General features: G+C 38.0%; 1 protein-coding gene across 1 annotated transcript; it reads right to left on the reverse strand.

The window, feature by feature from the left end:
- Positions 1-25,507: 25,507 nt before the first annotated feature.
- Positions 25,508-32,682, reverse strand: MRPS30 (mitochondrial ribosomal protein S30). The gene is made up of 5 exons (XM_030330215.1): positions 32,084-32,682; positions 30,355-30,500; positions 29,509-29,614; positions 27,877-28,053; positions 25,508-25,875 (listed from the first exon to the last, which is right to left on the reverse strand). The coding sequence occupies exons 1-5, from the start codon at positions 32,670-32,672 to the stop codon at positions 25,586-25,588; spliced, it is 1,308 nt and encodes a 435-aa protein (XP_030186075.1). The 5' UTR covers positions 32,673-32,682; the 3' UTR covers positions 25,508-25,585.
- Between the last annotated feature and the right edge of the window lie 39,407 nt (positions 32,683-72,089).

A 72,089-nucleotide genomic window follows, 5' to 3' on the forward strand; every position in this document is an offset into this window, starting at 1 on the left:
GACTTTGGTTTTTGATTTCTTATCTCTATTCAACCCCCAAAAAGTATGTATTCAACTATGAGGCTTGGGGAGAGATAACCAAAGTGGAATCATGTCATGTTTGGGTCACACATGTTGCACAAAAGGAAAGTTTCTCTGAGGCTTCCTTCCCAGAGCACCATTGCACTAGAGGTGTTCGTGAATTTACTGTAGGATTTGGGGTCCTAGTTGAGTAGCTGCAACCTTTACATTTAAGTTCAGATTTCAACCTACGAAACTGTTCCAAATAGCTGACATGTTTCCTTCTACAATGGCTCCAAAAAACATTTTCTTTTATAAATTGCAAGACAGACAAAATAGAAATCACCTAAGTCCTCACTTAGAATATATAGACATCTTATAGGCAAGAAGAGACCAGCTCTTTTGTTTCTTTTCTCTTCTTTTCTTTTCTTTTCTTTGTTTTTTTTTTTTTTGAGAGAGAGAGAGTGCATATGAGGGAGGGACAGAGGGAGGATCCATGCCCAGTGAAGAGCCCAAAAAGGGGCTCAATCTCACAACTGTGAGATCACGACCTGAGGCAAAATCAAGAGTTGAATGCTTAAACAACTGAGCCACCCAAGCACCCCCGAAGAGACCACCTCTTAAAGATGATCTGTTTCATTGACATAAAAAGGACGCCAAGGTCAGTATTATTAATGAAAAATATGAAAAACCACTTCACTGGGAAAAGAATGGCAGAAGAATAAGCGTGGAAATGGAGAAAGGGAAGTGAGGCCAAAGGAAGCACAAAATAATAAGGGCAACTGATTTGCCCAAGATCACAGGACTAATAGTTGTAAAGACAGGATTGGAATTCAAATATCCAGAGCCATAATGCAGAGTTATTTCCTCTACCCAGAGTTTCCCAGTCAGCGTGTCAAGAGTGAGCTATAAGTATAGGAAATAACGATTCCTTTTGCACAGCAGATGGAGCCCGGGATGGGAGGACTCCATAAGCCAGTTGCTGCTACCAAAAATAGCCCGGTTCTATTTACAAGAGTGTGCTAATGTAAATATAAATTTACTTGTGTTCTAGGATATAAAAAATACTGGGAAGCACTGTGGAGTCTTGACGAGACTTGCGAGGCTTTGCAAGACCTGGAGGGAAAGTTTTTGACTGGGATGGTAGATAAGCATCTTTGTAAAAATGCCTTGTCTCACGAACCTGAGAGGACATACAGTCTATGTCAGGGTACCCCTGAGATTCTGTGGTAGGTATAAGGACAGGGAGTACTCCTGGAGGACAATATTATATGGAGAAGACCTACGTTAAAGAAGGAGATTACTTGAAATTGCACTGAAAAACAGACTTGACATGTGAAAAATCTTTTCGTACATCTGTAATTGAGTCATCTAACATAGAATGACATTGAGTCATCTAACAAGTCAGCTTTATGCAGGCTGGCTTGAGGACCAGCTAGTAAGCTTGTGGGAAGCTTCCACTTTTGGCTACTCCCTTCTAGCAGGTAACAGAGACCATTTAATGTGGCCGATACGAGGGGTTTTTATTGTCTCTGCTAGTGTAATGTTAGTGAGGAGGGCTTCCTGAAACAACAAGAGTGAGAAGTTCAGAAAAATCTCTAAAGCGACATGCAGAGAGCCAGCAGCAGCCACGGCTTAATTAGAGCCATGCCTTCAACAGCAGCTTGATCTAGGCAGAGTGCAGAGTTTCCTTTTGTGGTCCTCTGTTCTGCTTTCTGTGGCCTTTAATTCACAAAGCCTATGTCAGTTTCAAAACATGAATCCAAATTCTTTGCTTTTTGTCATCAAGAAGTGTCATCACCCTTCTCTTGAATCTTGGTGAACTTATTAATGCTGTGACCAGTTGATTGCAGTGAAAGAATGCTGTGGGACCTGAGACTAAGTGGGGAAAAGCCATGCAGCCCCCACTCATTCTTTTTAGGAACTCACTTATGGAGCCCTGAACCATTATGTAAAAAGTCCAACTACACTAAAACCTCTATGCTATGAGGAGGCCCAAGCCACAAAGACAGGCCAAGTGTATGTGCTTTGGTCAACCGGCCCCAGCTGTGCTCCTAGCCAACAGCAAGCATCAATTGCCAGGCATGTAAGTGAAGATAACTCCAGGTGATTCCAACACGTAGCTGTTAAGTCACTTGCAGTATCTGAATTTTACGAGGTGAAAACCAAACACCCAAACCATTCCTGCCATAGGCCTTTGTAACCTCCAAAGCATATCATGTAAGCTATCGCACTGCTCCACTGTGTAAGGTCAATACTGAGTCCAACTCCCTGCTGAAGCCAGATCCAATTTAAATGTTTTGTTACTTTCCCCCACATCCAATGCCCCTTTGTTGCAGATCTGTTACCATTTTCAAATGGTCATATATTAATACTGAAGACTTGTAATGTCTATATTTAAATACGTATTTAATAATAACTTTTCATGCTCTATCTCTGGATTATTTAGCATTAAAATTCATTTTTTTCTGGCAAAGAAATGACATATGGCAAATAACTGATACAAGTGGAATTAACAGAATAGCAAGAATCTAGTTCCTAATACCCAGCTCTGTCCCTTGCTCAAGAAATGCTTAGTGACTACAAATACAGGACAAAGAAGAAGGGTACAATAAATGGCCTCCATTTCTCACTATTTGTTTTAATGCTTCCATGTTCAGTACTTCTCCCAGAAGAAAAAAATCCTTTACTAAAAGTACAACCCCTTCTCCACAGAATCTATGTGGTTCTATGAAGCACACTGAAGATATTCCTTTGCTTAGTCCTAAGTCCATTTATCTAGGTTGTCAAAGAAAGATAAGATGGTCTGGATTCTAAAATACTCATTGCACACCTTTTTTTTTTTTTTTTTTTTTTTTTTTTTTTTTTGCCTTTACCAACTATAGTTCAAAAGAAACAAGATATCAGTCTTTTAATCCAAAAGGTCAGGTAGTTAATACACAGACCAAACTCTTAGACAACTTACCTTTTGGTGTGACCTGACTCACAAGTTCTCCTCTATGCTTGTTTGAAGAATAGAAACAGGTCAATAAGTAATCGATGTTGCATTGAGAAAATTACCAAAAGCTAATGATCACTTGAGCCTCAAGCTGCATACTAACTGGAAAATTCCTATATGGAAGTAAATGGTATCATCTGAGAGTTACTCTGAGCACCCTAGTATTAATGCCACATCAAACATATACATGACCTGGGGCAAATCTCTTAACCCCTCTGGCTTCTATTACTTTAAACTTAGAAAATTGGGGTGCCCGGGTGGCTCAGTCGGTTAAGCGTCTGACTTTGGCTCAGGTCATGAACTCCCAGTTCCTGAGTTTGAGCCCCGGGTAGGGTTCTGTGCTCACAGCTCGGAGTCTGGAGCCTGCTTGGGAGTCTGTGTCTCCCTCTCTCTCTCTCCCCAGCTCACACCCTGTCTCTCTTTCTCTCTCAAAAATAAATAAAAATTAAAAAAAATTTTTTTAACTGGAAAATTGTACTAGATCATCATGTGGGAATGTGGATTCTCATATAAATTTGTACATTTAGGCCAGCTTCTTATTCCTAGACTCTCTGTTTATGCTACCCGGAAGTTTGTCCTGTCTGCGTTTGCCTATGTGCTTTGTGCGTGTGCCTACTTGTGCTTGTGTGCACACACACACACACACACACATATATACACACAGCTTTTGCTACATGCAACATACTATTTGCTTAATTATATTTGTATAATTGTAGTAGAAGCCCTAATTTTTTTTTTCTGTTTTGTAATGTGAGTGCTTAACTTAGGTTTTGATTGCAAAGGCAACCACTTAAAAGACAGCTGTCTCTAATAAACACCTTGCCAATTGCACAACGAGATCAAAAGCCAGGCTGCCTCCCCCCACCTGAGTCTCCTTTGTTTTAGAGATCTTTTTTTATTTTCTGTAAATAACCATTTGGGCCACTTGTTTTTTTCTCTTCGCATGCTAAATTCCTGCTCTTAGGTATTTTTTGTTTCAAGTTTATTTATTTTGAAAGAGAGAAAGCATGCAAATGGAGTAAGAGAAGGCGGAGAGAGAGCAAAAGAGAGAGAGAGGGAGAGAGAATCTCAAGCAGGCTCCATGCTGTCAGCACAGCGCTGCAGGGCTCAAACTCATGAACTGAGAAATCATGACCTGAGCTGAAATCAAGAGTCTAACACTTAACCGACTGAGCCACCCAGAAACCCCTCCTGCTCTTATGTGTGTGTGTGTGTGTGTGTGTGTGTGTTTAATTTTAAAAATATTTTATTTATGTTTGAGAGAGAGAGAGAGAGAGAGAGAGAGATGCAGAGTATGAACGAGGGAGGGGGAGAGGGAGAGGGAGACACAGAATTTAAAGCCAGCTCCAGGCTCTGAGCTGTCAGCACAGAGCCCAACACAGGGCTTGAACTTGTGAACCTCAAGGTCGTGACCTGAACCAAAGCCGGACATTTAACCGACTGAGCCACCCAGGTGCCCCGGTTCATATGTTTTAAATTTGCCAAAAAAGAGTGAGCCTGTGGCACCTGGCTGGCTCAGCCAGTAGAGCATGTGACTCTCGATCTTGGGGTTGTGAGTTAAAGCCACATGTTGGGCATGGAGCCCACTTAAAAAAAAAAAAAAAAAAAAGAGTGACCCTGTGAAACCCTAGGCCCCTACTCACTACCCCAATAAAAGCAGAACCCCAGGCCCACACCTCCCTCTTCCTCAACTTCTCTGTGTGATGGCAGGTATACCAACTAATTTTTACAACTTGTAGGTAATAAACCTTTTTGTTTTCAAAGTTTCCTGATGGTTATTGCTACAGGCATCTTCCAATCATAATAAGAACCACCAGGGTTAATCCAGCCACAACAGTGGTCATCAATAGGCTGAAACCAGCAAATACGATATTTGCATAAAGCTTATATGTCATACATTCAGAAAAATGTAGAAAATATTGAATGAAAACCAACATGCCCATCATCCAAGCTTACCAAATACTATTATATTATTTTGGTATACATAGTCTTGACCCTCTCTCTTTTTATTTCATTTTTTATTTTTTAAGTTTATTTATTTTGAGAGATGGAGCATGCATGCTCATGAGAGTGGGGGAGGGGAGAGAGAGAGAGAGAAAAGAGAGAATCCTAAGCAGGCCCCACGCTCAGTGCAGAACCCAACCCAGGGCTTGATCTCATGACGGTGAGAAACCAAGAGTCAGATGCTTAACTAACTGAGCCATCCAAGCACCCTGATCCTCCCTCTTTTTAAAAACAAGTAAAATGTTGCAAACATAACTAAGCAAACATAACCATGGAACATATTCCCCACCCACTCTAATGTTTTCCACTTCCTGCCTTATTCTATAACATCCTGAAGGGTGTATAGAGCTTTCAATGCGTATTTTTAGATTTTACACATATGTAGAATTCCATTACTAATATAATATAATATAGTAATATAATATAATATAATAATATAATATAATAAATATCCTCTGGACTTCTAAAAATTACATAAATGGGATGATACCATAGTTTTCAACAACTTGCCTTTTTCTGGATTCATTCATGTTAATACATTTATAAACTTCATTCACTTAAACACTAGTTGGTACATTTAAATGAGCATATTACAACTTAGGTGTGTTTTCCTTTATTGTTAAAGATTTAGAGATTTTCCATTTTTCCCCTTTACAAACAGTGGCACAAGGAATATCCTCTTATGTACCTTCTTGTGCACCTGAGCAGGGTACATTTAGAGTAGTGATCTAGGAGTGCAGTTACTGTGTCACAGGGCGTGTTTGTCTTCCACTACGGTGGTTACCACAAGGCAGCAAGCCAAAGTGGCTGTGTCAACTTAAAGGCCTGCCTGGCATGTGCAAGAGCTCCCATTTCCCCACATCCAAAGTGATACATCCAACTTTTTTCCGATCCAGTGGGAATGATATCACAATTCATTATTTCTATTGGCATTTTCAAACTTTTTAAATGTTTATTTATACCTGAGAGAAAGAGAGAGACAGTGTACAAGTGGGGGAGGGTCTATTTGCATGTCTAACACTGACACAGAGGCTAGGAAGTTTTCTAGTTTTTCTTACATTTCTTGGCCACATGGCCTCATTTTCTGTGGATTGCCTTTCTTCTAGTCCCTTTCACAGAGAGGACTCACTTGGAGGAGTCAGATTATAAAGTAAAATTGGGGGTGAGGGCTGTCTTCCAATCTCTGAGCTCAAGTCTTTAGCCATGTCCATGCCTCCTTTCCCCAGGTGAGTGTGAAAATGCTAACTCCACAGTCCGTTTCCAGGTAGGCTATCACCCAGGCTGCAGACAAGCCACACAGGGCTTACTGGCTTTGAATATCCTCACTGATTCCCACTTATAGATCCTTCCTTCCTTCCTCCTTTCTTCCCTCCTTCCTTCCCTCTCTTCCTCCCTTCCTTTTTTCCTTCCTTCCTTCCTCCTCCCTCCTTCCTTCCCTCTCTTCCTCCTTTCCTCTATTCCTTCCTTCCCTCTTCCCTTCCTTCCTTCCTTCCTCCCAGCTTAGTCATATTTTTAACTTCTTTTGTGGTGCATTTTTTCATAAAGAATCTATAAAAGGGAGAAAATGGTTGATGCCTTCATCTACCATGTTGCTTGCACTAGAAATCCCTGCTACTGTTATTTCATTTTAAGCCAGTATCTCTGCCTACTGTTCTGCCTGAGTCCCTTTTTCTCTCCAAGATAGCTGTGGAAAAGTATTGCATTTCAAAACTTCTCTATTCTGGTTTTCTGGACATTTTAGAAAACTACTAGTTGATCTCCCGTCAACCACGTAGAAACAGTAATTTTCACGAAATGAAAAAAATGATAGAAGAGATTGCGAGAGAGATACGGCAGGACAGAGAAAGCTTGGTCTTTAAATCTTACCTGTACTGAAAGCTGAGCCCTTTCTTGGCACAGAGTAAGACTAATTCTATTTGGCTACAAGCCATGGATTGCTCTTAGTGTAAGGTTTAGTTTTCTTTTTCTTCTTCTTTTTTAATGTTTATTTATTTTTGAGAGAAAGGGAGAGAGAGCACGAACGGGGGAGGGGCAGAAAGCGGGAGAGAGAGAATCCCAAGCAGCCTCTGGCACTGACAGCACAGAGCCCAATGCAGGGCTCAAACTCAGGAACCGTGAGATCGTGGCCTGAGCCGAAATCAAGAGTCAGACGCTTAACCGACTGAGCTACCCGGGTGCCCCAGGTTTAGTTTTCTTGATCAAGTCACTGAAATTTCAGATCAGGGAAGATTCCAGGTGGCACTAGGCACAACCTAGGAAAATCTTAATTATCCTCAACATTGCTCTTTTGGTTGTGGAATCCCAAGATATTCTACTTTAGGCAGACTTCAGTTTAAAGTTACAGTACTTCTGGGCTGACAAGTACCTCAGGGATCAAGGAAATAGTGCATATGATAAAAGGGGTCATCATGGCTTCAAAAAACCTGGTAATGCTGGATGTTTTTAGAATTCAGATATCCTGTTCCCTCCCTAACTTAGAGGTTTTGGGTGTTTTTTAAACTACCTGTATTAACAAAGGACCACAGACTGGATGGCTTAAAACAACAGAAGTGTATTATCTTACAGTTTTAGAGGCTGGAAGTCCAAAATCCAGGTGTAGGCAGGGCCATGTTCCTTGGAAACCCGCAGGGGAGAATCCTTTCTTGTTTCTTCCTGGTCTTTTGGTGGTTTATTGACAATCCTGGGCATTCTTTGGCTTGTAGCTATCTTCAGTCTCTGCCTTATCATCATGTGATGTTCTCCATCCTATTCCCATGTCTCTTTTTCTTGCAAGGACACCAGTCATATTACAGTAAGGGCCCACCTTACCTCTGGTATGACCTCATCTTAGCTGATTGCATCTGTAGTGACTCTGTTTCCAAATAAGCTCACATATTGAGATAGTAGGAATTAGGACTTCAACATATCTTTTCCAGGACACAACTCAACATACACCATTACACAATTTCAATAATTTGTAAGAAAGAGCTTAGTGGTGATAGATCTCTTAAAATAGGATTTTCCCAAACCATCAATGAGAACTAGTATCTGCTCTTACAATGTATTAATATGACCAAGTGAATATTTATGCATTTCATCATTTTAAGTAGTTTTGTATAAATATTCATCATAGGTTGAATAGTATAGGCCCAAAATTCATGTCTACCTGGAACCTCAGAATATGACCTTATTTGGAAATAGGATCTTTGCAGATGTAATTAAATAGGGATCTTGAGATGAAATCCTCCTGGATTTAGTATTGGCCTTAAATCCAATCACTGGCAAACTTATAAGAATCAGAACACACAGAGACACGGGGAAGGAGACCATGAATAGACAGAGCAAAAATTGGATTTATGCTATCACAAACCAAGGAGTGCCAGGAGCTACCGGGAGCTTGAAGAGATAAGGGAAGATTCTCTCCTAGAGCCTTCAGAGGAGTGGGACTCTGCCAGAACTTTGATTTTAGATTTCCGGCCTCCAGAAGCATGCAAGAATAAATTTCTGTCATCTGAAGCCACCAAGTATGTGGTAATTTATGGCAGCCCTAGGAAACTAATGCAGTATTCCTTTTACATAGATTGAGATAAGTTTAGTTTGCCAAGCCCTTACTGGTAAACAATCAGGCTGTCTCCAATTAGAAAATAACAATTAGGGGGGCGCCTGGGTGGCGCAGTCGGTTAAGCGTCCGACTTCAGCCAGGTCACGATCTCGCGGTCTGGGAGTTCGAGCCCCGCGTCAGGCTCTGGGCTGATGGCTCAGAGCCTGGAGCCTGTTTCCGATTCTGTGTCTCCCTCTCTCTCTGCCCCTCCCCCGTTCATGCTCTGTCTCTCTCTGTCCCAAAAATAAATAAACGTTGAAAAAAAAAATTTTTAAATAAAAAAAGAAAATAACAATTAGGTTTTTGGATTTATTTTTGGTGGGTTTTGCATTTTTGCTATTATAAACAACAATGAAGTGAATACTATACATACTTTGTGTGGTAATCTAGTAGTTTCATCTTTTAGGATTTATTTCTATACATGGAATTGCTGTTCGAAGGATTTTCAGACTCATACATTTAGCAAAGGGCTCTCCATGCAAGGCTACAGAAATGCATACTTCTAGAATATTCAAGAATATCTCTTCTGTCATTCCCTTCATGATACTGGATGTTACTAGTTTTCATCCTTGCAGGGGGTGAAAATCCTTTAATCATTGTTTTAACTAGTATATTCTTCTTTTTTTTCTTTTTAGAGTTTACTTATTTATTTTGAGAGAGAGAGAGAGAGCACAAGCAGGGAAGGGGCAGAGAGGGAGAGAGAGAATCCCAAGCAGGCTCTGTATTATCAGCGCAGAGCCAGATGTGGGGCTTGAACTCACAAAATGTGAGATCATGACCTGAGCTGAAATCAAGAGTCAGGTGCTTAACTGACTGAGCCACCCAGGTGCCCCTGAAATGTCTTTTTAACTTGTAGTTTTATATTATGTTGGGAGAATGGATCAAAGGGGAGAAATTCAGGAAACAGGAGGAACTGTTGGGAGTATTTTGCAATGGTTCATATGATGAAGGTTTAAATTAGGGAAGTAGTCATAGGACAGAAAAAAAAGGATAGATTTTGGAAATATTTATGGAGTAAAATCAGCAAGAAGTCTTGCTTAATTGGATGTGTGGGAGGTGAATAAAGAAAGGGAAACATCTAAGATGAACATGAAGTTTTTCGCTTTGTTTTGATTTGCTTTTTTTTACATTAGCTTGAATAAATGGTAATGTTATTAACTATTAAAGTGAGTTTTGAAGACGATCTCATCGTGAATATAATTATCTTGAAGGGCCTATAAGAAAAAACACTCACTAAACATCAAAGTGTGTGATTGTGACTTTCAAGGTTAAGTTCAGGGCTGGCAATCAAAACTCAAGGGTCTTCATTAAGAATGTGATTATTCAAATCAGGACAATGGACATAATTTTCCAAGGAAAAGACATAAAGAAGGAGTTCTCAAAGTTCATGACACATAATAATCATCTGGAGATCTAGATAAAAGTACAGGTTCCACTCACAGAGATTCTCATTCACTGGGTCAAGGGTGAGGGCCAGGAGTCTTCGTTTTCATCAAGTGATCCAGGAGATACTGATAGAGGGTCGTGGTTCTTTTTGAGAAACACTTTTACAGAGTAAGAGAAGCTATAGGCCAGAGTGAAACACCAAAGAGCTAACAACACTTAACATAGTCCAGGAAAAAGAATCGAGGATGGAGTGTGTGAGGAATAATCGAAAAGGTAGTAAGGTTCAAGAGAGGACAAAATGGAGCACAGCCTTTCAGGAACGAGGAGTGAGACCCAGCAGTGGTAAATGCAGCAAATGGGCCAAATAGTTTCAGGAGAAGGAAAATGCCATGATTGAGAAGCTTTTTGTGACTTAAAGGGGAAAGGGTTTGGTCAGAAGGAAAATCACTGATTTATGGTACTTCATTCTCAACAAGAGTGATAGAATGCGTGTTCCATGTGGACCTAATGCTGGCAAGCAGGCTCTGGGGACCCAGAGAGGGTCCAGCAGGACAAGTCAAGAGGGTCCCTGTCTGCATGTAGGATGGAAATCAAACGCAAGCCAGCAGGAAGTGAAAGCAGAGTTTATTGAAGATAGAGAGCAGATACAAGACGATATAGGAGGAGTGTCTGGGAGACTCAGGAAGGAAAAGAGGGCCTCTCCCCTTTGTTCGGGGTCTGAGGGTTTTTACTGAGGACAGTGGTCTGGCATATGTGTCCTCTCGGGCATCCAGAAACAGAGATGAGGGCCCAGGTGTTATTCCTCACCAGTGGTCTGGAACACACCTATGAGAGCTTTGTCGGGCATTCTCACCTGGTCCTTCCTTAGGTCTTACCTATTCTAGAGAAATCATTAACTCCTTGTCCTTTACAAGGGGGACATATGCTATTTGTATTACAAGGCAAGTGTAAAGTGGGGTAGGGGTGTAGGTCCTAGCAAGGAATAGAAGCAGGAAAAAGAGAAAAAAACAGATTTTTATGGAATCCTTCAGTGTCCTTGTTTCAGACAATGTGTTGTTTGGGTTTATACTCCATATTTTTTTGAATCTCTAGAAATCATAGTGACCTCTTTGACATGTGAAACACTTAGTTTAAAGAAATCTTTGTTTATCAAACATGTGTTCAGTAATTTTCAAGTTAGTATATCAAATGTAGAGCAAGAGCCATTCAGTTTTCTATTTCAACATGAGTTTGATACAATTGTGTGCAAAGTCAAGCAGTGTAAGTTTGGTTTGAAACTAAGCTTCGAGAATAATAAAAACATTTCTTCCATCTGGACAATTTAAAACTTTATGCCAATCCCCCTACTCTCTGGAGAGGGAAAAGAAACTGTTTCATAAACTGCTTAAAATTCCTAGGAATTTTAGTAAATAACAAATGAATTTTCATATGTAGAATAAAACAGATGCATTCATACCAATAACTAATTCATGAGGTTATAGCAAAAAAGGAGAAGAATAAACAGCATAATTTTCTTCAACTTATAAAATAAGCCAATAAAAGCGTTCACCTTATTTCTTGGAAAGCATTTTTACCTTCATCCTATTTGTCTTGTCGATGTACATACAAGTATTTATTTATTATTATTTGAGATTTGATATTAATTCAAAGAACTCTGCATTTGGGCAGCAAAACACAGGGACAGTGACATTTCCTTTGAAGGGTTGTTTTGAAGAGTAAATGACATTTCTGCACGTGACTAAGTACTTTGCATATAATAGTTACTCAGTGAATGTTAGTGGCTCTCCTTTTTCACACGGTAGAGGAAATAAGGGAACAGTTACACAAAGGCCTCATTCTAATTAGTAAGAACGAAATAACTGCCATAATAAAATTGACAAATTCCTTGGTAAAAAATAAACACATAATCTCAAAGTTTATTGGGAAGTTGGCCCAGTTGGGGAAAGTGAGCATTGTAATATTTTAGACTTTGAGAATTAAACAGTCAAAATGTCAGAGAAAATATTGGCAACAAACCCTCACTGGAGGGAGGTGGGGGAGAACATAGCGAGAAGCTAAAATATGTATTTGAACCTGCTGAAAAGAATGAAGGAGATACTTGCATTACCATAAAACCTAGAGCCAAGATGAATGGGAAGAAACTATCAGAAAACAATTTCAAATCAAAATAAACATTGTTTACTAATAAATACAGTTCAAACTGGGAAAGTGGCAGCCTTAGGAGAGATAATACCTCTTCGTCCTTTAGGCACAGAGGCGAGTGAGTACTCGGTGTAAAGTATTTAGAGGATATTCAGGCATTGAATAGTGAGTTGAACTTGACCATTAAATGTCCTTTTATTCTAAAAGTCTGAGTCTGGCCTCGGGAGATAGTGCTGTGGGGAAGAAAAGTAGGAAAGAGAAATATCACAATGGAGGAAATTCATTGAAACAACAAACCAGACCCCACACAACTCTCTAGCGCTTAAGAACATTACCACTTTGCCATTTAGAAACAGGAGGTTTAAAAAAGAAATTTTAAAAAATAATGTTAATGGCAAATTACATCTGCCGGGACAGGCTTACAAGGACTGATTCGTTGAGCATGAGCATCGCTAGGGGGGTATTTTGCAGACCTTTTTGTCGAATCCCCTCAATGTGTGAGATGCAGAAACTAAATTCAGGAAAGAGCGATAGGTCCTAAGTCACTTAGCTAGTTAATGACAGAAGCAAGACTTCAATCTAGATTTTAGATCCGACTGCCAAACTGATTTTACATTTTCTTTAAACAGAGTTAGAACTGAAAGAATTTTTCTGGCATTGTTCTTTCTTCTTCTTCTTTTTTTAAAATTTAGATATTTAGTTGGAGAAAGAGAGAGAGTGCAAGGGAGGAAGGGGCAGAGAGAGGGAGAGACAGACTCTCAATCAGGCTCTGCACTATCAGCACAGAGCCCAACACAGGGCTTAAACCATGAGATCACAAGCCATGAGATCATGACCTCGACCAAGATCAAGAGTCAGATGCTTAACCAACCAGGGACCCCTGGCATTGTTCTTTCAACTGATATTTAAAACTCTAGTTTCTAAAGGTTGTAACAAATTACCCTCCACCAGAGGATGACTGTATAGATATTTTCATTTTTTTTAGGGCTTTCCAAATACACAGAACCTTTATTTTTCCAATTATGAATCACACCCAGGTGGTGAGATACGGAAATCTTGAAAATATGTTGAAAGTCAGAATTTAATCATCTGCGTGCTTGTGAACTATTCCAACATTAAATATATTTACACCCACATTAGCTAATCTTATATAATTATCATGCCAAAGTTTTTAGAATAAGAAAAGCCTGATTCTCTTTCACCTTGTAAATGAATGTGAACTGAATATTATGGAAATGTCATGTTTATGTATTTCTCTTTTAGCGTGTTAACACTGCTATTATTCAACCACTTTCAAAATACCCCAAAAGACTATATAATATAGAAGTTTATAGTAATTTGGGAAAGTGATTATGAACTAAAAATGTGAAAACATTTATGATCTCAAAAACATAAAGTATTAACAAAAATGCATGCATATAAGGCAATAGATCAAAATGCTAACAGCATGAGGTGATCTTGCCCACTTCTCTTGTGTTTTTCATATTTTCCATAATGATCATGTATTTCACAGCAATAGCCAAAATAATATATTCTACAGATTAAAATGAACCTAAGAAACAAAATAGTTTGAAAATCTGATTTCTCAACAAAAATCAAAAGCTCATCTATTCTTTACCTAAAGGGATAAAATTCATTAATCCATAAGATATGATCTGATATATAAAATGAATTTCTAAGTCTCACTGAATGCTTCTACAGAGGGTTGTTGTAAATAAATATCTATCATATGTTCCCTTGGGTAGTTGATGATAAATACCTGAACAATCTCATAGAGTTTTAAATGTATATGAACACTGAATGTGGAATGCTTTAATGTTAATGTAGTACCTGGCATTATAAAATTTGCTCACCATATGCTTTCTTTTTCCCCCCGTAGCTTCTTGTGCATCTATTCGGATTATGAAGAAAGTTTCTGGATCTTATTCAGCAAGAATCCAGCTGGAGATCATTATCAAATTAATATGCAACCGATACGAACATTAAATTTGCAAATTCTTTAAAAAGAGAATTACAATGACTTTGTTTAGAGGTCTTGTTTACCAGTGGTTAAAGGTAAGTTGGTTTTCCACATCACTGTTTCCTGTCCAATCTTGCCAGCTGAAACTCGCCTTTCAGACAAGTGGTTTATTCTAAAGAAATCCTATCAATTTTAAAGAGATTTTCCATTAAAATTAAACTGAACAAAGAAAGGGCACCTATGAGATAAACTAAAACTCATTCTTGACCTACCATTGTGTCAAGTTTTTGTTTTTGTTTTTGTTTTTACTTTTAAAGAATTTACTGAAATGTATGCTAACTTAAAATATATTTACAAATATTATCCTCCCATGAGGATACTGTCTTTAAGAAACCTAGATGCTTCTCAGAAATAAATATGATGTGTGCACCTTGAAAAAAATGTGCAAAACAAATAGGGAAGGTAAAATATCACGCAATAGCTCACAGTTTGTAGACACGTATTTCCACTGATTATGTACCGGCATATTATTTATCAATATCAAAAATACCAATTCAGCTGCAAATTAGATAGAACTCATTATAAAGAGTACTACAGATTGGGTATCCACTGGCATCCAGAACAAGTACAAATGGGATTCCTAAATGCCTAGTTTGATACTTCATTTCTTTCTCTAATGGTCTTCTTACTTCTACATTCAATTAACACATATCCTTATTTATCCTCTCTCCACACTACTGCTGCCATTGTTTCTGGGCATGAGTAAATACCAACCCCTCCTTACTGGAGATGGTAGAGTAACAAAAGTTTATGAAGACAACTTTTATTATGAATATTTTATTCTGACTTTCCAATTCAGTAGTTCTCTCTAGTTCTGTTTATAATCTTTTGGTGGGCAGATCCTAAGATCATCCCGTGATTCACACCTCCTTCTATTCATGACCTTGTGTAATCCCCTCTCCTTGTTCCTGGATTGGCCATAGTGGCTGCCGACCAATAATAGTCTTGTTAGCAGATTCTCTCTGTAGGCTCTTTCGTCAAGCTGCCTTGTTGTAACCTGCTCTACTGGAGAGAGGCCCATATGGCAAAGAACTGAAGGATGATGCCTCCTTCCAATGGCCTTGAAAGAACTGAGGCCCCCTGTGCAACAAACTGCTTGCAACCACAATCATTTGAAGCAGATCTTTCCGTAGCTGAGCCTTCAAATGAGACCCTCCCCCTGGCCAATACCTTATTGGCCAATACCAATACCTGATTGCGGCTTCTGAGAGACTCTGAAGCCGACCCAGTTAGGCCATGCCTGGACCCCTCACCCACAGAAACTGTAAAACAATAAACGTGTGTAGTTTTAAGAAATTAAGTCTGCAGTTAATTATGCAGATTGGATAACTAATACAATGTTTTTAGTTCTTAATTTTATTTACTTTTTTTTTAGTTCTGAAATATGACTCTTGCAAGTCTTCAGTAATATTTTTTATAATTTCCAGTTCTCTACTGAAATTTTAATCATTTATCTCCTTGAACACAGTAGCCATGTGAATTTTAAAGTCTATCTCACAATCCAAATATTTGGTGCCACTTTGGATCTGTTTCTATTGTCTACTGTTTCTGTGAGTTTTCATTCCTGTTGTCTTTCTCCCCCTGTGCCCAGTTATTATATGGAAAAACTGTATTTGAAAAATTATTTGTAGGAATAATTTGAGGCCTAGGAAAATGTTCTTTCTCCATATTTGCATATTTCAGATTCCTAGGGACATTAGAAATCACATTTCATAGCAATCTGCTTTCAAAAGTTCCAATTTTTCTGAGCTGTCTAGATGACTCAATTGTAAACTATATTCTATGTGAATGGTTAGCTTCTGGCTCACTCTTACTGCTGGGATGTGGATCTTTAGGTCTCACACCAAAGAATCCTACCAGAGTCTCAAACTTAGAGGTCCTACACCCTAACTTTTGTCCTTCTGGTCTCAGAAAGTTATTAAAATGTTAATCCTCCTCTCAGCTTCCTATTCTTAGTTAACAAATCTTCCCTTCCAGAGCAAAAGCAGTCTCAATACCAGACTCATCTCTTCGGATTACCATTTTCTTCCAGATATCAGCCTGACAATTATTCACTACCTTGTTAGCTCTCTAACGCCTCCAGAGGGTGTTACATTTAGTTGGATATTATAGCAGAAAGATTGGAATAATCTAGTCCACCATTTCTGGAAGCAGAAGCTGAAGTTCTGGGTTTTTTTTTTTTAATTTTTTTAATGTTTATTTGTTTTTTAGAGAGATGGAGTGCAAGTAGGGGAGGGGCAAAGAGAGAGGAAGACACTGAATACAAAGTAGTCTGCAGGCTCTGAGCTGCTAGCACTGAGCCCGATGGGGGCTCCAACTCAAAGAACCCAGAGCTCATGACCTGAGCTGAGTGGGATGCCTAATTGACTGAGCCACCCAGGCCCCCGGGTTTTTTTTTTTGTTTTTGTTTTTTTTTTTTTTAATGGGTTGCCTTACATTTTTCTAGCCAATCTGTGTTTGAGCTGCCATTTGGGCACCTTCTCTAGTCTGATAAGTGCTGGACTCTGTAAGAACTTCCTAACTATTCTACAACAGGGGAGGTCAATGCTAGAGACAACCCAATTTAAGCTAGAAAAGGAAACTACTCGTTGTAGTGTCCGAATATTCTTTGGTTACCAATTTTGGTTCTATGAAAATGGACAAAAATTCTCCCAACCTTGTTATAACTGTCAAACAAAACAAATCTGGATTCACGTTGCCATTCATTTAGCAGAACAGAAAGGGAACAGAAGTTTATATATTTTGCCAAGTAACTGTATATAGCATCCTCCAACTCAAAGGCCAGGTTTTGTTTCATTATCTCAAGTGAAATTGAATTCCTCCGAATTTATCATTACTTTCATGTTTGTTGTTAAAAAACTGAAATTTTTAAAGCCCAAAATGTAATTGTAAAGGTTGAGTTTTGCCACCAATAATATAAGTTCTTATCTGCAATCTGGACTGCAGGGGTCATAAACTGAATGTTCAGGGACAAAACATCGAACAGGAAGTAATGAGGTATGCCTGATGATGGCGGCCAAGTGAAGGAAAGAAATAAGGAGTGGGGGGATTGTGCCACTGGAGAGAGTATGTCCCCTCTAAAGGAGCAGAGAGCAGATAATTTCAAGCTCCTATCTGTTGTTAACATGCAGAATGTATGTTGACCCCGAGTAGAATGTAAACCGGGAGTCACCATATCGTAACATTTTTCAAAAGAATATGAAACCTGGATGTTTAAAACCCCTCTCTCTTTTATTGTTGACAATTAAAACAAAAACCCCACACGGTGTAGCATAAAGATAAATAGCATAAACAAGGCTCAGCTGCTAAGCTAAATTATCCCCGATGCCATTTCAGCTTTAAATTCTACCTACCTTCTTTATCAGTACTATTAATGATTGAGAGAAAACTCTTCTTGAAAGATTTCACAAGATCTTAATAAAGTGCTTGTAACATACATATTGTTACTTTGCAAGTAAGAGCAAAGTTTTTTTTTTTTAATTTTTTTTAACTTTTTTTTAATTTATTTTTGGGACAGAGAGAGACAGAGCACGAATGGGGGAGGGGCAGAGAGAGAGAGACACAGAATCGGAAGCAGGCTCCAGGCTCTGAGCCATCAGCCCAGAGCCCGACGTGGGGCTCGAACTCATGGACCGTGATATCGTGACCCGAGCTGAAGTCGGATGCTTAACCGACTGAGCCACCCAGGCGCCCCAAAAGCAAAGTTTTATATGGACTAATGATCCAAAGAAATACTTCCCAAGCGGCTAAGTATCATGCAAGCTTTCATTTTCCTAAAATCAGGACAGTTTTTAGTTTCAAACCTGGAATTAAAATAATTAAAAAATACAGCTAGTTCATTTATAAAGCTATTTGGGGTACATATTGCTGCATTATGAAATATTTTTACAATATGAAAAAAGCCATAAGTCCATAGCAAAAATGAGTATCATGATCCTCATTTTGTATATACACATCACACCTAAAAGATGCTACATTTGCAAATGTCTTTATATCACACACAATTATAATAAAAGTATTCTAAGGGTATATATATTGAATCAAAATATTAAAGCATCAAGTTTATAATCATTTATACAGTTATCTAATTCAAAAATTTTCTAAACTGACTGATGTATTGGTTTTTGCTGATTCAGTATATATGTCACCAAGCCAGCACTAACATAAAGCTTCGTTTATTTTATCCCAAAACTAAAAAGACAAAAAAACCCACCACCACCACCACCAACAAACTAATGAGATCGCATTTGCATTTATCAACTTGGGATTCCATACATTTAATTCATTTCTAGAGAATATTGTATTTTAAATCCAATGGCAGTACTTTTACACAGTTTTAGAAACAAATCAAATGACTACAACCGTAACCTTCTTTTAAAAATGCAGAAAACCAGGGGCACCTAGGTGGTTCAGTTGGTTGAGTGGCCAAATTCCACTCTGGTCATGATCTCACGAACCCTGAGTTGGAGCCCCACATCAGGCTTGCGGCTGTCAGTGCAGAACCCACTTTGGACCTCTGTCCCCACTCACTGCCCTTCTCCTGCTTATGCTCTCTTAAAAATAAATAAGACATAAAAAACAATTAAAAAAATGTTTTTAATGTTTATTTATTTTTGAGACAGAGAAAGACAGAGCATGAACGGGGGAGGGTCAGAGAGAGGGAGACACAGAATCTGAAGCAGGCTCCAGGCTCCAAGCTGTCAGCACAGAGCCCGACGCGGGGCTCGAACTCACGGACCGCGAGATCATGACCTGAGCCGAAGTCGGATGCTTAACCGACTGAGCCACCCAGGCGCCCCTAAAAACATTTTTTTAATACAGAAAGTCAGAATTACAACCTATACGTTAAACCTCAGACTTACATACAAACTATTATACAAGTTTCAGAAGCCAATTTGAAGTGTCAAATGCTATTTACAATTTTACAAAGTGTCATGCAGAATTCTGTAAGATGACAATGAACACAAAATGCAATCAAGATCTGGGACAGAATTCAGGTTTTGTTTTGTTTTGTTTTGTTTTGTTTTACACAGGAAAAGAACAAACAGAAATGTGATTGAGAAAGGAGGTTAAATTGTACTAAAAAGAATGACTTAGAGAAGCATTATTTAAAGCAGGCTATTATGAGAATACTCAAATTATCTAGTCCTGTAAGCTACATTTCTGCAGAGACAGGCTTATTTTGATAGTACCTATGGCCAAATTTTAGTCTACAATGCACTTATTACTCCAAGACAGTAGTCATCTCTATATATTTAGGATAAAATTACGTATACATTCTCATTCTTTGTGGAATTACTTCTTCTTCCCTGGTTTGGGTTTTTTAAAATGCTATTGTTGGTTTTATAAAGCTTTCCATACCAAACTCTGGACAACTAAGAAGACCTTTCTATGACAAATTCAACCTGCTCCAATTAAATATTGGTCAGTATTGGGGCGCCTGGGTGGCGCAGTCGGTTAAGCGTCCGACTTCAGCCAGGTCACGATCTCACGGTCCGTGAGTTCGAGCCCCGCGTCGGGCTCTGGGCTGATGGCTCAGAGCCCTGGAGCCTGTTTCCGATTCTGTGTCTCCCTCTCTCTCTGCCCCTCCCCCGTTCATGCTCTGTCTCTCTCTGTCCCAAAAAAAATAAATAAACGTTGAAAAAAAAAAAATATTGGTCAGTATCAATGTTGTGCACCTGCGGCCCCGTTTTTTGTTTTTTTCTTTTCTCGATATTCACTAGAAAGTTTTTGCTCATTTAGTTTGCTCCTCATGCTTTCTCCTGCCTCTATCCAAAGACATTTTTCCAATTTCTGTAATAGTAAACGAGCAAATTTCAAAAATTATTGTGCCTAACATTTTATGTGAATTAACCTTATCTCATATGTAACTTAAACATCATCTAAAATGGGCTAGAATTTGATATAAAATGCAGAATGCATAGTAATTAACTTGTCTATTAAAATATCTCATGAAAAAAATCTAAGACCTTCATGTCTAGCATCTAAGTTTTCAGTGTCCAGGGGCCAACAACTTAAAATAAGTTAGAATATTTGTGTGATGAAATTTATGTGAATCTTGTTGAATAAACATTTTCTTAAATAACTAATATAATTTAAAAAAGCTTTTTCAAATACAATTTCACAGTGAAGTTGTTTATGAGGGAGTGGAATTTGACAGAGAATGGTTGTTCCGTATTAGAGTCCATTTAAGAAAGATGACTAGTTTCAATTAAAATGAAATTATTTTTTTCTGATTCTAAAAATCATATGTATTTTCTGGGAATTTAGAAAATTTACAAATGAGAAAAAGAAATCACCAACACTCTTAATTACTCACACCTGTTCAGTTACAATGGTGATGCACACAGTTCAGATATGCAATATAAACTTGAACTCAAACTGTAATTTTGAAAGCGTTTATAAATATATTTAAATCCATGAGACTTGATAAGGTGGAAAGGGAAAGAGTGTGGACAAAGAAAAGGAGCCTAGACAGAACATGGAGGCAAACCAATATGCCTCGAATTAAGATTCGAGGAAGAACAGCAAAGGGGAATTTGAAAGAACAGTCAATGAGAAAGGAGGAAAACCAAGCGTATTTCTCACTGAAGGCAATAGGATCCCATATAACACTAGATGAAGAATGAAGGGGTGTCAACCATGTCAGATGAGTCAGATATACTGAGTTAAATAAGGTCATAGAAGTGTCCAGTGGACTTTGCTACCTGGAGGTTAATAACCGTCCATGCTGATAAGCAGTTTTAGAGGAACCCAAATCAGATTGGACCTATACACCTCATGAGAATCAACTAAAAAAACTCTTCATTTAATGAGCCAATTAAATGGATTTTACAAAATATATATCCATACTAGCTACTTAAAGCCATTTTTAAAAGTTATAAATCGTACAATTGGAAAGAAAAAAAATCATTCACAATTACACAAAAATCTAGGCATAATGAAGGAATCTTTCATACAGAAAATGTTAAATTTTGCTGAGATATAAAAAGTGCAAACAAATAAGGATATACACCAAATCTCAAATTAGAAAAACTAGCTTAAGTTCATTAATTTCTATCCATTCAACAAACTTTACTTCTATGCTTCCAGCACTTGAATTAACACATAAAGGTCAAAGCTGGCAGTCTTACCAGACTTCAGTGGGAATAGCACCTATATTTCACCATTAAACCTAAGTCGGATGTTGACTAACTTAAGGCTCTCATTAAAGTATCTTACCTAGGTTTCTTTCCTTTTTTAAACAAGGATAAGGATTTAATCAAAAGCCTTATGTTTCTCTTTTGAACTACTGATGTCCTCTATTAGCATATTTCCTAACATCATAACAACAACCCATTACTTTATTTATTTATTTTTTTTCAACGTTTATTTATTTTTGGGACAGAGAGAGACAGAGCATGAACGGGGGAGGGGCAGAGAGAGAGGGAGACTCAGAATCGGAAACAGGCTCCAGGCTCTGAGCCATCAGCCCAGAGCCCGATGCAGGGCTCGAACTCACGGACCGCGAGATCGTGACCTGGGTGAAGTCGGACGATTAACCGACTGCGCCACCCAGGCGCCCCAACAACCCATTACTTTAAATCTACCTTTTTAGGATGGATTCTTTTAATTGTTGAATTTGGTATGTTGGCATTTTATTTGGGATTTCTGCATTTATACTGATATGTGCATTTAACTTATAAATTTCTTACTGATTTTTTTAAAAATTGGGAGACTATAGAACCAGTTATCGCATTTATGTGGTTTTTTTTTTCCTCATCATCTTCTACATTTGTTTTTTTTGTTGTTGTTCTAATTTTCCTTAGTTTTTTTTTTTTTTTTTTTTTAACTCTCTGGCAAATGCTGATTTTATTTTAAATTGTTTTTAATGTTTCTTTGTTTTTGAGAGAGACAGAGCATGAGCAGGGGACGGCCAGAGAGAAAGGAAGACACAAAATCCCAAGCAGGTTCCAGGCTCCTGGCTGTCAGCACAGAGCCCGACATGGGGCTCAAACCCACTAACCGTGAGATCCTGATCCGAGCCAAAGTCTGGCGCTTAATTGACTGAACCCCCAGGCGCCCCTATTTTCTTATTTGATATACACATATAGCATTATAAATTTGCCATTAAGTAAATTGGCAAACAGGTCTCAAACCTAAGACTATAAGGAACAAAAGCTCTTCCAGAGTTCTGAGATTAGTGAAAATTTCTTTGAACTTCATGTTTTCTCTCTTAAAATATATATGGCTTTTTACATTCTACTCCATGTGTTTTAATATAAATATAATTTTTCTTGGGGTATTAAAGCAAAGACAGTTGACGACTGCAGAGGGAAGACGGATTATGTTTAGTTAGTGCTTGCTTCCTGCAGCATCTTCATGTATCCAGGAGTAAACGTGTTCAGAATAACTTTATCCCGCTAGCTTTGTATGCACTTTACTACATTGTTGTCTAGTTAGAGTTATATTTTTACATTAATATAATGCTCTCTTGGTCAAAGAAATTAGTTAAGCACAGAAAACGTACAAATATCTAGATTATATAAAAATATCTGACTAAAAAAGGAAAGGGAAGTAAGACAGCTTTCATTTTTAGATTGTGACATAGCTCTGGGAGTGTTTGATTATATATTGAATATTCTGTCCAGGCAAGTTAATAGCAACTCTATAGTTATTTAGGGATACACTTTTATTTCCCAATGATTACATGCTCCTGGTTAAAAACTGTATTAATAACTTTTAGATGTATTGTGGTGTGAATAGAGTTCATGACCTATATAATGCTGACTTTTAAATTTCCCGAGACTTTCTATAATCTAATCAATGGTTTTGTATACAAGTTCTATCACATTTTTAAAAATCTGTTTTTCTAAGTTACCAAATTTTAAGTCAGCTTTACTAATTATTCCTTATTTTTAGTTACTACAGCTTAAGATTTACATTAACATTTCATATACTGATTACAAGTTGCAACATATAATGACCTTTTAATACTGGAATTTGTTTTTGCCTTGAATTGTTTGAAATTAATACTGCTAACTCTGCCTTATGCTTTATTTTGTCTGATATGACCTTGTGTACTCATTATATTCATTTCGATTCTCCTTCATTGATCCCTAGTATCATTTGCTCATCAATTGCAGTACATTTTCATAAACTTATTTTGTAAGTGACGTGGGTGTTCCGACATTTTTTTCAATTGTTCTGCATTATCTAGATCTAGGCTGGTCCTAGATTTCTTCTGCTGTGACTTTCCTCTGGAAGTCTGTAACATTGCTGCATTGTTTCCTAATGTTCAGAGCTATGCAGAAGTCTGAGACCTGTTAAGACTTTTTTTCTTGATAAATAATTTTTGTTTTCCCCAACTGCTTTTAGGCCACATCCAACTTGCATAAATCAAGCTACTACCTATTTCCCAAGTACGTCCTGAAGCTTTCCATCTTCACTCACAGCTCCATCCACTCACTGACTATCCCTCTGTTTTTGGAAAATGCCATCTATCAAGAACCAATTTAAATGCCACTTGCGCTAACACACAGTTCCAGGATTCATATTAGTCAGAATTAACCTATCCTTTATCTAAATTTATGCCACTGTTATACAACTGCACCACTGACGTCTATGGTGTATTGCTGAAGAATATATACCAGAGTGGTGATGAGTAGGTTCTGGAGTCTGAGCACCAGGTCTCAGATTTCAACCCTGCCATATTCTAGTTGTACAATCGAAGTTATTAGGCTCCCTGTGCCTTCTTAACTCATCTGCAAAATGGGAATAGTATCTAGCTCATGGAATGTTTGTGATGATTAAACGAGCTAGCATGTAAAATATCGAGTCCATGCTCTAGAATATAGTTAAATGCTATGTGAAGTCCTGATATATACATATAGGTATGTATGTATGTATTTATGTTATGTTCTCCATTTGTCATGAGAAATATCATTACAAGAGAATGAAACAGGTGCTACTACAGAGGTAGAAGTATTCAAAGGATGGAAATGAAACATGAATTAAATATAATCAGTTTAGGGAATGCAACGGCATTTCTACTGAATCCAACATATCTTAATTACATAAAATTTTAAAGGCACTTTAGTTTGCACTAGCTCATTTAATCCTTAAACTTTGGAAGATAATTTTGTTTTGCAGAAATAAAGGATGGCAACTCAAATCGCTCAAGGTACAGAGTTAGAAAGTGAAAGCTAAGATTAAGAAAGGTGTCATTGTACTTGGAGCTTGGTAAGGTCGCTTGTCTCTACACATCTGCATTTTTCCATCAGGGGTAAATGGGAATGCAATAGACAGGTTGAACAGACAGGACCCTGGGTAGAGAACAGTATTCCAAGGTTTGGAAACTGCTTAAATAAACAAATGGTGGTGTGTAATTACATGGCTTTCTGGGTAAACTGAAACTAACATAGCACACTGCCTTGCAAAGCAAGCTCTTGGTTGAATTGAATGCCAGTGTTCAAATGTTATTCCTTTAGTTTAGCAATCATTTGCGGCAAATAATCCCCAGGCTTCTAGCTGAGGAATCTATCAATGTAACTGTGGTCTCCATCTTGAAAGAAAGATAACAAGAGAGGGAGGGTGAGAGGGAGGAAAGGAGGAAGGAAGGAAGGAAGGAAGGAAGGAAGGAAGGAAGGAAGGAAGGAAGGAAGGAAGGGGAGGAGGAAGGAATGAAGGGAGGAAAGAAGGAGGGAGGGAGGGTGGGAACAGAGATTTTCATATGACTACAGTACATAATGGGTTTTTTTAAATATTCATAACAGGAGGTTATATAAAATAAAAACAGCATGACTATACAAAGGTAATTCTTTTTTCCTCACTAAAATGTTTCAAATGAATCTTAATTCTCAACATGGTTAACAATTTTATCAACTGACAACTGATTTTGAAACATAATCTTTGGGATGGAGTAAATTACATAAACAGAAATATATTAACATTACTTCTTAGTGCTAAGAACCTAAATTCCACATATTTCATCAGCTATATTATTAACCATCTGTGAAATTGTGGAAAATTCACTTAACTCCTCTGGGCCTCAGTTTCCTATCCTTGCAAAATACTGTTCAGTTTGAGTAGGACTCTGAAACTATCATGTTATTAATGAAAAAAATAAAAACAAAAAAGAAAACTATAACACATCTACATACTCAAGCTTTTGAGTTACTGCCCTTAAAATACTTTCAAAATAACACGTAATTAATACCAGATATTGAAGACAGCTCAGTCTCATCAGTTAGTTATATATGAATAAAATTACCTTAAAATCAACATACTATATTTCAAATGAAATCTTTCAGTGTGTACTCTGAGCAGAATGAGAGGTCTAATCACAGGTTAACATATGAAATATTTGTCTCAAAATAATGCACTTGACAGTTACAGGTCTCGTCATTAAAATTCCTTTTATTTTTCCTCCAGTGAAATTTAAGTATTCCCAAAGTCCTGAATCAATGATTTCTTCTTAGTTTTCCAACAGCTGTGATTTATCTTCTTTTGGTCTGTTCAGTAGAAAGTGAACTATCTGAAGTAGGACATCATCATTAAAACCTTTCACATTATTATCTTCGATGGTTTCATAAAGAGGCTTACTTTGTGTTCCCCAACATATATTTTTACGAGGGTTATTTTGATCAGCTTGTGTAGTCAGTGCCAAAGTATTTAACTGGTAGCAGAAAAAGGAAAAGTATTTTCCATCTGTGATCACTCCCTGAGAGACAAAAGGTCGAGTAACATCTGCTTCACTCCAGAATCCTATAGGAAAAAGTTACACTGAAATTTACACATAGAATATATTTTACCAAAACAAAATATACACATTAGAGGGATCAAAAATACCACCTGAAACCTAGATATTTTATCTACCAAATTCCTGAAGATCTTGAAGTCTTCCTCATCTTCTCCATTCTAACCCTATATTCTATTTCTGCATCAAAAATTATTTCCTCCCTCCTAACATCTCCAAACTCAGGACACATTCTCAACAACTTGGGCCTTCAACAGCTTTCAACCTTAACTCACTTCACCTAAAATAAGCAGCCAGCTCGATCTATGCCGATGTCCCCTGTATCTGGTACTAACCATGTGCATCATTACTGACTTCAAATACATTCCCATCTTCCCAGCACCAGCAGCACCTGCCATCCAGTAACCATTACGGCTCTTTACTTCACCAAACCTAAAAAACATACCTTCAGACTTTCTAAGGACTTCAGTCATGTCCTTAGACAAATTCTGTATCTTCCCTTACATATTTCAAATTTGGTTTTATGAGGTGCCGTCATTTTGTCTTGTGTATCTTGTGTCATAAGGTTCCAGGAGGCCTTTGAAGCCTTTACTACTCAAATTTGCTGGCTGCTTCTTGTTCTAGACTGACTGGTTTTAGTACTTAGTGCCAGGGCCAAGCAGTAGTATTATTTCTTCATACATAGCTTCTATCAGCCTTAATGAAGATAGCCAATGAATAATATTGTTAGTTTTGTAATTAATTACAGGAAAAAAGAAGCACTTTATCTTTAATGCATAAACAGTGCCACTCTAATCTATCTTTGAGAAAGATTCCTGTTTCTGCTTCTGTCCAATCCTATTCTCATTCTCTCCATTTAAGTCAACAGTTGTGAGTAAAAAATTACAATAAATTATACATATTTACATATCTAGATAGATAGATAGATAGATAGATAGATAGATAGATATGGGAAAAAGTGAGCTTGTAAATAATTAAATCAGTATTAAAATTCCTCCTGGGAACTCATATAGGATTAATCTGGTTGGTTACATATTACAGTTTATCACTTCGGGTTTTGTAATAAAGCCCATGCTTCACATTGGGCTCTCAAAGTCCTAAGTGATATGGTTGCTGGCTTCCTCTATCTCTTCCTCCATCATCCTCCCCCTCCCTTTCTTCATTGTTCTTTAAATACTTCAACTCTGTTCCTACCTCAGAGACTTTTAGTTGTATTCCTTTTGCCTGAAAGTGTCTTTCCCCCAACTTTATGCTTAGGTAGCTCCTCAACAGTCAGGTCTTTGTTCAAATGTCATTTTTTGGACACCTCTCCTGAATTACTCCATTTAAACAGATTCTGTTCCATATCCCATCTACACCCCATAAATCATTCTATCCCTTATGTAGTACTTTTCCTCCATAGTATTACCACTAGCTAAAAGTATTACACGTTTATTATCCTTTACTCTTCTCACTATAGGCTCCTGGACAGCAAGATCTGCCCACCTCAATTCAACACTGTTATCTCCAAGGCCAACGGTGCTTGGTTCATAAAAACCATGCATTCACTATTTACTGAATGAATAAACACCCTCTTAATCCACCACATCCTGGATATAGCCCTCAAAGATATTACATAGGATAGTCATAATTTAATCTGAAATTTAATCCACCAAAGCACTTTCCTTTTCCGGCTTCAGAAAGCTGCCATCATCTACAAAGTTGACTTGGTTGGTTATAGTTATTCACATGCATGAGAACATCAGAATAAAATTCATTCATACAAAACTGGTCAAAGTGAAAGATCAAAATAACTATCTAAATACCACTTGCCAACTGCAAATGTTAAATACTTAATTATGAATTTTAAAACAACTGCATTTTGTTGAAACTGCAAAACCGCAACCAAAGTTTTCAATGTGATAAGATTCAACCTACATCTTAACCCAAAGAAAACAATTTAAACCGGTAAATTCTTAAAATGTCACAGAAATCTTCCAAGAATGGCAATGGCATAAAATTAGTTTTACCTTGATACATAGCTTGTGCTCCAGTCCAAGCAAAAAGGCTTGCGATAGCATTGGCTCTAAAAACAACTTCTATCTGATCAGCACAGTTTTGTTTCAAAAGCCTTTCCCTTTTCAATTTGTCAGGTAACAGATGAAACTGGGTATGACCATAACAGTATGGATCTGCTGTCTTTGAGCCTGAAGAGCAAAATAAAAACATTTCATTTAAAAAAAAAAATTTTTTTTTAATGTTTATTTATTTTTGAAGAAGGGAGAGAGCATGAGAGGGGGAAGAGCAGAGAGAGAGGGAGACACAGAATCAGAAGCAGGCTCCAGGCTCCAAGCTGTCAACGCAGAGCCCGACGCAGGGCTTGAACTCACGAACTGCGAGATCATGACCTGAGCTGAAGTCAGATGCTTAACCGACTGAGCCACCCAGGCGCCCCAAAATGAAAACATTTCAGATGAAATGTACATGTGAACATCTGCAGCACGTCGTTAGTCTTTGCTTCAAACCCACCCTTCTCCTCTACACATCATGTGATCACTATTCAAAATACACAATTGGGAACGTTTATTTATTTCATGGATTATAATAAAGTTAAACTTCACGTGAAAGTGTACAATCTGCTAGCTATCATCAAGCCCACGATGACACAGGGTAAGTCAACAGAATGAATGTAAAATTTATTTAAAAGTTTCCTTTATCATTTTAATGTAATAACTACATACTTTGTTCTTATTTTTAAAAAATGACTTTTATACTATATTTCCAAATAGGGAAAAAAATAGCCAATATTTCATAAAATGCTGATATTCTTGAGTTTAGTAGTAGTCTTTTCAACCAACAGTTCCCATAATTCACTCTAAGACCATAATGACCCAGAGGGAGCAGGTCTGGAAGACTAGTATAAAGCTGGTTTCTTAAAACCATCAAATCGACTAGGAATTAATAGACAAAAAGACAGCAAAAGTACAAGCTGCACAAGGACAGATATCAGGACTTACTAACTTTTATATTCTTAATGGTTATCACAGTGTGTGGTACTAACAGAAGGCTTTTATAAAAAAAAAAAAAAAGAAAAGAAAAACAATCACTGCCTCAAGTCTGATTCTATACTGGTTTACTTTTGAAAAAATACAAATTACTTTTTTTACACAATAAATCAACAAAGCCTAATACATGTAGCTATTTTTTAAAGTACTGGTAATTAAGTAGAAACAAGTAAAATTTTAAATGGTGAGATGAAAGAATATTTTCTTCTCAATTTTCATGCATACTGCAACAACCTGAGATTATGAATTATACTGCTTGTAAACTATGTGAAACCTCTTGGTCATCAAGAATTATGTAAATTTGCATGGGATCCTTTGGACACATTGATGGCACAATATTTCAAAAGGGAAACTTACCAGGGCGCCTGGGTGGCTCAGTCGGTTGAGCATCCGGCTTTGGCTCAGGTCACGATCTCACAGCTTGTGAGTTCAAGCCCCGTGTCAGGCTCTGTGCTGACAGCTCAGAGCCTGGAGCCTGCTTCAGATTCTGTGTCTCCCTCGCTCTCTGCCCCAACCCACTCTCATTCTGTCTCTGTCTCTCTCAAAAATAAATAAACATTAAAAAAAGAAAAATTAACAAAAAAGGGGGAAACTTACCAATAAATATGGTATTTTCATATTGTCGTTTGAATAATGGAAGTTTGTCTGGCTTACAATTCATCACAGGGATTTCGACAGGTACAGAATAATCCAGTGGCACAAACTTAAAGGAAAGTCATAAATGAATTCACAGAAACACTAGTATGTACACATTTTACTCACATTCCTAATAGATTTAAAAATCTTAAAATGAGATTTTTTTTTTTTTTTTTTTTTTTACAAAATGATTTGGTAACACCACCAAGTGGGCCAAATCCAGCCAGCCACCTACTTGACAAAGTTTTACTGCAACATAGTCACACACATTCATTAACATATGGTCCACAGCTGCTTTTACAGTATAAGAACTAAGATGAATAGTTGCAACACAGACTTATGGCCCCCAAAGCCTAAAATATTTACTGTCTGGACCTTTACCAAAAAAATGTGCCAACTTCTGATACAGACGCAAAGACAACATTCAAAATATACTTATTTTCTCCAAAAGAACTGTAATATATAAAATGACCAGGTTATAATTATAAAAATGCCTTGATTGATGATCAGGCAGTGCAATCTATTATAAATTACAATCATAAACTATTTTCAATTGTTTCTGTTTTTATAGTAAGAAAAAGTATGGTCTTGAAAACTGATGCCTTAATCTTATGATTATTTGACCTTTAAGGACTAGACATTCCATAACAGGTTAAAAAGCTAAAAAAGAATTTCAGATGAGATGTACTTGCAAGAAACTCAAAAGGGACCCATCCAAAACTTTTTATCCTACTAAGCCCATTACCTAGGCTGCCTACGACATTTCCTCACCAGATGTCAGTAGATATATAATGCAACAATCCTTACCTCTGGGAGTTGTTTGGACATTCGAATCTGGTTGTGTGGTTTATCATTTATTTGGTATCGCAGAGCATCAACTCGACCTTTCCGATGACCACTAGGAATAATTTCTTCACCACGCAACCAGTAAAAGTGAACTGGGCGTTTACAATCTATCAAGAGATATTCAAAATTTTCGTCATCATTTAGATAAATTTGGTTATTATTAAATTACCAGCAATACAGAACTCAAGAATAATTGTGTAAATTAAAAATATATCAAAAATTACTCTGATGTAAGATAGAGTCTGGCTTATAGGATGATTTAACTTCAATGATCAGGACTTACGCTCAAACACTTATTGTCTACTTGTCCGACGCATCACACACTAAACACTGTAATGAAAGAGGTTTCTCAGTTAAGAATAAACAACGAAAGTAAGACCAACAGGAATATCACTCATGAAAAATAGTAAGTTTTTTTAGTAGTCAGAGCTGTCTGAAGAATTACTAATTCAAGGGTCGCCTGGGTGGCTCAGTCGGTTAAGCATCCAACTTGGCTTCAGGTCATGATTTCACAGCTCAGCTCATGGTTCCAGCCCCATATTGGGCTCTTTGCTGACAGCTCAGAGCCTGGAGCTGGCTTGGGATTCTGTGTCTCCCTCTCTCTAGGCTCTTCCCCCACTCACGCTCTGCCTCTCTCTCAAAAATAAGTAAATGTTAAAAAAAAAATTATATAAAAATTAAATTTAAAAAATTACTAATTCCATCTCCACAGTAACTCTCAAAGGTATGTATGGTTGTCATCACCTCCATTTTATAGAAGAGGAATTTGGGTCTTGACGAAGTCAAGCAAGTTTCCCTAGGCCAACAATTAGGAGTCAAAATCGGTGAGGCTTAGCTCAAGACCACTTCTTTCCCAACTGCGAGCGAAGTAAAGTAGCACGCACGCTACAAAACTCAGCTGACCACACATCTACACTTACAATAATAACATTAATCCAACAGGTATTTATTAAGACACCTACTAGGCGGTAGATATAAAATAAACAGGACGTCAGAAACACTGACTTTTAAAACTATCCATTAATTATTTTTCAAGTCTGCACTAAGCAGTTCATAAAAGTTGCTGACTGTTTCCTGGGAGCCCAAAATGGCTAGGTTTGAATTCAGAACTCCAATCTACCAGCTAGAGGCTCTCGACGAGGTTCATTTTACCTTTTTGTACCTCAGGCTGTTTTTGCCCCATTTATAAAACAATGCTACCTGCCATAAACGGTTATTGTGAGGATTAAATTGGTTGGCACATATAAAATTTAGAATCGGGCCTGGTACACAGTAAGTACTTAGTAAATGTCAGGTATTTTAATCCCTATCACCCTATCACCTTTAATGTTCACAATTCTATGAGGAAGTGAATTGACATAAAGTCACGGGACGTTTTGGTGGAAGAGCCAAAAGCCAACTCCAGGTCTGTCCCCCCTCTAAGAGCCCCTTTTCTAACCAACACTGCTCTTCCGTTTGGCTGGATCTTCACAAAGCAGAGCCAAGGACTGGAAGCGTGCAAGGTTGTACAGCTAGTAGGTGGCAGCACCGGCCCGAGAACCCACCCAGTCTCCAGACTGCTAGTTCAATACTATTAAACCTGGTGGCACCCAGCAAGGCGCGAAAGGACTAGGAAAAAAAAGACAACGCAGAGAGAAAGACATGAACAGCCCCCACCACCCTCGCCCGACGTGGCGGCCCCAAGGCTCACCGAGGGCGGCGGTGGCCAGAGCAGGGTTGTGTGCGCTGAGCAGGCCCACGAGGGCTGCCACCAGCTGATCCAGGAAGGGCGAGGCGATGGCCTCGCGGTCCTGGTAGAGGGGCGCGCGCCGCTTGCGCCGTAGGTAGAAGTGCTCCTGCAGGAGGCAGTCACACGCGGCGGCGCGCAGGGCCTCCAGGTCCAGGGTGGGCGATGGCTCGGCGGGCTCGGCGGGCGGCGGCGACGGCAGTCCCGACAGGAACACTGTCTTGGTGAAGCCCTGATACCAGCGGTCAGCGTTCAGGGCGAAGGTCTGCGGATAAACCACGTACTTCATGAACTGCATCTTGGTGAGGATTCGCAGCTTCTCGTCCACCGACTCGGCCGCGTGCACCGTCGCTTGCCACCGCTCCACTCGCCGCTGCCGTGCCGCCTTGCTTTTGGCAGTCAGAGAAGCCACAATCGGCGGGTAGCGCGCGACGGGGGCCGCCGCGACAACTGCGCCGGTCACTTCTGGAGCCGCGACAGCGGCCTCGGCCGCAGTGTGCAATGACAGCCGCGACCCGCGGAGGGCTAGCCTACAACACCTGGCCGCCGCCATCTTTGCTCGGGGTTTGCGACCCAGAGGTTAATTTCAGCAAATGTCCCTGCCCTCTTTGCCGTAAGGACCAATGGAAAGCGGGATTTGAGAAGGAGGCCGATTCTCAGAGGGCCTGAGGTACGTTGCGTCATTCATTTCTTAGCCAATCATATCACTCCTCCAACTTAGTTTCCAGTGTCCAGCAGTGTTTGCAGACCGAAGGCAGAACTTGTGTGCCAGTAGGTTTTCCACCGGCCTGGCTGGGAAGAGCGAGACTTTTAAGAAGGAATTGCCGCCACCTAGGTTGCTTTTCCCACCACCGCACAAACCTCCTGCAGGAAACCATTTAGGAACGTTCTGCACCGTAACCTCTAGCCCTTGGTTACATTTACTAGTCTGCATTGTGTGTGGCACATCCACCTCTGTGCTGTTTTAGTTCTTAGGGTTGAAATTTGTTAAAAATATTGTTCTAAAATGTTTTATTGATAATACGTTATTTTTTAAACGATGCAAGCAGCACTTATAAATGAGTATTACTAACCTTTGAGAAAATAATTCCATGTCTCTGTATGCTAATTGATATGTAGATAATTGGCTTAATTTGTTTTAATTCCCCTGATTTTTCAAAACGGGGAATTTACTTTTACTTGGCTTTAACTGGGAAAAAAAAAAAAAAAAAAAGGAAGGAAATAAAAAAAAAACACTAAGGAGTTATGTTCAAATTTTGCTTTGTGTTAAAACTCATTATTTCAACATGAGTTGATTCCTACTAATCTGTGAGCTCCTTGAAGAAAGGAACTTTTATTTTTTTAATCCTCAGCAATCAATACCTGTGCGTAGTAGGTCATCACTAAATACCAGCTGAAAATGTCACCTAAATCACTAAAAAGTTTAGCTTATTTCAGGCAATCTAGTTTATGGACTCACTCTCCATTACAACTAGGAACTGGAATCATGTTTGTTTGCATTTATTGCAATAATTCTTGAGGGTATTGAAAACCAAACATTTTGTTGCTAAAAGGAAGTTATGACTTATGTATACCTTTGCCTAAGAAGTGATGGTACAACTTAACTAAGAACTTGCAGGTCTATTAAACTGACATTTAGAAACATATACTTTAAATTCATTACAATAATATCTTCTGTGAGAAGTTGCTAGCAGAATTCTCAAATATCTTGACATTAATATACCAAAAGGAGGACATAAGAGAGTTAAGATCTTTAAACTTTTTTCAGTATTTAAAAGGTAAAAGCAACGTGTTCAGTATTACCCAAAGTGACCCTTCTTTGTGTGAAGAAATCATAAATATATTTTTAGAGAATATATCATAGAAATCCTAGCTCTACAGTTGTAGGTAATTTCGTACTATTCCAACATAGATTTTAGGATTAGAAATCAGAACTAGAGACCAATTAACACTGTAAGACAGAACAGTATTTTCAGAAATTGCTTTTATACTTTTTTGGTCTGTGAATCAAAATAATTTTAATTATCCAATATTTGCTGATTGTCAACATTATGAACCAAGGAGGGAGGCTCTGGGAAAGGAAAGAGCATGCTTACTGAAGGCTGGGGCAGGACCACATAAGTATAAACAAAAGAGCATACTAGTGAGAAAGAATCCAGTCAGGACCATTTGGAAAGAAGTAGGCTTTCTTTCCAGTATGATCCAAAGTTCTTGTATTACACACAAAGAAAGAGATATAAAGGGCAAGTCATACAGCATGGTAGGGGCAGTATCGGGACTAAAATCCAGGTTATTTGCCTGTCTGTCAGTTGTATTTAATGAATAATTTTTTAATGCATTTTATGTGGTAGGCAGTGTACAAAGTGCTTGGGATACTCAGTGAACCAAACAGACAAAAGCTTGTACTCTAACAGAAGGAAACACATAATACAATATAAAAAATGAGTAAATGATATGATTTGTTAAAAGGAAGTAAACGTTATGAAAAAAAAACAGAGCAGGGGAAGTAAGGCTCATCAATGCAGTCTGCAGGGAGAGGGTTTGCAATTTAAAGTATGTAGTCATGAGTAATGCTCATGGAAAAGAAAACACTGGAGTGAAAGCCTGAAGGAAGTGAAGGAGTGATTCATGCTAATATCTAGGGAAAGAGGATTCCTGCAGGACGCTGAGATAGAAACATACCTGGTGGGTTCAAGAACCAGGAAGGAGACCAGTGAGACTGAAGGAAATGACACATGTGGAGAGTAGAAGGAAATGGTATTAGAAATGGAACCAGAATTTATAGGTTCCCAGAGGCAATTGCTAGGATTATTAAGACTTCATAGTCAGGGAGGAGTGGGAAGCCATTGGAAATTTCTACTCAGAGGGAGGTCCTCGTGTGTCTTAGGTTTTAAAAGAATTACTAAATGTATTAGGTAGCTTGTGTGATTTAACAACAAAAATGTATTTTCTCCTAGTTCTAAAGGCTGCAAGTCTGAGATCAGGGTAACAGTATGGTTGGGCTCTGGTGAGAGCTCTCTTCTGGCTTGAGGACAGTTGCCTTGCAGTGTCCTCACATGGCAGAGAGAGACTGAGCTTGCTGGTGTCCTTCATCATAAGGAGAGAAGCCTGTCAGATTAGTGTCCTAATTGTATGACCTCGTTTAACCTTAATTACTTCTCTAAAGGCTCTTCCTCCAAATACAGTCACATTGGGGGTTACAGCCTAAATATATGAATTTTAGAAGGCCACAAATCAGTCTAGAACACTATGGCTGATTGGGAAATAAAGATTGTGGAGGGTCAAATTTGGAAGCAGTGAAACCATTAGAAGACAATTTGGCATATTTTTGATTCTGGCTAGAAGCAACAATAGCAGTAAAGAAGGTGAGTGGTTACAGATTCTGAACCGAATGTAGGTATGAGAAAGTCGCCCAGTCAAATAAGAGAAGGTCTATGGACAAGAGATGCATTTTTCCTTTAGTCTCTCATATTTTTCTGGGGTGGATGTTGGAGAGTGAGTTGATTTGGGGAAGGAAATAGGAGAATTTGTGAAACATGAATTTATCTATTTATATGTGTTTATATAATTGAGACTCTTCTGGGGCGCTTGGGTGGCTCAGTCATTTGGGCGTCCAATTTCAGCTCAGGTCATGATCTCATGGTTTGTGGGTTCGGTCCCCATGTCAGACTCTGTGCTGACAGCTCAGAGCCTGGAGCCTGCTTCAGATTCTATGTCTTCCTCTCTCTCTCTGTCCTCCCCCACTTGCACTCTGTCTCTCTCTCTCAAAAATAAATAAACACTAACAAAATTTAATTGACATTCTCCTGGAAGAAAATGGATATTAATATCTTCCGTAGTAAGGTTGCCACTGGTCTTCAATTTAAATATTGTAGTCAAAAGCTATGACATTCACCAAGGATTTTTGAGCCCTCTCTACTTGATTCGTTCAATAAATATTTATCAAGTGACTTATTATATGCCAGCATATATGTGTTCTAGGTACACAGGTTATGGCAGTGAAATAACGGCTTTCATGGAGCTCACATGCTAGTGGATAAAGTCATCTAACCAAAAAATCAAATATACGTGTCTATGTTAGATGGTGATAGGAGGCAATAGGAAAAATACAGCAGGGAAGGAGACCAAATAGTATAGGGTTGAGCAGAGTGATTTCAATAGACAGGGCAGAGAAGCTCCCCTTCCCCACCTCCCCTGGAAGGATAGGGCCACGTGGACATCCAGAGGACAAATCTGAGAAAGGGCAAAAGCCACAGTATACCTGGAAAGTGGGAAGAATATGGAGGCCAGTGGGCTAACATGGAATGGGATGTTGCCATTTTGTCAGTGACAGCCAGTATCTTACTCAGAAACAGGTTCTGATGAGTTGGGTGATATTTATAATCACAGTTTCTCCCCCCTGTCGTGGTTGGGCATCAGAACAGTTCTGCTGATGTTTGGGTGAGACAAAAGCTGCCTAGTTGATTGTAATCCTTAGTCGAGCTTCTTAGGTCTACAACTGAGGATGTGGGAAGGAAATGGCAACAGGATGTTTTCTATGTGCAGATATGGATGGGAGTGACAGCTGGTCCTTTTGAGCTGTTTCCTTCACATATATTTCTTACCTGGTTGCATATATAACACATTTACATAAAACTGAAAATATAAAGTATTACTAGGGGAGGGTGTGTGTGTGTGTGTGCGTGTGTGCGCGCGCGGGTGTGAAGTATTTTTGATGGTTGGTTTAGAATCCACAGGAAGGAAGCTAAGTATCTACATCTTATACCAGGTACCATATTAGATATTTCATATGTGTCATCTCCCGTAATCTCACAGTCGTGCTCCAAAGGGAATATTATTTTTCTTCTGGTTTATTTGCAAAATCATGGAACTCTTGCTCAGAACAAAGAATAGCTCAAACAATTTTGAAAAAGAAGAATAAAGTGGGAGGATCAGGCTACTTGACTTTAAGGCTCTCAAGATCATCGTCAATGGAAGAAAGATAGCCTTTTCAGCAAATGGTGTTGAACTAGACATCAACAGGTCAAAACCAAAACAAAGTAAGAAAAAGAAAACAACATTTGACCTCTTACATCTCTTGGAAAAATTAAAGTGGATCAAAACTTAAACATAAAATTATTAGAAAAAAATAACTTGCAAAGTACCCTCTTAAGAACTTGAAAAGTGTAAGTTTGTATTTATCATTCTTGGTGGTGGTGCTGGTGGCATTGGGGGTAGTTAAGCAGTACACATGTAAATAGGGGTGTAACTCTTGTTTTGACAAAGCATATATGTTGGCCATTTTCATAATTGAAAATTTCAACTACAAAAATAACTACACGTGAGAACACGTCTGTGATTTTCACTCCTCAAGATAAGTTTGATTAACAAGTAGATAGCATTTCAGACTTACAAGAAACTGCTAATTCAGGATTCTCCAAATTCTTGGTTAGCTTCTTTTATTGGTATTCTTTTGATCAGAACTTGCTACTTTTCAGCACGTTTACATAATTTATAATCAATGTTTTACAAAGGCAAATCAGAGCCACTGGAGGGGTTTAGTGTCCTCCTTAAAATTAATTTTTCTTAAATGATACATGGCCAAGCTAACCAATGCAGAGTCCAAAGAATGTGCAGTAAGATTCTCTGTTCCTTCCTCATTCCCAGTCCCTCCTTTTCCTTCTCCAGAGGCAATTACTGTCAACAGCCTCCTGTACATTCTTCTAAAGAATGACATTCCTGCATAAGAATATCTATGTACATATACACATACTCAGAAGTCGTGTGAGATGCTGTTTATTCTTGTTACTGACTGCCTATTCAAGCCTGCTCTGAAAAGCTATTTCTTTCCTGCATCTTGGAAAAAATTTAGGGCAAGTTCTATTATTTTTCTAATTGATCTTAGATAAGTCCTCCAGTTGCTTCTAGGCACAAAAATATCTTAGTCCTATAATTACATGCTCAGTTCAGTGCAATAAGAAACAGAAAAAAAAATGCTGTCAACTTTATTTAAAGTTCTGTCTTCTCTCCGCCCTTTTCCCAGTCGGCCTAGGCTGTGTGCTTGCTGTAGGAGGAGGGCAGGCTTGCCACAGGCTTCCTCTGTTTCCCCACAGCAGCTTCTCACCCAGCTCACTAGGCTGCCAAGTTGTGAATCAGGCACCAGTCCACTATCCTCCCAAACTCTAGAAGACCAGTACTAAGCTCCTCCAAAGGGTCCCATTAGAAGGTCATTTTCTAGCTAAGTTGAAGGTAAGGGCATCACCTTTTCTGCCCTCTCAATGACGACGTTGGGGAGACAGATTCTCGGTGTACCCTCTCAGTCTCTCCTGTCTTTTGGGATCGGGGAAGGGGTTAAAAACACAAAATTATGTTCTATAAACTTCTTTGCAATTCCTGCATGGGTAGACTGGCAATTTACCTAAAGTGGAACTAGCTGGTACCTCATGTTTTGGGGCTTTACCTGAAAATAAGACAGCAATAATTATATATACACATATATAGATATATAATATTATTATATATACATATATGCATATATGCCATATTATATATTATCGTGTATACATGTGTGTATATTATATATACATATCTATTATATATGCTACAGTATATATATTAAAGTATATATTATACATATAATGTTATGTATGTGTACATATAGAGAGAAATTGAGAGAGAGATGGGGTGAGGGAGAGAGAGAGAGAGAGAGAGATACCCTCTTTTTTTTAATATGAAATGTATTGTCAAATTGGTTTCCATACAACACCCAGTGCTCATCCCAACAGGTGCCACCTTCAGTTTATTCTCAGTTATGCCCTCTTTTTTGAAAGCATTTTTCATATATAATTAAGGACTCAAATATTCTCATTATAAGTTTTGAGTTCTACATTCTAATACAAGCATTGGTCACCCACTGGAATGTATGGTCATTTTATAAGAACAAAAACATTTGATTAATCAAATCACCCATTTCCTCATCTTTTGCCTTACTAAGAAAGTCCCTGGGGAAAGCAATCTTTCCAGAACATAAAGGCAAGCTTCACAAGGAGAGGCTCTTTGCCCCCCCACCCCAACTCTTTTTTTTTTCTCTTCCTGAAATGAAGACCCAGGAAGACATAAACCATCAAGACAAAAGCCCCATCCTAAGAGTGGATAAGAAGCAGAAAAATAGGTGCTCCTGGGACATTCATATCATCTTTAAGTCATACACTAGTCCAGACACATGCCTCCAGCCTTTTTGTTATGTGAGGGGGAAAAAATGAACAATAAACACAGGTTTATTGCTATGCTATAGATATGTTTATCTGCAATCTGTTTTCTTTTACTCTTGGCTTCAGAGCAGCAGACCTGATCACTGCCTCCCACAAAGCTCATAAAACTATAAATATTTTATATTGATGCTTATATAGAGAGAAAACATATGAATTTTTCTGTTTGAGGAGGATTTATTTTAAATAAAAAGAGAATTAATCTCATACATACCACGAACAGTCCTCTAGGGCAATAGATAAAAATATAACTCACTTTTTTCCATAGCTGCATTATAGTCATGCTATGCATTTACCATAATTTATTTAGGCAATCTCTTGGGTGAACATTCAGGTTAATTCAATTTTTTAAATTTCTTTCTTTCCTTTTTTACATTATAAGCAGTAAGGTAATAAATATTTTTAAGTACTGATGCTTTTATTTTTGTGGGCTAGACTCTGAAGAGTGGAGTTTCTGGGACACAAATAATATGCATTTAAAAAAAAAATTTTAATGTTTATTTATTTTTGACAGAGAGAGAGAGAGAGACAGAGAGACAGAGCATGAGCGGGGAGGGGCAGAGAGAGAGGGAGACACATAATCGGAAGCAGGCTCCAGGCTCTGAGCTGTCAGCACAGAGCCCGACGCGGGGCTTGAACTCACAGACCACAAGATCATGACCTGAGCCGAAGTCGGACGCTCAAGCGACTGAGCCACCCAGGCGCCCCGCATTTTTATATTTAGACATATTACCTACCATTATGTTCCCATCCTGGTCATAAATGCACATTTTCTCACATTCTCACCATATTTGCCAAAGTATATGAAATGTCACCATTCTTGATCATACCTCCATATAGGTATTATCTCCCATAATATAAATTCCATGAGAGCAGAATCTTGTCTTTGGCACAGCGATCTCCCTAGCACCAGGAGAATATAGATTTCCACAGTAGGCAACTAAGAAGAGATCTTATCTTTAGGTATATTCTTTTTAAACACATATATATACCCAAAGAATAATAATATAATCACTTTTCAATATTCCTGTGCCATATAGGTTATCTATTATCTTCCCTACAACCAGCTCGGAGAAGAAATCTAGGAATAAATGTATTTACGACTTATTTGGTGGCAGCGAGGTAAGAAAGATGGAGGTCTGGTTGGGAGAATATAGCAGGAACTTCCGATTCTTTTGGTGGTCACATGAATATGCTGTGCTCCTCAGGAGAGACAGGACTAAAAGGGGAGAAAAGAGTTAAGTGGGGCAAACATGTGGAGCCAGTAATAAGGTGTCTCAGTCACCTCCAATGCAAACCTTAAGGGGTGCAAAAGACTCAGTAATCAACATAAATAATAATTTAAGAAACATCTTTAAAAATCAAAATCAATACCAAAAAGTCCATGATGAACAAACTATGAACATTTTTTAAAAACGGCAGGATCAGGAGAAGCACTGATATAGTCACAATCTACTCAGAGTCAAGAAGTGAGCCTCGACAAGCATGCATATGATGCTTTCTTACATGTTAAACGGTGAGTTTCCCTTCATCCTTTTCTCTATCTGCCGGTTGTTTCTGGTCCTCGCTCCCCACCAAGAACTTTTTAGGAGGATACCAATGAAATTAAATATACTTTTTTTCTTATATACAGGGCTAGATTTTAATATTGCTTAGTATCTCACCAAACTGATTATACCCTAAGCATAAGGCTACATATTTTCCTATTTCTTTGTCATTGAAATGTGAACATGTCTGCAATATAAAGTTTCTGAAATGCAAACGTATATTTCAAATGTTCTTTCAACTTACACAACACAGTGTTCCTTAGGCACATGGCAGTAATCTGTTATATTTGGAACATATGGCTGCATTTGATACATCAAGTGTCTTTTACAAATGAAGTCATCATCCCAGTTTTATGGAAACTTGTCTGCAATATGACACAGGGGAAAGACCATGATTTTCCTCTCATTATTCATTACATTTTTTTTCAAATTCACATCAATATAAGTGGGTCTAAAAATTAATTTTTCCTAAAATAACTCAAGTAGTTACAATAATCTTAAACAACTTATTATAAGCAGTCATCAAAGTATGGTATTCACAGTGGGAAAATAAATTGTTACTGCCTTTTGGGAGAGTACTTTGGTGATACAGTTGAGCCTCCTAAAACGCCCATTACTACTAACCCTGAGGAAATTACTCATAATTCAAAGAGAGTGACTCAGTATAATTTGAGTGCTGCCCACTCCCAGGAAAAAGTTGAGCTTTGCCCAAGTCGGGGCCAGAGGCTGACCTCTCACTGCACCATTGCCATCACTGTCACCACCCCCTACACGATCTAAGTCCCTGCTGTCTTATCAGGGATGTTTGAAGATCCCAGAACCACTGAACCACATATGGGATCCGTCCTCCGTCTAGGACTGCTTGTCTGTGCATCCTTCCACCCAGCTTCCTGGTCCTCCACCAAGAACACTTTTCCCTCCCCTTTCCAATTAGTGCGCCCTCTGCCCTGTCGACTGTCTTCTTTCTTGCATTTGTGTCTCCACTTTGCCTCTTCCTCTCCTTCCTCTAGGCTCTGTTTTATATAGTCATGCATGAGAAGGAAAACAGCTCTGAAAACATGGTCTTTACTTCAGGTTACAGGAATTCAATCACTGTTTACCTTGCAGTTACATCTGAGGTAGAAAAAATGGTCTCAGGGTAAAAGTGAAAGAGGGTAAGAGGGAAAGACATAAAGAATAACTTGCTTGGCACTTTGCAATATAATGTTTGTTATTTGTCATAGGAAATTTGTGATCGTAAATAGTAAACATTTGTAGTAGCAAATAGCATACTTACACACAATTATCTAATAACAAGGGATTGTTTAGATAAGGTGTCGTACATTTAAATTAAAAAATACTATGAAACCAATAAAATAAAATTTATAAAACAATAAAATGCTGGGGCACCTGGGTGGCTCAGTCGGTTAATGCCGCCTTTGGCTCAGGTCATGATCCCATGATTTGTGAGTTTATGAGTTTGAGCCCTGTGTAGGGCTCTGTGCTGACAGCTCAGAGCCTGGAGCCTGCTTCAGATTCTGTTCTTCCTCTCTCTTTGCCCCTCCTCCGCTTGTGCTCTCCCTCTCTCTCAAAAAGAAATAAATAAACATTAAGAAATTTTAAAAAATAATAATAAAATGCTTTTGAAATAAAGACAAATTTTAAAACCAAGATTTACAAGAAAACCTGCATAAACCGCATGATCTAATAAGGCCTATATGCACACAAAGACACGTAGATAAACCCAGGAAAGAAGTGCAATTAAGATGTTGACGAAGGTTGAAAGCAGGTGATGAAATTATTGGCATTTTTCTTCCCTGTAATTTCTAATTTATCTTTATTCTTTCTTTCTTTTACAAATCAGAACAAAATTTAACTTAGAAGAAGTTAAGAAAAAAAGTAAGATATTACCAGAATCTGAATAGATGCCTCAGATATTATTCCACCAGATGGCCAATTACTTGCTAAATATATCTGATCATATAGTAAAATTCTAACCCAAAGTAGAATTCTGGGTTAGATTGTATTGACCTTCCATGTCAAAGTTTAATTGTCTGCTCACCCAAGTTCAAATTGGAGAGAATAAACTAGAAAATTCAAGGGCTAGAATTTGGAAGAAGCTATCAGAAGAAGTGGAGTCAAAACAGAGAATAACCTGAAAGAAGCCAGTGTGGAATCAGAACAAGTTAACAGTTACCCCGGAACAAGCTCACTTTTGGTTCAAGTGCAGGCTTAATGGCCTACAACTTGAACTGACAAAAACAAAACAAAACAGCAACAACAAGATGGCTTCCCAAGATGGCCTCCCAGAACCCAAGATGGCTTCTCCTTGCAGAGGCTTCCCAAGGAGACAGGTAGCAGGAAGAGGACCAAGGTAAAAGGCACAATGTCACATCCAGCCTGTCTGCACTCTACATCAATGGGAGAGTAAACAGAATCTTAGACTTGTGCCCACGAAGTGTCATTCTGAACTAGCGAGAAAGTAGTGTCTTGACAGAGAAGCTGCCTTTATAGCCACACCTCCATGGTTCCCTGAGCCCAGCAGTCATCAAAATATGAAATCTGTGATGTGGGTTGAAGACTCTGGACCTGAGTTTATCCTTTATATTGTAATGGCCATATCTCTGTGTAGAGTCTTGTATGCCATATAAATTTTGTGTATGATGTTTGAGGCGATGGCCAACTAGGGCGGAACTATGAGCAGATAAATTATTCCATATGAGAAAGTTGCTGATGACAGCAAAGATTAAATATAAGGGGTCAGAATGGAGGCACAGGAAGTTTTAATAAAGCTATTGCAATGGTCAAGAGAAAAATGATGAGAATCTGAACAAAGCTAGCTGAAGTAGTGGTGGAAAGAGCAATCTATAGGAGAGACATTTTGGGTGTATAATGAACGGAATTTGTATGAGGGAAATAAAGAAAATGAGAAATCTTCTGGAATAACTCTAAGGGAAACAATACAGATGGTGGCATCATTTTCCAAATGTGAAGAAAAAATGTTTGTGGGAGAAGATGATGAAGCCAGTTTTGGATAGCTTCTTACCAACCATTTGCTACATGACAATGGAACTCAGGACAGAGGATGAGGCTAGAAATACAGATGTTGGGATCAATAAATATGTGGTAGGTTGAAACCATGAGCATCAGTGAGATTGCCTTAAGACATTATTGAGAATGAGAACAGAGTGGTTTGGAGACTTGATGGCTACCAATATTTTAGGGGTTGACAGATTAGAGAAACTTTGCCGAGGTAAAGGGAGAGAAACCTCTTCAGAGGGAGGGAGAAGGCTAGGAAAGAGAGGTTTGGTAGAAATCATACTAGAGAATCCCAAATAGTGTTGAACCCTGAAGAGAATTCAAATAAGAAACAGATCATTCCTATTGATTTGAGAACAAAGAAGGTATTACTGACACAAGTGAGAACACAATTATGGAGTAAACTGAAAACGATATTGCTGTGGGTTGTGTAGGCGAGGAGGTGGAATCCATGAGTTCTTTTAAAAAACTGTAATTTAAGATTGAATACGTGCAAAATGATATTGGTAATATTTTTCTAAAATTTAAAGAATAAAACAAAATAAACAGGCAGGTACCCAGCGCTCAGTTCAGGAAGTAGAACATTACCAGTAGCTTTGAAGAATTCTCCTTCCACTGAGACCCCAGTCTCATCCCTCTTTCTCCCCACCCCGAGGTAACCGCTATCCTGAACTTTGTGTTTGCCGTTCTTTTGTTTGTCTGTATAGTTTTATCTGAGTGGATATTCTTAAATATTTACTCTCTGAAGGTCAGCCCTGGACTTGTGCAGTGAACAACTGTTGTGACCATTCAAGGTAGTCCTAGTTGTATATTGTTCAGTTTTGATGTTTTGGAACTTTTTATAAATGGAGTCATGCTAAGTATTTTCATCTGTGAGGAGTTTAGCCATTCAACTTTAGGTTTCTGAGACTTACCTATTTTGGATAGGTAATTGTAGTTTGCTTTTAGGTTAGATAGAATTACCTTTATGGAAAGATTTCAATAGGGTAATCCTCCTGTTCAACATTTGCATCGTTTCTCATTTTTGGGTATTTCAAATAATCCTCCTTGAATGTATCTTCCCTATGGTATATGCCAGAAGTGGAACAGTTGGGTCATCTTCAACTTTATTAGGGTGTCAAATATTTTTTCTAAGAAATTGTTTTCACTTACTAGAAATTTATCATCAGCAACACTTGATATTGTCAGAGTTAAACTTTTGCTCATTTGGTGTGTGTAAAATGATCCTTTTTGGTGTGGTTCTAATTTACATTTCCCTGACTACTGGTGAATTTGAACATGCTTTAATACATTTACTGGTCATTTATATTTCCTCTGTTCTGACATGCCTGTTCAGGAGTTGTTCATCTTTTTTCAAATGATTTGTAAATGTGTTTTCCAGTTTATGACCCGACTTTTCACTTTCTTTATTGTATCATTTGATACATATAATTTCTTAACTTCAGGGTGGTCATATTTATGTTTTGCTCATTTTTAAATCTGTTTGAAGTGATACTTAGCAACCCTGATGTTGTAGATATATTAGCTGTTTTATTAATTTTTTCACATTTTAATCTTTAATTCATCTGGAATTGATTTTTGTAGATGGTGTGAGATAAGGGTCCATTTTTCATGTGTTTCCTTATGACTAATAAATCATTTCTTCCCATACTACAGGTAGCTGAGATCAATGGTAACATTCCTGTAATAGCTGCATTTCTGGATTTCCTGAAAGCAACTTTCCTGCCTCTAATTTCCTGCATTAACACATTCTGCTCTCAACAATCAGGCTGAACTCTGAGTGTTACAATATTGTTGAAGGAATAGTCAAATGTAGAAACTTGAATTTGCTAACAAATCTAGACGATTCTAAATGTTTTCCCAAGCAATGGAGTAAAAAAGACAGCTGGGGATAGTACAGAAGGATATTGCAAATTTCAGAGGATGGGACATTGAGGTTTATAGGTTGAGTGATTAGAATAATCACAAATCAGATAGGAAGGATAGTATATTCACATGTGCACACATGAGCACACACATGTATGTACACAGAGGCAACCCTCAACATGCTCAAGTTTGGTTTTTGTACATTATTCAGCAAATATTAATATTTCTCAAATTGCCTCGTGTACAATGAAGTTGAACTTTTATGCATCAGAAAATAGTAGACTTCAATCTCTAGTTCAAATAGTAGATGGCAAAGATCCTTAGAATTGGTAGCACTTAGAGATCTATGAGGATCAGTCTAGTTCATTCAGGATTTAAATCATTTGAGTTGTTGAGTTCATCTTTAAAATGGAAACAATAGCCTATCTACCTGATAATAGTATTAGGTTTAAATAAGATGATGCTACTTCAGAGTGCTTCCAAGAGTGATAAGCATGTTGTGAATGTTCAATAAATTTTAGCTGCTGTTGTGATTATCTAGCGCTCTGTCCTCTTTGGGATAGGGATCAGGAAGATGAACTAATCCACACATCCTAATGAGATAACAGACACTACTTTTCCTGAGCCTGCCCTCACCGCCTGATCCCCCAACACTCACACAATATCTATTTTCTGTTTGTGAGAAGTTTTCATTTATAACACCCCTAACACGTACCACTTGCGATCATAAAAGAATATTCTGTAGAGCAGTGATAACATTGTATGGACCTCAAACTAACAGTATCAGCATCACCTGGGTACTAGAAATGTATCTTTGGGAGCCTCACCCTAGATCAACTCAAACAGAAACTCTGGGGGTATGGCGCCCAGCAATGCACATTTTAGCATATGCCTTAGGTCATTCTGATGCATGCTAAAATTTGAGAAACACTGCTTTAGGGTGTCATTCTGGGTCATGATTGGGAAAAGAATTTACCCCATATGGTACATATAGATTTTAATTAACAGACTACTTACAGAGGGGTAGACAGGGTTAACAGAGCAAATGAGGGATGGCGAAATACTCAAAGACTAGCCACTGTCGTCAGACATGCCCACCTCAAGTTCTGAACGGGTGAAAAAAAGAAAGCATATTACCAGAGCCCTGAGAGACCTGTGCTCTGAAGGAGGAACCACTTGATGGGATCTGTCATCATGGGAAATACAAAACAGGGAGGACATAAGGAAGAAATACCCTAACTTCTCTCCTCTCATATTCTTTATCCAAACCAGCTACAAACCAGTCAGCAAAGGAGCCCCAAGGCAGGCAGTCCTCAGGACTCAGCTTCCCAGTTTAGGGAGCATGGCAGAGAAGGACAGAGAATAGATTTGGAAGCTGGGTGCAAATGGACAATAACCAGCAGCTATACTGTGAAGCCTGAGCAAAGAGGCCGACAGAAATAGGAGCTGAGCGCACTGTCATTAATATAGGCGGTAATTCGAAAGACAGATCAGGCATCTCCTCAGTGTCTCCTCTTCCTACTTCCAGTTAGAAGGACTGAAATAGTAGACACCAGTTTCAGATGAGAAAATTTTAGCGTCATTGAACAAATGGCTATCATGTGATTGACACTGGACTGGGCACTGGGGATTCAGCTGTGACTAAAACAAAATTCTTGCTCTGATGTGCTAGCCTAGGGGGATGGAAAATAAACAAATAGGTAATACTCCATGTGGATAAGCACTCTGAAGGATGATAAGATACAAGATTAGAAAACAGAGAGTGATGATGGGGAGGTTGCTTTTTTAATCAAGTTGATTAAAAAAAAGAAAAAGAAAAAAAGAACTTCACTATGGGGGACGCCTGGGTAGCTCACTTGGTTAAGTGTCTGACTCTTGGTTTAAGCTCAGGGCATGATCTCCTGGTTCATGGGTTTGAGCCCCTGCATCTGGCTCTGTAATGGCAGCTCTGGAGCCTGCTTGGGTTTCTCTCTCTCTCCCTCTCTCTACCCCTCCCTCACTTGCTCTCTATCTCTCAAAATAAATGAACATTAAAAAACAAAACAAAAAAAAACACAAAAAAACAAAAAAACAAACAAACCTTCCTAAGGGACATTTGAACAGAGAACTGAAGGGAATAAAGGAGTGAGCCTTGAAGATATCTGAACAAAGAGAGTTTCAGGCAGACAAAAGAATAATTGCATAGGCTCGTAAGGAGCAGAAGGAGGAATGGGAGATAATATCAAAGGTAGCAGGAGTTACTTCCATTGTATTTCTAATCCCATAATGAAATCGGCTTGTTTATGGTTGGTATCCAGGGCTAAGCCCTAAGCCCTCTTTCTGTAAAGAAATAAGGTTTTTATTAATTGTATATTTACAGCAATACAAATTCACTGCATAAGATCTGGAACATTTAGAAACTGTTACGATCTTTTCCTTTCTGTAAATCTTTGTAGTAGTTGTTGTTTGTTTCTTATTTTTGGAAAGGGTGATATGTCCCATCCAATAAATCCCATCATATTTCATAATCTGAGAGTATTTTAAAATTTAAATAAACTTCTAAAAATTTTAGAATACTTTTAGATTTACAGAACAGTTGCAAAGATATTATGGAATTCTATTTCTGTATACCCCTCAACCAGTGTCTATTTTTAACATGTTACATTGCCATGGTGCGTATGTCACAGCTAAGAAACCAGCACTGGTGCATATTCATTAACTAAACTCCACTCTGTTTGATTTTCACTCGTTTTTCCATAATGTCCCTTTTCTGTTTCAAGAGCCCATCAAGATACCGCATTACATTTAGTTGTCACGTCTCTTTAGCATCCCCTGGTCTGTGAGAGCTTCCCAGGTTCTCCTAGTTGCTCATGACCTTGACAGTTTGGAGGAGTACTGGTCAGTTTATTTGGAAACTACCTCTGAAAGAGGTTTGTTTAATATTTTTTCATGGTTAGATTGGGGTTATGGGTTTCAGAGAGGAGCACCACAGAGCTAAAGTGCCATTCTCATCAAATTATATCAAGCATACATGCTATCAACATGACGTATTTTTGTGATGATTTTAAACAAAGAATTTAACAATTACAGACTTGCATAGGGGATAAATACCATATATATATTTGGAAATGCAAGGAGAAATTGGGTATTTTTGTAGTAAGGTAAGATGATATATTTCTGTACTTTGCATATATATACACAAACACATATACACGCAAAAGGATATAGTTTTTGCATACCTACATACGCTTTTTTAAAGTAAAAACTGACCACAAGATGTCGCTGTTAACTAATGTATGAGCAAGACGGTTGCTTCAAAGAGCAGTTAGGTTTTGCAAGGCATATGTGGTTAGAACCCATAATTTTAAAACCTTGGCAATAAGTAACCCCCAAAATGTTTCAGTTTTACAAAACCACTAGAATGTTTTGAGTTTGGGATGTTACATTTTTTGTCTTTGAGTTTCACAAAAAAATGTTCCCTGGAATTCACACCCAAGTCTATTTATTTGGAAATTTAATTTAAAACAATATGTTTTTTTTTTTTTAATGAAGTTGAATGCTCTATTCTTAAATAGAAAACAAATCCACAGAAATCACTCTGAGTTTATATTATCCTTTTGACCAGTAACAATAGCGTTATTTTCACTAATGAGGATTTCCTCAAGAAAAAAATTTAATAGAAAATGAAAGAGCATCATACACGATGCTTTACATAACTAGAATGGGCCTTATCCCCAAATAATAATTTAGAAATAAAATTATTAAATTTGGATCTTTTACTTTTCCACTACATAATTTTAAAAAATGACTCTGCATGTAAAGAGGAAAGAAGTCTATTTTTAACCCCCTACTTCCAGCATATCCATATTTAAACTTTCCTGGATATAACAGTTTTAATTTCCAAAGCAGATCCTGTAACTCTGACTCTGTTATGGTTTTGCTGTTTACTCACCCTACTTTCTCTAGAGTCTTCTCTCCCCTTGTTTTTCTTCTGCCCCTGACAGTACCTTTCATTTGTTCCATTCTTTACGAATTTAGGGTAGCCTGGTCCATTGTTGAATAGCATTAATGACCAGAAAGGTCTTAATAGTTGAGCTACCTGTCTACCTCTCTGTAGCTTTTACCCACTGGCCCTACTTTTGTCCTTGGGAACCATGCAAAGCTAAATTCTTTCTTGCTTTACATAACAGATTTTCAAATACTTGGTGACAATTGTCTTTTACTTCCCTAAGCTTCTCTTTCATTTTCCTAAACTCACCCAGACTTTTTGGCCATTTTAATATTAGTCCTGCTTTTAGATCTCCATCATCCTACCACTCTCCTCTGATATTATAGACTTGCAATGGTCTTCTTAAAATGTGAAGCACAGAACTGAAATTTAATATGGTAGACATAGCTGGAGGAGCGAAGAATGCATTGGGGCTATTTTGGTAACCTGAAGACATTACCCACTTTATTAATTTATCAACCCTTTGTAAACCCTCTGCTAATGAAATACTGCCACCTGGGTTCCTAGTGGTCTGATGAGTGTGTGTGCATGTGTCTGGTGTCTGTGTGTGTGTGTGTATGTGTCTGACTCCCATCTACCTCTCTAGCCTTATTCTGAACTTTAATGCTTCTGACATCTGGGTTATGGCTGACCAAACGGAAAAAAAGTTTCACTTCCTCTTTTAATGACACAGGCCAAGATGTGTATGTTTGACATAAAATTCTCTCCCTCTCTCTCCCTCTCTCTCTCTCTCTATATATATATAGATATATACATGTATATGTATGTGTGTGTATATTTCTATATATCCAATGAGTTCTTATATCATTCATGTGGAATCTTTCCATGTGATTATCAATAGTACAGAAAAGGGGAAAGTCATATTTGCTAGATTTCTTTAATAATGTAGCTAAGGCAGGCCAACTGGAACTGGACTTGAAATCCCAAATGTTTGAATTGTCATCTAGATTTAAAACCTAGGACCTAAATTAACTTATGAATTAACGAACTCTCTTGGAATACAATGCCTAAGCTGGACGGCTATATAAATAGCAAACAATGGGATAGTAGGATAGTGAAGTGGCTTAGGATGTAAGGATAAGAAACAGATGGACTGGTTTCAAGTCTGTGTCTCCCGCTTACTAGCTATGATACTTGGGCAGCCCCCGTATTTGCTTTGATACCTACTCCCAGGGTCGGTGTCAGGGTTAATTGAGGTGAGGTATATAGGCTCTTAGTATAGCACCTGGTCCATAGAGTGCACTCAGTGAAATATAGCTATTATGATTAATAGCAAACAATTCTTAAATACATTCGTACTTTCTGTATACATAGAATTGACATATTTAAAGAAACACATTGATGGATTTACAATGATACCAGAATACCTGGCCTCTCTGTAGTCCAGTTAGTGCTTATGAAAAAGCTGTCAAGAATTGGAGAATTGGCTTCCTGTGATGGGATAGAACTATCTCACAGAGGATTGATTTTTAACTGAAGCTTAATCAACAATCTAAGCAAGTGATCTTTCTCCTTTCCTGAATGTGGCAATAGTAGCATTTGGCTCTGGTTTATTGGACCACCAAATTTTAGTCTGCATGGGGTCACGACAGAGAGGGTAGCTAAACCTCCTTCGTTTCTCTCCTCACTACCTCTTCAAATTCTGGGTCTTCTTTTCAACTTGGGGCTCTCAAAAAACTGAGACTTGCTGGAGGAAAATAAAAACCTTCGTATGATAAACCACACTTTATTCCCTTGGTATTTTAGAAGATGGTTCCATTAAAATCAAGGCCTCTGTATTGGTTCCTTTAAATGAAGACAGTTTGGAGAATTTCAAAAGGCTTTCACCATTACCTCATTCCCATCCCATGGGTGCCTTTAAACAGCCAGTTCAGCAGGAAATCAGATGATGAATTTCTCAATACTGTGTTATAAACTAAAGAACGACAGACTTTCCTCCCATGTCCAGTATCCATCGTTATCAGTCTTTCACCAGAAGTTCATCATCTGGCACAGGTCTTACAATATGTTGCCCCAACACAATTTGGTTCTGGCACAGTGACCATTTCATCTTCACTGATAATCTAGTGATTTGTTTTGACTGATTTGTCTGATACTAGAATATGTCACAGTTACAATATAGATCTGCTATTATGAATTATGTATGTTATTGAGTTATTAGGAAAGCAGATTGAGCCATATTCACTTACAGGCTCTATGGTATCATGAAATTTAAATTGGGCAATTTGATAAAATTTATTAATTCTCTTAGCAATTTACTACATAAGTTTTGTAGTCACAGGTATTTTGTCAAGTTATTCATACAGATATCCTGACTACAGTCCTGACTTAGGGATCTATAAGATCTGTAGGGGTTTCCCCTTCTTTTCTTTGGATCTTACTCTATTAAAGAGACAATTTTATCATACACAAAGCTAAAACTTTATTTTTGCATTGATAATTGGCACGCAAAAGATACCTTCTTAAGTCAGGGAATTTCAAATTTGGATCCATAGTTCTGTTCCTTTCCAGTTTGTGAGAACAATTTTTCCCTTTGAAAGGAATCTATACATTAGCTTGAGAGGCAATACTTAGAGTGCATTTATAAGCAACAAGCACAATCTCATTAAGTTCTCTTTAATTTAATTTCAGTGATATTGATTTTATCTGAAGGACACATCATTCTTGATTTTTCTGATGTGCAAGACTGTACACAAATTACTGTAAACCTCACTCTATGGCCTTTTTCTCTCAGAGGATGTTAAGGTCAGTGATGATGTATGTTCCAGGACATTGTCAGGAAGGAGAGTAAAAAGTCCTCTCTAAAAGCTGTCCCCTTCACTTGTCTTCTTATAATTGGAGATGGGCGGTGGGGGTGGGGGGAGAACTACCCACCAATATGGTTGCTGGCTCTAAATCTGTGTACCTTCTTCACTCTGGAGCTCAGCGCAATCTGAGCATTGGGACAGACTCTCTGTGGGAGTTGGTAGAAGTTCATCACTCAACCCTGTGCTTATAGACCATAAATGTTCCAGGAAAACATCACAGAGCACTGGGCCTGTAGGCTCAATGGCCCCAGACTCTCAGTCAGTCCTCTTTGATATAAGTGAAATAATCTGGGTTCTAAAACACAATGCCTTTGCAATCCAATGGATCACTAAACAATTTATATGATGACGTTGACTCAGCTTCTAAAGTTGGTCAGTGAATACCAGGAGCGGTGTGCTGACTTACAATTGGAAGACCGACCTAGCTTTACTTCATGTTTGTTTTTTGTAAGATAGCTAACCAAAAGAACTACCAACTTTGGCATGTGAATACGAAATGGATATTTATATCACAATTCACTTATAAATGACAAATTTGTGAGAACAGGAAGGCTTATAATGATTGATCTCCCCATGTGCGCATGGCTCTGTAATGTTACAAAACTGACATGATTTTCCAAAGAAAAGCATGTTTTCCTTCTACTGAGTAGATCCCTCAGATTCTGCTCTCATTTATGCACTATGAGCATCAGCAGGGAATCTGGCAGAGAGACTCTCTGCTATTAATGACTTTGGACCAGGAAGTTTCCTTGAAATTCTTATTGGCACTACAAATATCATCTTCACTTAATGTCTTGAGTTTATAGGACTTGTTGGATTTGCAATGGCTCATTTTAATTTGCAGTTCTAGATGATTTCCATGGATCATCATCAAAAACTGTGTGTTAAAACTCTGTTACTTAACTCTATTACCTAATATGGATTAGAAGCCTTCCAATGAGGTAGAATGAATTGGCTATGGATCTATTTCCGCATCTGAACTTAAGCACTGAACTCCGGTAATGCCAGCAGCTCGTCACTGCCCTAGTCTTTGTTACCTGCCCTTCCCCCAGTGATCACACAGACAAATGTAGCTTGAGTCCCCTCCCCCTTCCTGTCCATCTGCCACATATTCACTTTTCACCAGCACTTAATTCTCTATCAAAATATTTTTCCAGGATGAGAAAAGAACCAACTTCCAGGCAAAAGAAAAAAAGTGATTCTAGTTAATGACTTCCAGATAAGAATTTGCTTATTTTCCTAATGGCCTACTGTGTCCTGCTAAGCTATCATGTCACAAACAGAATAGATAACTTTAATGGGAGAACTGCCTAAGGATCTTGGGACATAGCCACAGCCCCTTTGTCTACATAAAATATTTTTTAAAATAAATAAATTAATGGGAGCTGCAAACAAGTGGAATCTAAGAATAATATAACTAAGTCTTCGGGCAAAATATGTTTACAACATGTGAAATTAATAAACATAAAATCTCTAGAGACTAAATGCATCATTTTTCATCTATCATGAGAAAACATTTTCTGTACATGGGAGACAGTGTGGAAAAAGTTGACTGTGGTGAGAACGCGTTTGTTCCCTCGAAGGCAAGATGGAGAATTCCAGTCTTGCATTGTGCCACGCACGCATCCCCCCGCTGTTTTCTGCCATAATTACCTGAGACACATCACCCAGCGCAGCCACTAATATGAAACCCCTGCTCAACAGAATGTAAGGACTACACAAACAGTAATGATGGTCTTTAGCTCACCACAGTGGGCTGACCACATCAAACGTGAATGAATAGTTGGTTTCCAGAATACTGTCAAATAACAGAAAACCATCTGTTGCTGAAAATAACATTGGGTGGTGGAAAAAGAGATCCCCAAATTGTTTTTTCCCTCATAATAATAAATGAAATACAGTAAAACTATTAATAAAAACACAATAGCAGACCGGAGCTATCATTTAAGAAAAACATTTCAGTATGTTTTATTATAGTTAACAGTTACAGAGAGGAAAAGTAAAAATTTGGGCAGAACTGTGGTAGTTTCAGAACTACGCTAACATGGAGAGTACCTCACCTGCCTCCAGGAAAACACTTCCTTTTTGCCTGTTTTTCTCAATCTGTAAATGATGCCCAAGGGGGATCTCTTTAAAGAGATACTGGGTTTAATGTTTGTAACGTGGTTTTTTTGCCCCGAAGTTAAAAAAAAAAAAAAAAAAAGTAAAGTACAAAGTATTATTATAGCATTTGTGGCATTTAAACCTATAATTAAAGTGACCAAATATTTTCCATACCCCCCCCCTTACATTCAGTTCTTTACAAATTTTTTGCAAGTTCATAATTTGAAGCTAAAACTTTCCCCATTCTATTCATTAGTAGCTTGGAATCACTTAAAAATTATTCAAACAAGTTTATGTTTTGGTGATCTGTCTTGGATAATTTGAAAGCCACTGATGTTTCTATGTAAAGCAAAAATAATTCTGTATTTTGGATTAGACCTTAAAATGAAATGTAGCATGCAGGACACCAAAGGGAGCTTAAATTCAGTTGGGAAATAATAGTTTAATGATAATAATATCATTCATAGATTAAAACCATGATGTAAACATGTTCTGTTGCAAATTTTGCTTTGGAAATGCATTATTGATACTTGGATCAGTTCCTCCTCTCTCATTTGACTTATTACCTCATCAACTGGTTGTTTGAATGCTGTGCAGAAAACCTAGAATATAATAATTGTTTTCATATTTTGAAAAAGATTATATTTCTAGAAACAAGATAGACTCCAAAATTTTCCCTTACATTATGCTTCTTCATCGTTTAAGAAAAACAGTAAGCATGTAAACTTTTAAGATGAATTATGATCTTATAAACATATACTCTAACAAAATTCCATCAGAGATTAATGATAATATTTTAGTTTTTGCTAACACTTAAGCAATAGATATTATGAGGCGGGGGTACAGGATGAGGGCGGAGAGGAGGAAAATGAATAATCCTTTCAACTTTAGGTATTACATATACATTTCTTTTATATTTGTTTCAAATCCAGTAACCAGAAAGTGCAAATGGCCAGGCTATTCATTCTATGTTGTCAATAAAAGGAACAAGCGGATGAAGACTTGTTTTTATCATTCTCAGAGGTTTGGTAAAGATACTGCATATTTTGCACACTTAAGAGCACAGATCATCATATGTTTTTTTGAGAATATTCCATGTTCCACTGGATCAGGCAAAAGCAGCACCAAAGAATTAGACACAGAGGGTTATTTCAAGGAATTGAGAGAAACAGAAAGTAATTTCAGTACAGCGTGTTGAATGATACCTTGAAAGTAAATTTTCAGGGTTTGGGCAGTAGCTGGAGGAGAAAGTTGTAACAGCCCTGGACAGTCGGCAAGGACAGTTTAGAGGATGGTGAGCTACCTCAGACCTTTTCCAGTGAGTCTCCAAATGCTCTGGAATTTAATGAGATCCTTGTTTCTCATAGTATGGTCCAGGGACTGGCATCATTGCATTTCCTGGAAGCTTGTTGATATACAGAATTTAGGGCCCCAATCTAGACCTCCTGTATTTTAGAGATTACTAGGCAATTCATGTGTACATTAAGTTTGAGACGCATTATCCTAGATTCTGTCTTCTTAATAACCTTCAAACCCAGCTGAAAACAGGCATTTGTATTTCCTTCTATGTTTGAATTTTGGGAAGACACCTCTCAAAGAGCGCCTCCAGTTCATGCAAAGTGTTTCAAGCGGAAAGAATGGGCCCCAGATAACCCTTGATTCTAATTCCCCACAGCCTCCTCGTGAGTAAAATGGTTCACAAGTTCCTGTTTGCCAAGGGCACGTGAAAGAGATAATAAGAGGCCTGGGGATCTGAAGCCGGAAAGGATCAAGAGGGCAGCTCGTGGAACAGAGGCCCCTTCTATCTCAGTCTTAGAAATTTCTCCCTGTGCTCAGACACCCTCCAGGAAGAGGTGAGGAAGAAGGGTGATGTGGAATGGGAGAATTAGCACAGGGCAGAGTCTTTGATTTAGCCAGCTCATCTGAAAGAGACGAAGTTTTAACCAGAAGAAACTGGTTTGCCTTGCAGGGTGAAGTTTATAAGGTTGTTCTCTATTAGCAGATAAGGACTAGGAGCAAAAATAATTCTTTTCTGCAAAATAAAACTGTACTTTTGTACACCTGATTAATAATATGACCATTTTAAACCACAATATAAACAAGAGAGATCTTTGCTTAAAATCCTTTAGTGACTTCTTATGGCTACGGAATTTTAACTTGGCACACATCATTTTATTTGGTTCTTGCCTTCCTCTCTAACATCACTTCCTAAAACCAGCAATGGAGACTGGAAAAAAAAAGTGTTATAGAAACAGAAGGAAATTTCAATGCAAGTTCTAAGCCAGTTAGACCTCTTGGCATGTGTGTGTATATGTATGTGTCTGTCAGTTTGTCTGGCCGTAATACATACGACAACATTACTCCTTTACGAGTTAACCCTGACAAAAATAACATTGCATTAAAAAATCATCCCCAAACTGAACAGGAGGGAAAATAGCCAAATATACAACTGGCATCAGAATCATATGAACAATTTGTTACACATTCAAATTCTTGAAACAAAATTGGCTTAAAACACTAAACCGCTTGTACTCATTGATCTGCACATTGGCTGAACGTTTTCGAAGCTGGGCTTGTTTGGGTGGTTCCACTGGTCATAACTGGACCCACTCCGGCTTCTGAAGCCAGCTTGGTTAGGCCAGCGGTTGTTCCACCCCACGGTTGATATCCTCCTCAGGAGACCAGAGGCTAGCCTAAGCTGCCCTTCTCACTGTGCTGCCAGAAGTTCTAATCTACAGAGCCCATCAGGAGACAGATTATAAACCTGCTTATGTCATTGATGCCAACATCTCCCTGACCAGAGATAGTCACAGGAAAACACCCTTTGTCAAGGAGTGGGAAAGTCTGCTCCTCCAACTATAGAAAAGCACTGCCAAAGTTACAGGCCAAAGAATATGGATGGATAATTCAATAACTATGGATGGAACAAAGAACAAAAAAAGTAATCCACTTCGACACAAATCTCCTCTTAAAAATAACCGACACCACATCATAAGGATCTAGTGATTGGTAACAATTAGCGATGCAAATCTAGCCCAGTGGTGGTTAATCTCTCCACAATATGTTCCCATGATCAAATCCTGTTTTGATTTTCCTATCTTTTAGAAAAAGTTATGTATAATTATAAAATTAATCACCAAATTATGTTTAATAATTTACACATTTATAAATTCAATTGTATTACTTTCATGTTCTAGAGAGGGGTCAATAAACTATATAGCCTGCAGGTCAAATCTTGCCAACCATCTGATTTTGTAAATAAAGTTTTATTGGATCACAACTACTCTCATTTGCTTACCTATTGTCTATGGCTGCTCTTATATATAGCTACAACAGCAGAGTTGAACACTTGTGGTAGAGATCATGTTGCCTGCTGAAATATTTACTGAAAAAGCTGAAAATATTTACTCTCTCACCCTCTATAGAAAACTAGACACTTCTGATTATCATATTTAAGGCACGATTACCAGTTAATTCTTCTTAGATACCACTAACGATTATCTTCTTTCAAAAAGAAGAAAGCTTTATTAACAGAACCAGGATTGCAAAGCACATCTGGCTGACTCCAAGGCCAATGCTTCTTCCAGGATACCATACTGTGTCCACAGTATTTATTCTACTTTTAAGAATGCTCTCCATTCTGATATGGGAGGGAAAAGAGAGGGACCTATATGTCACTTACATTCGGATCATGTGAAAAATTTTTTGAAAATTCAAGCTCTTGAAACAAACTGCATGCTTGAGACTTTGATACCTTTTGAAAAAAATTTTTTAATGTTTATTTATTTTGAGAGACAGAGCATGAGCGACAGAGGGGCGGAGAGAGAGGAGACACAAAATCTGAAGCAGGTTGCAGGCTCTGAGCTATCAGCACACAGCCAAACACGGGGCTTGAACCCATGAACCGTGGGATCATGACCTGAGCCAAAGTCGGACACTTACCCGACTGAGCCACCCAGGTGCCCTGACACTTGGCTATCTTAACAAATGTCATAGGTGATCCTTATTTACATGAAAAAGAAGGAACAAGAGGTGTAAGTGAAAGAAACAACTTATGATGTTGGATTTGAGAAGAGTCGTAAAAGCTTCATATCATTATGGTAGTTCATAGAGAATCAATGAGGCAGGGGAAAAAAAGGACTGCTAAGGAGAACTAAGACCTTGATCTGAAGTCGTCTAAAATATATCTGGACTACATTATATTCCAGCACTTCCTCAGTTTCTCACTTTGGCTCTACTTTTGTTAATTATGATTTTCATATGAGTCTCTAATCCAGAAGTAATTCAGATACATAGAAAACTTGGGAGGACAAGGGTAATGTCTGCATGCTATAGACACAGATGTCTGCTTTATGAATGGAATATTCTAACAGCCCACTTTTCCAAAAAGCATTTGGGCAGGTTTTAACAACAACAACAAAACGTGATGCAACATTAATGCAGTAGAAATAGATTATCTTTGTGTATATCTATGTTGTGAATTTTCTTTTGATTTGAAATGTTGAATATGACTTTTCTTTTTGTTTAAAAATTTCAGTAAAGGGAGGCACCTGGGTGACTCAGTCAGCTGAGTGTCTAACTCTTGATTTCAGCTCAGGTCATGATCCCAGGGTCATGGGATGGAGCCCCATGTCAGGCTCCACGCTGAGTGTGGAGCCTGCTTGACATTCTCTCTCTCTCTCTCTCTCTCTCTCTCTCTCTCTCTCTCTCTCTCTTTCTCTCTCTCTCTCTCTCCCCCCTCCACCTTTGCCCCTCTCCCTTGCTCTCTCTCTCTTTCTAAAATAAATAATAGTAATAATAATAATAAAGTAGAGAAAGAAATTTCAGTAAAGAAATAAACCTAGACAAATTGTTATTAGCATTCCATTTCCCAGGTTCAGAAAGATGTCTAGAGTGGGCTCCAGCCTCTAAGCTGCAGGGCTTGCTCAGAGGCATTGGAAACAGTCTTACTACCACTGCCTAATTGGCATAATAGGAGCAGTGTTGCTTTTCCCGCCCAAAAACCACATTAGGCACTGAAAATCTTTCATAAAAACTGGAGAGTCCCTGCCCAAAGAGATGCCTGGCAACTGGTCTTTCCCAATTCAAGGCTTTCTGAGATGCAGAGACAAAAATAGCCCAACTCAAGCCACCACTAAAGAACATTCCAGTGAGAAAATTCTCAGAATAATATTCTGAAAAGCTTAGAATATGCTTTCCTTCAAGTAGGAGGAAAAATTAAAGATACCTGACATGCATCCTCAAATTTGAAAATAGAAACATGTTTCTCTTCTGGTAGAGAGATTTCTGAGGCCTGGAGGTTTAATGGAATGGGCTATGCCTTCTGGTTTTCAAGGGCCCATGTGTCTGGGAAGAAGATGGGGCAACTTTATTCCTGACCCAGTTCTCTGCAGTTTTTTAAGAGTCCGAGAGAGGATTGCATTGGTTTTTTTGTGTGTTTGTGTGTTTTTAATGTTTATTTATTTTTGAGGAGATGGAGACACAGAATCCGAAGCAGGCTCCATGCTCCAAGCTGTCAGCACAGAGCCCGACGCAGGGCTCGAACTCACAAACCATGAGATCATGACCTGAGCCGAAGTCAGACTCTTAACCGACTGAGCCACCCTGATGCTCTATGCAAAGGAGCATGAAGGTTAGTGGTGGGCATGAGCTGAAGAGCTACTCAGGAGGTCATAGAGGTCAAGTGGTTAGGCATTCATACCAGAGACAGGATTGATGATTCTATACCTTTGGCCTGTCAAAGGGAGTCAGGGCTGTCCTTTGGAGACAGAAAGGAGAAGAAAAAAGGAAAGGTGAAGAAAAAAATATGCCCAAATATCACCTAAGCATCATGTTAATAGAAGATACTAGAAGAAGATGAGAGCAGTCAATACCAGAGTGAGGCCAGAGATATTTCTCTGTCACCAACACTATTTTTGCTTCACCATGCCCCCAATAGCAGAGAATAAGTACCTAGAAAGGGAAGAAGATGGGGTTTCTTTGAGCCAGAACCTGCCGCCTTCTTCCAAGAGCTGAGGAGGGAAGATTTTTAGTCTGTGGTGGATCAGGGAAGGGGATGATCCTTGAACTGAACTGACATTAAAATTTTTACAACACGGACACCTGGGTGTCTCAGTCGGTTAAACAGCCAACTTTGACTCAGGCCATGACCTCACGCTTTGTGAGCCCCACGTCAGGCTCTGTGCTGACAGCTTGGAGCCTGGAGCTTGCTTCGGATTCTGTGTCTCCCTCTCTCTCTCTCTGCCCCTCCCCTGCTTATACTCTGTCTCTCTCTCAAAAATAAATAAACATTAAAAAAATTTTTTTTAAATTTTTACAACAAAAAGAAATATATACCATAGCAAACAGAGAAATCTCAGCTAGTAACTGGAAATAATTTCTGGGAGAAAATTCTCCATGGGTCTCTTGCATTTCTGCACTTCTTTCAAACAGAGGCACTTAACTGCCTTTGTTCTGGACTACCTTTTCGAAGATAGCTGTATAATCAATAGCACTGAAGACAGATACAGTGTCTCCTGATGCCAAAGGCCAGTATAATAAAACTAATGTCTCCCTTCAGAGCAGTAAGCTGATTTACTGGCCATACTAAAAGATTTGGGTTCTATTAGCTTGGAGTCCCTCTCCTACAACATCACCTACTATGTGTGCAGGTGTAATATGGTCCTCTTTAGGTCACTCTGTGAGGATTGAGACTTATGTAACTAGCACAAACATGATAATCTTCTGGCAACCACCACTGCTAAGAGTAACAACAATCTGTCTCTTAGCTCTGACCAAGGTATCTTGTATCCTCTACCACTAACAGTGAAACTGTGGCAGGTTAATTGGTCTCATTTTTTACAGTTCTTGATGGGGAGTACACAAGAGTGTGTATATCAGGGGATGTGCAAAAAGGGAACCTTTGTGCACTGTTGGTGGGAATGTAAACTGGTACAGCCACTATGGAAGACAGTATGGAGGTTCCTCAAAAAAGTAAAGGTAGAACTACCATATGACCTAGCAATTCCACTTCTGGGTATTTATCTGAAGGAAATGAAAATATTAACTCAAAAAATGCACTCCATGTTCGTCCTTAACATTATTTACTATAACCAAGAAAAATGGAAGGATTCTTGGCTACTTTTCTTGAATTAGTGATGTATTTATTGAGTTCCAGAGACAAATGTAAAATTTTTCGCATCAGACTTAAGTATCTTAATTCCATAATTTCCTGTTAATAATATCCATCAAAAGCATGACATTGACTTTTTCCAAGTTGTTACTCAGGGGGAGATGTGTATCTATATGTTCTCATTTTGACTTATTTCTTGTTAAGACTTACAATCTTTACACGATTTCTTTTTCCTCTGAGAGCAACTGAATTATGAAAAAAACATAGCTATGAAATTGATTTTAAGTGAGGTAGCCAAGAATCCTTTCCAGTGGGAGTGGTAACTTCAATTTTCAGATGGTTTTTATATAAATCGTCCCATTTGATTTTCACAAGAACATTAGATAGAATGACAGGCATTTTTATACACATTTCCCTAAATTAATTTTTTCAGGCTCTCGAGTGGGCTATTGTGGGGATTAGAAATAGAATCGAGAAGGACCTCACACCCTTTAATTGTTCAATAAATCGTAGCCATCATTGCTACTTTTCACGTGGGTGAGAAGTGAGACTCAGGGTGATTAGGGCTTGCCACGGTCTCCTGACACACAGTCCAAAGTACCTCGCAGGGATCTCCACTTAATTTTTCCCTTCCCAAAATGGGGATTGACTTACCAATAGAAAAGAACATGAATAATCGCACTGATAGTATTCTACCTGAGGGACCTCAGGGTTTTAAGCTCAACAGTTTTACTTCTGGACAAAGGGGCTCTGCCGAGTCCCTGATCCCGTCAACTCCCCACACTCCCAGTGTTGACCTTCAGAAGAGAAAGAAAAAGGGGCGCCTGGGTGGCTCAGTCGGTTAAGCTTCCGACTTTGGATCAGGTCACGATCAGGTCATGATCCAAACTCATGGTCCATGAGTTCGAGCCCCGTGTCGGGCTCTGTGCTGACACCTCAGAGCCTGGAGCCTGCTTCAGATTCTGTGTCTCCCTCTCTCTCTGTTCCTCCCCCATTCATGCTCTGTCTCTCTCTGTCTCAAAAATAAATAAACATTAAAAAAAAAAAGAAGAGAAAGAAAGGAATCCCCTAGTCCTTTTCTCTTAAAGGTGGAGGAAAACACCTTTCGAAACGGCTGCTGCTGTCAAAGTCCAGGCCTTGATTTGTGAAGCTTGGTCTTGGAAAAGTACTAAATAGAAGTAAGATGGATTTACATTCGCAAACTTTGCTTCCCCTAAATGGGAGGAGAAAGACCACTCACAGGAAACAAACAAAGGCACCAGTCCTGCATCAAGACAACGTAGAACAGTAAATTAACTGCACACAAGCTCGGAAACTCAGTGTGAATGTAGGCCTAGAAATTTTATTTTAAGATAGTTTGAAGAGTGAAAAAACTCCCAGAGCCTATTCATCAGTCTTCACACCTCCTCTTTACCTGAGTCATGCACGTTGCTGGGGAAAGAAAAGCCACAAATGCAAATGCAGTGAAGTTGGTTGGAGACCAGTTGAAAGACAGGTCTCCTAAACCTAACCTTCTCCAGATGGGAAGATGTAAGTGTGAGAATTTAAATAAACTCAGATGCGGCCATTGAAAATCTGCTCAATATGCAGAGAAGACATGCGCAACATTTTCCAGAATATAGCAGTAAAAAGTTTTCTTATTTAAGAGGAAAACCATCTTAAGCATTCCCAAATAAATTAGCTTTGACTATTTCAAGCCATGGGAGAACCTGGTAATAATCATTCTTATGACCCACTGTCTGCTCACATTTCTCACAGAATTCTCCCGATCTTTTAATTACATCTGTTTACATTTTTATCTGGCCCCAAAGAGGACTCAGTGTTGTCTCTTCACTTTCTGGCCTCGGTTCCCATTGACATCAGATTTCTCCATGTGAACATCAAGCAAAGGGTATAAAATAAAAGTACAGCGTGAATGATTTTTATCAATTTGCTTTGTTTTAGTGGCTTTGCCTATATAACGACTTTACAACTCAATTTGTAACTTCAAGCAGTAGTCTCATTTGAACTGGGAGAGAAAGATCATGTCAGGGGTTGAGAAGCCACAGGGAAGGTGAGGGGGGTTGAGTTGATAAAATAGGAAAGAGGCTAATAGGCCCATATTCTTATCCTAGAAGCTTACCTACCATAGAAGAAGCCTGGCAGATGCCGTAGGGTGAGGTCAGCAAGGACTGCTGGGCACTGGATTTGAGGACTGAGGCCAGGAAAGTGGCCCAACGAGGCACAGACCCCAATCAATTGATCTGAGCAACAAAAAAGTATCTGGGCATAAAGTCTTGAGGGACCAGGAAAAAGCTAGAGCAAATACTCCGTGAGTCTCCCAAAAGCCTTTTTTGAAAGAGTGGCTATGAAACATTAAGAGGAATTTTAGGTGGCTCAGTCACTTGAGCGTCAGACTCTTGATTTCGGCTCAGGCCATGATCCCAGAGTTGTGGAATCGACCCCTGCATCGGGTTCCACCGTGGTTGGAGCATGCTTATGATTCTCTCTCTCTCCTTCTGCCCCCACCCCCAAAGTAAAAAAAAAATAATAATAATAATTAAAGAGAGGAATTTAGGTGTGTCTGGTATTTTAACAAACATCTCAGAGCGTATACCTCTAGATGTGTATTGTCCAGCATATGAATCACCAAACAAAATTAATCTCTAATCCACTGAGGCTGCTGTTAACAAGCTCAGTTTTGAAATTCCTATGTTAAAATTGCTTTCACAGCCCACTTAGCACACAGTGAGGTCAATGATATTTTTCACGGAGAAGGCTAGCAGAATTCATGTTTATGCGTCTGCTTGTTCACTCTACTTCCAAAATCTCACCCCTACACTCACCATAATCTCATGTAAAGGCAAAAGACTAAATTAGCTATTTACTACCTGTTGTGGCAATCATACATTTTGAAATAAAAATGTAGAACTGCTGCCTCATTTACACCCTCAGATCACTAATAGTGGCCTAGCGAGAGTGGTACAGAACGATTCCAGGCATGGAATAGCTCATTCCCAGAAGGCATTAGAAAGTTCGAATAGTTACAAAGGTTTATATGAGACTGCGTCTCACTGAAGTGGCTTGAGTAACCCCAGTGAATGTTCTAAAAAAATACACTTCTCATCATCTTATTCTGCATGTCCCAGTTGCATTGACTGGACTGCCATTGGCCCTCTCCATATACTTGCATGCTGGCCGAATCCCTTCCCAGGGCCACAAACAGAAGGCAGGTTGATGTGCAGAATTCTTAGCCAGATAGGTACGAAGTGCCAGGGAGGTGCTGCTGATCTGAGATAGGGTCTCCTATTACCTCAGCGCCTAATTCAGTACTCTGGCAAAATATTTTCAAAACTTGAATATTCACTGTTCTCAGTTCTTTCTCATTAATATCTTTCCAAGACACTTCATTTGTAGGGATTATACCTTCTAGGATGTTAAACCACCTTTTCCTACCACACACACACACACACACACACACACACACACTCCTGACCAGCTGTTTTCTATCTTTATAGTTTCCAAAGAGATGTACAAGCAGAGAGAGTCATAGTAGTCATAGCCATTGGGTTGTGGGGAGTGAAGAGAAATCTCAAAATAAGGCACCCGTTTAGTAGTTACCTAAGTTTCTAGACTGATGATTTACTTCTGACACAGGAAAAATAGCAGAGAGGAAAACTTTTACCTATTCTTAATTGTCAAAATAAGCTTGGAGTACCTGTTGCAATTTTCTACCCAATTCTCTTAACTTTGTAGTTTATGAAAATTCTTCATGGATACTCGTAATGGGCTTATTGTCAATTCTGGTTTAGAGCGCTCTAACTTTTGTGATTTTCCTCTGCCTTCACAGATATTTTTGTGCAGAGTTGAGACCAGCTGGATCCTGGGCTGCAGACCATATGCCATTTACAGCAGAAACCTCTTTCCCCTCTGGTCCTGCTTACAATTACTCCCATCTTCTGATTTCCTGGATTTTGGCACCTCAGTACAATTTTTACATCTGCTTCTTAACTGGGTTGGTGACCCTCCCTTTCCAAGCTTCTTGTACATTGACTCTGCACACACTTCTGGGATCTGTTCATTTCTTTGGATTTGGTGACATCTATCCCCATCTCTTAACCTACTATCGTTCCAGTTTTTGTACCGATACAATGACTAAACAGACTTGCCCATCACCACTGAATCACAGCCAAACAAAGGGTAGTAATGATTATTTTGTAATACCACAGTCTATGTATAGTCCTTGAATCAGGTGAGTTTTTCTTTCTGGGGTGTAAGTATTATATTATTATTATGTACTTATTAATGTTTTTGTGTGCAGCCTATGGCCTTTTACCACTAAAGACAATTTCCCCTTCATGGGCGCTAAATAGAAAATGTATTTATTTAGGCAGGAGCCTTAGTGAGATCTGGATTGCCAGAGAATATCTTATATTTGGAAAAAAATACAAAATTATACGTGAGATCATTTGAAGACCTATGTGAAGAACTGAAGCAAGACTATGAAGTGTGATGTAACAAAAAATTATTGGGTTAAGATCTGGAGCTTTTATGTTTACAGTATTATTGTAAACCTAATCTACTGAAACTAAATTGATTCATAGGATGGATATCTGGTCATGCTTAATTGTATTAGTTCTCACCTTTCCTTCTCGTTTTGGACTCAGAGGTGGGAAGAAACAAGAATTTTGATGTGCTTGGTGCTCTCGCCCAAGCACTGAAGCACTTTACAAGGGAACAAAGGTTTGTGCTTTTGAAGTGACCTCACAGTGGATCTAACAATGTACCAGTTAAATCTTATTCCAGAATGCAATTATTTCATTGTTAAAATGAAGCACAGTGAGTTAGCTGCTGTTAGCAGCTGAAAGAATAGCATCACTGATTTGGAGAACTTAGAGAATTCTTCAGACATCCACCAAAAAATCAGAAGGCCAGCACCATGAGCAATGAGGTCACGATCTTTAAGGTGACTACTCTAGTAATATGTTTTCTGTGTGTGTCCTGTCTCTCTAACTCTTTAAACTTTTATCATATAGTTAAAAACATCTACATTATTTATATATTTCTATGGAGCAGTATACATTTCTTTATTCATCTGATTTCACAATCCCTTTTGGATTAAAAAAGGCATGAGAAACAAACAGCATACTTTTGAGTTGTCATGTAATTTGTTTAGTTACGTATCTTTTTTACCTTTGTGAAGGGATTTGATATTTTTATTTATATTTTTCTTTAAATGTCCCCTTCTTATTCTTTGGAATATGAGGCCAGCATTCTTTAAGATATTACGTCTTTGAATCTGAAGTCTTAATCTGATGTGATTTAGTTTCTACATAGTTTATACATGTACATCACTATATTTCTAGATACCTAATTTAAAAAAAATTTAAGTTTATTTATTTACTGGAGAGAGAGAGACAGAGACAGAGAGGGTGGGGGGAAGGGCAGAGGGAGAGGAAAAGAGAGAGAATCCCAAGCAGGCTCTGCACTGTCAGCACCGAGCCCGACGTGGGGCTCAAACTCACAAACCGTGAGCTCATGAACTGAGCCGAAACCAAGAGTTGGATGCTTAACCGACTGGGCCACCCAGGCCCCAATACCTAATTTTTGAAACTGATTTTGTTTGCTGCTGTATAAAACATTTAATTGGATTTATACTACTAATGAACAAAGACACTGAGGACTTTTTATTGTGTTTCTCTGTTTCTTTTTTTTTCTTTATTTTTTTCAATGTTTCTTTTTTTTTTAATGGCACCTTTCTTGCCCCAGAAGAGTCTATATTTCAGAACATACGGTCTGCCAACTTTGTTCCATTTCACTGCTGCACTGATACTTCATTGTGATGCTATATTGGGAGAATTCATATATATTGAACAGGGTCTGCCCAGAGTGTGTGAGATGAGCCGACAACAATAGCATATGACCAATGATGAATTAGAGAGAAGACAGCAAAAACAGAACTTAGGGAACTAGAAATAAGATTAAAATACAAAATGCAAGTACACACCTGAGAAATTAGTTTTAGTTCAGCAGGACTATCGTTTGATTTTCATAAAGCAGACTCTGGATGCTGTCAACTCTAAGTCTTTACTGGCAACAGAATTTTCTACAACCGATAGTATTATATGCATTGGAAAAACATCATTAGTCACAATTAGTTATCAACAAACCGTGAGTTCTTTGATGGCAGCATCTCAGTCTATTCTTTGAATAATCTGAAATATTGAATGATCTATTAAAAACCACTTCCTCAACCCTAGTAGATATTATTGTTCATGAACTGGGATGTCCTCGGCATTAGAGAGTTCAGCGTTGCAGAAGGGAAGGCAGACAGTAAGCCAGGAGCCACAGATCATTATGACCCGGTCTCAAAAAGTTTGCATTTATACAATTCATCAATAAAAAATTTTAAGGCATGCTCCCCACTATATGTATTTTTATTCATAAATGTTTTATGCATACCTCGATTAATGCTTACTATCTCAAGTTACAATTCATGCTAAAAGAAAGGTTCATTTTCAATGACTTTTGTTATAAATCCACCTTCAAATAGTATTCTTAGTTATTTCAATTTTTGGTCTGATTTCCTTAGATAATAAAATTATCTTAGCAAATGATTTTTAATGTGAGCTCTGCCATTTTTTTGCTCACATGTGCTTGCATTATGGCCTCATGTTTAACCCATGGTTTCTTGGCAGAAACTTTTAAAAGCCACCCTTTAAAGGCTTACTTCAGAATTTTAACTTGATAACATGATCTGTAAATCTAATTATCTGGGCACACACCAGATTGCCATGGGTCCTCTGGTACAGTCCCTGCAAGACGAACCCCCTTAGCAAACCTTCATAGGACACAGCAGGCACAGACCCATGTTGCAAAAATCTCTTACATATACAGATAACTTTTGTGGTTCCTCCCAAACTCATGTGCAACGCTCTTCTATGTAACACCACTATTCACTAAGGAACCACCTAAAAGATCAGCACACAGACCTGCATTTTCCATTTGAAAAAGTCTGTGAAGAAAAATGCCAATGAATAATTTGATGAAAAAAAATTTAAGGTAAGACAATTAACAAAACACAGAGTTTGAATGTGGAAAGAGCTAAAATTTGTCCATATGGGGGAAAATAATCAGTCCACCAAAATACAGAACACAGATACTATAGTAGTAGAAAGATGTAAGAAGAGAAAGACATTGAAATGAGGTTAATGGAAAGTTTGTGAATCTTTTTGTTTCTTAATTTTGAATCTTTATGAATTTTTTTTTTGGTGGGGGTGTAAAACATTTAAGTTCTACTCTCTTAGCAAATTTCAGTTATATAATGCAGTGTTATCCATTATAGTCACCATGTTTTACATTAGATCCTCAGAACTTATTCATCTTACAGCTAAAAGTTTGTACCCTTTTATCAACTTCTACATATTTCCCCCAGCCTCTGGCAACTGGCACCACTTTCCTACTCTGTGCTTTTGTGAGTTTAACCTTTTTTAAAAAAATTCCACATATAAATGATACGATGCAGTATTTGAATTTTCTTTCTCAGACTGACTTATTTCAATTTGCACTGCCCTCAAGTTCCATCCGTGTTGTTGCAAAAATGGATTTCCTTCTTTCTCATGGCTAAATAATATTCCATTGTTATATATATATATGTGTGTGTATATATATACACACATATATGTATATATATATGTATATATATACACATATATGTGTATATATATACACATATATGTGTATACATATATATACATACACACACACATATACAATGATATATACATATATAATGATATATATATTATGATATATATGTGATATATATGTATACAATGATATATATATAATGATATATATGTTATATATAATGATATATATGTGATATGTATGTATATATACAATATCACATATATATATCATACATCTTATTTATCCATTGATATCTGTTGATGGACAGTTAGGTTATTTTCATGTCTTGGCTACTGTGAATAATGCTGCAGTGAACATGGGAATGCAGATATCTTTTCAAGATTGTATTTTCATTTCTTTGCATATATATCCAGAAGTAGGATTGCTGGATGGTATAGTAGTTCTATTTTTAATTTTTTGAGGAAACTCCATACTGTTTTCCATAGTGGCTGCACCAGTTTGCATTCCCACCAGCGCACAAGTGTTCCCTTTTTCTCCACATCCTTGCTGACGCTTGTCTCTTGTCTCTTTGGTGCTGCAGTTCTAACAGGTGTGAGATGATATTGTGACCTTGATTTGTTTTTCCCTGGTTAGTGATGTCAAGCACCTCAACATGTCTTCTTTGGAAAAATGTCTGTTCACTTCCTCTGTCCATTTTTCAATTGGACGATTTGAAGCTTTTTGCTATTGAGTTTCATGACTTCTTTATGTATTTTGGATATTAACCCTTTATCAGATATACAATTTGCAAATTGGTTGCCTTTTCATTTTGGTGATGGTTTCCTTTACTGGACAAAAACTCTACAGTTTGATGTAGTCTCACTTGTTCATTTTTGCTTTTGCTTCTTTGCTTTGTGTGTCAAATCCAAAAAATCATTGCCAAGACTTAGTCAATTACTGTATAATTTCTGTACAGTTTTGGTTTATTTTGTTACCACACAGTGAATCCTTAACTCTAAGCAACAGTTTACAAATGAGTTTGATTGTTTAATCCCAATCTACTAATGATTTGAAATAAGTAAACATATATATTTATTTAGAATCTATTAATGATAATGGATCATTAAAATCAACTCTCTAAAGAAAATTCATACACATTAAGAGTTCTCAGGAGTGTCACCTAAATGTGATTCCCTTTTGAAAAACAGAGAGCAAACCATAATAAGCAAAATAACATTTTAAAGTAACTTCTGCACTGTTAATTATTTCAACCAATAAAAAGTTGCTCCTAGGGGTGCCTGGGTGGCTCAGTCAGTTAAGTGTCTGACTTTTGATTTCGGCTCAGGTCACAGTCTCACGGTTCAGAAGTTCAAGTCCTATGTCAGGCTCTGCACTGATAGTGTGGAACCTGCTTGGGATTCTCTCTCCCTATCTCTCTGCTCCTCCTCCAGTCATGCTTGCTTTTTCTCAAAATACATAAAAAAATAAATAAAAATTAAAAAATAAAAAGTTGCTTCTAGTCATCAAACTTTGATATAACAAAGAATAATAATAGTATAAATAATGTGATGCAAGTTAAGAGGAAAAAAAGGATACTCCATTTACTGAAAGTCATTTAACTTGTCATGCAGACAACTTCCTGAAACACATGTTCAGATAAGAATTAAGACACTGAAACATATAACAGTTACTAATTCTTAATATATAAATAAAACAGAGTTTATATTAAAAGTCATCCAAGAAATGCAGATTCATATTGCTTCCTAGAAATTTCTTTTGATATAATTGGCAAAATGAAGAAATGTAAAAACATCCTAGCTTTGTATGTGTATCTTTTAGTTGCCTAGAGAATGCAAACATATTTTAAAACCCAGAAATGATATGGATCTAATTTCTGTTTTACTGTCTTGCTAAATTAAGTGGCTATAGATAACATGCAGAATATACCTTTTTTTAAAACTGAGAACATAAAGTATTTATAACAGTTACTTTTATTTAAACAGAAAGACATAGGCATTTATGTGATTCCTCAGGCCAGCACTGTTTTGATGTGACAAAGAAATAATCATCAAAATGCAGCTCCTTAAGTAAGTGTCTGATTTCACACTTTAGGAAATGTGCTATCTTTCTGGTTGAGCCGGCAAGAATTGAGAAAGATTAAGAAAGTGTTTAAAGATGTTCATTAAAAAGTAGTTATAAAAATGTGAAAGAGACACAGCACCAAGCATGCCAAACAGAGTAAAACTGTCATCAAAAAGATTCAACAGCTATGAAAAGAGTTCTTCAAAATCTGCCACATTTTTTTCCAGATAAGAAAATCTATCAATTCCAAATGTCCACATTAGTCATGCATAAAGGCACCAACGTTTCACAGAAAACAAACAAATCTATCCCAACGAACCCTTGCTGTTTATCACATTCACCAGAGAGGCTAGAAAAAGTCGAGGTAAGTTTTAGTTCTTAGTGAAGTTTTTAGTCCTAAGGTGTTTTTCCAGAACGTGAACATTATAGCTATTTGGTTCTCCTTAAATTTTTTTCATCGCAATTTTTATCATTCTACTTTTATTTTTTTCAATGCATTGTTTTAAAAATTACGGAAGTACTACATACTCATATTAATTTGCGAAATAATACAAGATATATAAAGAAAAGGTTACAATTCTTTTTTCCTC

Source organism: Lynx canadensis, chromosome A1 (genome assembly GCF_007474595.2).
Source record: "Lynx canadensis isolate LIC74 chromosome A1, mLynCan4.pri.v2, whole genome shotgun sequence".
Classification (NCBI taxonomy): domain Eukaryota; kingdom Metazoa; phylum Chordata; class Mammalia; order Carnivora; family Felidae; genus Lynx; species Lynx canadensis.

Excerpts from the sequence above, each read along its gene's own strand:
- MRPS30 (XM_030330215.1), bottom strand. The coding sequence starts at position 32,672 with ATGGCGGCGGCCAGGTGTTGTAGGCTAGCCCTCCGCGGGTCGCGGCTG. Across the intron at positions 28,054-29,508 it reads TGAAAATACCATATTTATTG|GCTCAAAGACAGCAGATCCA; the intron begins GTAAGTTTCCCC and ends TTTGCTCTTCAG. Across the intron at positions 25,876-27,876 it reads AGCACAAGCTATGTATCAAG|GATTCTGGAGTGAAGCAGAT; the intron begins GTAAAACTAATT and ends TTTTTCCTATAG.